This window comes from Tamandua tetradactyla, assembly GCF_023851605.1.
Source record: "Tamandua tetradactyla isolate mTamTet1 chromosome 9 unlocalized genomic scaffold, mTamTet1.pri SUPER_9_unloc_2, whole genome shotgun sequence".
In the NCBI taxonomy this organism is placed as follows: Eukaryota; Metazoa; Chordata; class Mammalia; order Pilosa; family Myrmecophagidae; genus Tamandua; species Tamandua tetradactyla.
In genome coordinates, this window is record NW_027518243.1 from 128571 (window position 1) to 200659 (window position 72089).

At 37.3% G+C, this 72089-nt stretch overlaps 1 pseudogene across 1 annotated transcript; it reads right to left on the minus strand.

Annotated features, from left to right (window-relative positions):
• Window positions 1-32026: 32026 nt before the first annotated feature.
• On the minus strand, window positions 32027-51751 carry LOC143672735 (putative methyltransferase-like protein 25; annotated as a pseudogene). Its single transcript, XR_013170012.1, has 3 exons — window positions 51747-51751; window positions 47479-47617; window positions 32027-32620 (listed from the first exon to the last, which is right to left on the minus strand). The product of XR_013170012.1 is annotated as a putative methyltransferase-like protein 25 (transcript).
• Between the last annotated feature and the right edge of the window lie 20338 nt (window positions 51752-72089).

Here is a 72089-nt window from a genome sequence, read left to right on the forward strand (position 1 = left end):
TAGAGAGATTGGGATGTTAGAGTGGATTTATCATGCAAAGCCTGCTATTACACCCCAGGAATGTCCAGAGGATGCACCGTTTACCAGAACAGTGAGAAATAAATTTGTGAGACTAGCACCATCATCCCTCAAGAGCTCTGTGGTTGCACTTCTCTGTAGGTCAGATATTACTGTAGGAACTGCTGTCACTGAGCTGGAATCCTTAAACACAATGGGGATGACAGGATCCCGAGTTGGCAGAAGCCAGGTAGCAGCACTTAATCACCAAAGACAGGGTAGACATGGGTATTATAATAGACAACAAACTCAAAGGAGGCATCAAAATTATATGACACGCAGAGATTTGTGGCACTGGCTAGTAAATCATGGGGTGCCTAGAAATACAATAGAAGGGCAGTCTACTAAATTCTTGTTGGAGCTGTATAAACAAAAGAGTTCTAGGTCAAGGGAACAGAAGTCTAACCTGAATTACAAAAACACAGAGTCACGGCCCCTTAACCAATTTCCAGACTTGAAACAGTTTACAGACCCTGAGCCCCTTGAATGAAGGGGAGGCCAGGTCCCTATGGGGGAGAAACCTGTTACACTGCCACAAATTTATACTGTTAACATTCCTCTAAGTCTTCCCCAGGGAGACCGACGGCCTTTTACCAGGGTAACTGTGCATTGGGGAAAAGGAAATGATCAGATATTTTGGGGATTATTAGACACTGGTTCAGAAGTAACATTAATTCCAGGGGACCCAAAACGTCACTCTGGACCACCAGTCAGAGTGGGGGCCTATGGAGGCCAGGTTATCAATGGAGTTTTAGCTCAGGTCCATCTCACAGTGGGTCCAGTGGGCCCCCGGACCCATCCTGTAGCTATTTCCCCAGTTCCGGAATGTATAATTGGCATAGACATACTGAGCAACTGGCAGAATCCCCACGTTCGTTCTCTAACTCGTGCAGTGAGGGCTATTATGGTGGGAAAGGCCAAGTGGAAGCCACTAGAACTGCCCCTACCAAGCAAAATAGTAAATCAAAAGCAATACCATATTCCTGGAGGGATTGCAGAGATTACTGCCACTCTTAAGGACTTGAAAGATGCAGGGGTGGTGATTCCCACCACATCCCCTTTCAACTCTCCTATTTGGCCTGTGCAGAAAACAGATGGGTCTTGGAGAATGACAGTGGATTATCATAAACTCAACCAGGTGGTAACTCCAATTGCAGCTGCTGTTCCAGATGTAGTATCATTGCTTGAGCAAATCAATACATCCCCTGGTACCTGGTATGCAGCTATTGATCTGGCAAATGCTTTTTTCTCAATAGCTATTAGTAAGGACCACCAGAAACAGTTTGCTTTCAGCTGGCAAGGTCAGCAATATACTTTCACTGTCCTACCTCAGGGGTATATCAACTCTCCAGCCCTATGTCACAATCTTGTTCGCAGAGACCTTGATCGTTTCTCCCTCCCACAAGACATCACACTGGTCCATTATATTGATGATATCATGTTTATTGGACCTAGTGAGCAAGAAGTAGCAACTACTCTAGATTTACTGGTAAGGCATTTGCGTGTCAGAGGATGGGAGATAAATCCAACAAAAATACAGGGGCCTTCCACCTCAGTAAAATTTTTAGGTGTCCAGTGGTGTGGGGCATGTCGAGATATCCTTTCTAAGGTGAAGGATAAATTGCTGCATCTGGCCCCTCCCACATCCAAAAAAGAGGCATAACGCCTAGTTGGCCTTTTTGGATTTTGGTGACAACATATTCCTCATTTGGGTGTGCTACTCAGGCCCATTTATCGAGTGACCAGAAAAGCTGCTAATTTTGAGTGGGGACCTGAACAAGAGGAGGCTCTGTGACAGGTCCAGGCTGCTGTGCAAGCTGCTCTGCCACTTGGGCCATATGATCCAGCAGATCCAATGGTGCTGGAAGTGTCAGTGGCAAATAGAGATGCTGTCTGGAGCCTTTGGCAGGCCCCTATAGGAGAATCACAACGCAGACCCTTAGGATTTTGGAGCAAAGCCTTACCATCTGCTGTAGATAACTACTCTCCTTTTGAGAAACAGCTTTTGGCCTGCTACTGGGCCTTAGTAGAGACTGAACGCTTAACCATGAGCCACCAAGTTACCATGAGACCTGAGTTGCCTATCATGAGTTGGGTGTTGTCTGACCCACCAAGCCATAAAGTTGGGCGTGCACAGCAGCACTCTATTGTAAAGTCGAAATGGTATATACGAGATAGAGCCAGAGCAGGTTCTGAAGGCACAAGTAAGTTACATGAAGAAGTGGCACAAATGCCCATGGTTTCCACTCCTGCTGCCACATTACCTTCTCTTTCCCAGACCAGAGCTATGGCCTCTTGGGGTGTTCCTTACAGTGAATTGACTGAGGAAGAGAAAACTCGGGCCTGGTTTACAGATGGTTCAGCACGATATGCAGGTACCACCCGAAAGTGGACAGCTGCAGCATTACAACCCCTTTCTGGGGTGTCCTTGAAGGACAGTGGTGAAGGGAAATCCTCCCAGTGGGCAGAACTTTGAGCAGTGCCCCTGGTTGTTCATTTTGCCTGGAAGGAAAACTGGCCAGAGGTGCATTTGTACACTGACTCCTGGGCTGTTGCTAATGGTTTGGCTGGATGGTCAGGAACTTGGAAAGACCATAATTGGAAAATTGGTGACAAAGAGATCTGGAGAAGAAGTATGTGGATAGACCTTTCTGAGTGGGCTAAAAACCTGAAGATATTTGTGTCCCATGTGAATGAACACCAGAGGGTGACTTCAGCAGAGGAAGATTTTAATAATCAAGTGGATAAGATGACCCGTTCTATGGATACCAGTCAGCCTCTTTCCCCAGCAACTCCTGTCATTGCCCAATGGGCCCAAGAACAAAGTGGTCATGGTGGTAGGGATGGAGGTTATGCATGGCTCAGCAACATGGACTTCCACTCACCAAGGCTGACCTGGCTACAGCCACTGCTGAGTGCCCAATCTGCCAGCAGCAGAGACCCACACTCAGCCCCCGATATGGCACCATTCCCCGAGGTGACCAGCCAGCTACATGGTGGCAGGTTGATTACATTCGACCACTCCCTTCATGGAAGGGGCAGCAATTTGTTCTAACTGGAATAGACACATACTCTGGATATGGGTTTGCTTTCCCTGCACGCAATTCTTCTGCCAAAACTACCATCTGTGGGCTTACAGAATGCCTTATCCATCATCATGGTATTCCGCATAGCATTGCTTCGGATCAAGGAACACACTTTACAGCAAATGAAGTGCGGGAATGGGCGCATGCTCATGGAATTCTCTGGTCATACATGTTCCCCATCATCCAGCAGCAGCTGGATTGATAGAACGGTGGAATGGCCTTTTGAAAACTCAATTATGGTGCCAACTAGGTGGCAAAAACTTGAAAGGCTGGGGTAATGTTCTCCAGGAGGCTGTGTATGCTCTGAATCAGCATCTGCTGTATGGTGCTGTTTCTCCCATAGCCAGGATCCATGGGTCCAGGAACCAAGGGGTGGAAATGGGCATAGTACCACTCACTATTACCCCTAGTGATCCACTAGGAAAACTTTTGCTTCCTGTCCCTGCTACCCTGAGTTCTGCTGGTCTACAGGTTTTAGTTCCAAAATGGGGTGTGCTTCCTCCAGGAGAAACAACAGTGATACCACTGAACTGGAAGTTAAGGTTGCCACCTGGCCACTTTGGGCTACTTATGCCTCTGGATCAACAAGCCAAGAAGGGGATTACGTTATTGTCTGGGGTAATTGACCCTGACTATCAGAAGGAAGTAGTACTGCAACTACATAATGGAGGTAAAGAAGAGTTTTCTTGGAATATAGGAGATCTCCTAGGGCGTCTATTAGTACTACCATGCCCTGTGATTAAAATCAATGGAAAACTGTAACAACACAATGCAGGCAGGCCTACTAATGGCTCTGAAACTTCAAGAATGAAGGTTTGGGTCACCCCACCAGGCAAAGAACCACGGCCAGCTGAAGTGCCTGCTGAGGGTAAAGGGAACATGGAATGGGTAGTGGAAGAAGGAAGTGATAAATATGAACTTCGACCATGTGATCAGTTACAGAAACGAGGACTGTAATGCTGTTTTGTTCATGTTATATTATTTAAGTTGTAAGATATCAAGTTTAAGAATGAATGTTGCCCAAGGATTTGCACCCTATTCTGGAGAGATGTAATGTATTTCCAGTTATATGCAGGACAGTTGAGTATTGTCAGGTAAAAGAAAAAATGTGTGCTTATTTGTTTTAATTTGGAAATTAAGTATGGTTTAAGGTGATATATATATAGGTTCCAAGTTGACAAGGGGGGGACAATCATGGTTAGGGACACGTGTCAACTTGGCCAAGTTGTGGTACCTGTTTATCTGATTGGGCAAGTGCTGGCCTGTCTGTTGCAATGAGGACATTTCATAGGATTAGGTCACGATCACGTCAGCTGCATCCATAGCTGATTTCATTTGTAATCAGCCAAAGGGGAGTGTCTTCTGCAATTAGTGATGCTAAATCTAATCATGTGAAGCCTTTTAAGGAGGACTCAGAGGAGTCCTCCTGTCAGTCCCATTCCTGCTTTGGCTGGTGAGCCTCTCCTGCGGAGTTCATCCAGGCCATCCATCGGAGTCATCAGCTTCGCAGCCTGCCCTGTGGATTCTGGACTCTGCATTCCTGTGGTCACGTGAGACACTTTTATAAATTTTATATTTGCAAGTGTTCCCTGTTGATTCTGTTTCTCTAGAGAACCATAACTAATACAGATGGCCATCTCTGTGCTAGAGGCAAACAGAAGTAAGCAGTTTTTATGATATGCTAGCAGTGTCTATGCGTAAAGATTCTAACAGAAAAACTAAGCAGGGCCTCCAGCTGTACTCGAGGAGAGGAGTTTTAGTGCTTTAGTGCAACTGTGGCAAGGTAAACAATTCCAATAATTAAAAATAATTACATGAGGGACAGACATGTGATAAGAGGAGCTTTGTTCTCCCCAAGTCATTACTACTAGACTTACTGTCTAATCTATCAGTGGTTGTTCCAGTCAGAAGTATTCAGACCTTTCTAAATGGTATTCCTATTAATTGGAATATTCATTTGGTCATTCTGCAAACATTTATTGAAATCCTGGCTTATACACAATAGTGTAGTCATTAACATAGGTTTTGAATTCAAGACTAAAATTGGTTAGAATCCTCACTTGATCACTTATTAACCACTTTGCACCTCTCTTTGTCTCTCCTTGCCCATGAGTAGAATGGTGTCAATAAATCTATCTCATAAAGCTGAGGACGAAATAAGTGATTCTATTTCAGTGCTTGATTCAGTGTCTGACGAACATTCAATAAGTAGTGGTTATTTTTCTAATATTGTGCTGGGCCTCTAGGGGTAAAGTCATTCACAGTTTGTAAAAGAAGACCTTTCATAGTGAAAAGAAGATGGATGAACAAATATATTATAATACAATGTGATAAGTACGGGATGGTACAGCTAAACACTTGATAGGATAAGAGAGTTGGGAGTGCTTAAACTACTTAGTGGAAGCCTTCTTGGAGAAGCCATTAAGTTTCAAAATATCTTACTTTCCAAGAGTATTGTAAGTAGTAACATTAAGAAAACAAACACATAAATGCTAACAGTAAAATGAGGCTAAAAAGCAAAATTTGAAAATAGGTTACAATTTGGTTCTAAACTGTGCTGTGTGGAATCTCAGGACTCCAAGGAGGTAGCTTAAGGGTTTATGATTTTCCATGGAAAATAAAGTATAACTGCATAAGAAACAAGTAACTTCCAAAAGTCCACTGAATTCATTTGGTTCATGAAGATTGTACTGAAAAGAGTACTACTGCTAAAGTAGTCTGGAAAAAAAACTGGTTTTATTCTGTCATTCATATGATAGAAGAGGGATGTATCAATGATTCAGTATAAGAAAAAGTATATTTTTCAAAACCAGAAATGTCCAATTTAAATATTATTACCAAAGTAATACATTGTTAATTACAGCCAAACAGAATTTTAGAGCACTTAGAAGTTAAAGGTTACTTTTTCAGGAGGACATGCCATCAATCTCTGGGTGCCTTAAAAAACAATCTTCTTAAAAAACAAACAAAAAACCCCAATCTTCTTAAAATTTGCATCTGCAAAGACATTATGATGAAGGAGTTACAATTTTAAGAGTAAGCACAACAATTCTATAAAGAAATGAAAGAAAAAGAATCAGAGCCAAGAATCTCAAGGCTTACTACTCTACCCAAAACAAAAAGGCAGAATAGGATTATTTACAAATGCAAATACAGTACATTTCATATGGCATATGGCCGGTTCAATTCTTCAGCAATATCAGTCTTTTGTGTGAGAAAGCTTGTTAATCACCAGAGTTTCATCAGAGTATCATTTATGGCATTATGGTCTTTGTAGGTGTCTTATGAGCTGAATAGTCTTTTAAAAATTAAATGTCAGCCCCATTTTTATTATGTAACACTGCAGCCTTAGAGTCTGACTCAGACAATTACATACAGGGACATCATAGATTCACTAGAATCCTGGTTTTTGTCTGAAGTGTGTCAACATAAACAGAAATCCTTCTGTTCTGTTCATTAGTTAATATAACTGTTTTTCTGTCAAAAAGTGCATAAGATCAGGGATTTGAATATCATCTCTTTCTACCTTCTCTTCTGTATCTTCAACTTCTCCTTATTCAATGGGCCTTTTTTCTCATCATATGAAAATACTCAAGTTTCTCCTTCTGATCTGAAAAAAGTAAAAAAACCTACCAACAAAAACAAAACAAAACAAAAACCCATGGGGTTTAGTAACATGGAGTTATTAGTGTCCTTGAAAGGGTGGTCTGATGGAATGATGGAAATAAAATGTGTTTGAAATGTGTTCAAGAGAAAATGTGGAACAAATGATAGCATTTACAAAAGAGTTTTGCTATAAAGGATAGAACAGAATTAGGGCAGTAGTTGGGGGGAAAATGGGGTTGAAGGATGATTTTTAGAATCTATACTCTTAATCACTATGATAAACCATTTTATCCAATAAAATGGCTTTTCTATGAAGGAGCTTAAAAAAAAGAGAGGGGTGTTTTAGTTTCCTAGGCTGCTCAAAGCATATACCATGAAGTGGGTAGACTTTAACAATGGGAACTTATTAGTTTATAGTTTAAGCCCATGAGAATGTTCACATCAAGTTATCATTAAAGTGATGCTTTCTTTCTGAAGCATCAAACTGTCAATGATCCTTGGCTCCTATGCCCAATGGCAAGACACATGGTGATGCCTGCTGATCTTTCTCTTCTAGATTTTGTTGCTTTCATCTTTTTGCTTCTATGACTCTTTCTTTCTGTATTTGTTCCACTTATAAAGGAATCCAGTAAGAGGGTTAAGACCCATTGTGAATGTTATGGGTCATATCCTAACTGAAGTAACCTCATAAAAAGACCCTTCTTAAAATGTGTTCACATTCATAGGAATTGATTAGATTTAAGAGCATGATTTTCTGGGGTATATACCACTTCAAATCACCAAAAGGAACAAACCCAATTAACTGCACCATAAGGTTCAATTAAGAGCACCAACTCACAGGCTAAGTACTACAGGAGAAGAGAAGATGGTGTAAAGGAGAATAGAAAGATACCAGAGATATCTTCTAAACTGGATTTTAAAACATGGCCAATATTTTCTGTGCCAGAGGTCATGAAGGAAAGAGTGACAGAAATAGGGAGAAAAATTCAAGGTAGTAAGAACCGGCCTAAGGAAGCATACACAGTATAAAAATAATTGTCTGCTATGTTAGAGAATGATGAATAATCTGATTGCTGGTATAGTGTACATAGGCTACTACTTGCTATATAGAGGAGGAAGAAAGGAGTGATGGATTAGGCTAAAAAGTATAATAATGATAAACTAGAAATGACCTTGAATGATACAAGGGCATTTGAGCTTTTAGTATAAAAAAGAGAAATTGTCAAAGTATTTGAAGTTAGAGAAATGACATGACTTTTTCTGAAGGATAAGTGTTAGGAATTGAAGGACAGATTAAAAGGAGACTCTGTCTGAAAAAAGCATGTTGAGCATGCTAAAAGGAATTAGTATTCTTTATTTTAATAAAAGTGAATGCACCCAATCTAATTAAAATTTGTACTCAAGTGAATCTCATGTCACCCACATGCTTTTCAAAAATACAAATGTAAGGATACAGTCAACTTGTAGCACTTTCTAAGGAAGCACATTAGTGTATTTTAGGAAAAGCTGAAGCAGATATATTATAAATATATACAATATAAGAAGTCCTCAAATCATCACAAAATGCTTATGAAATAATTTTTGTGTGCCTTCTATAAGCTAATACACACTGAATGACTTAAAAGAACAGCAACATAAGAATGAGGTCACTGAAAATGGTGACTGCTTACATAGCTTACTTTTTCTCATAGATTTGCACAAATTTTTTATACATGTTGGGTATTAACTTTTTTTCAGTTATAGTTATTGAAATCATTTTCTGCAAAATGATTTTCTCTTTTTATTATATTTATTATATTTTCACAAAACAGAAATTATTAATATTATTGTGGCTAGATTTTCAATCTTTTAATATTTGGAGGTTTGTACTTAGTTTAATAAGTCCTTTTATACCCCAAGGTCATAAAGATGTTTTTCAATATTATCTCCTATAAGTATTATAGTATCACCTTGCATAGATAACCTTTAATTCACCATGAATTGATTTTTGTGTTTGGTGTAAGGAAGGGACTGAATTTTTATGTTAGACAGTTAATGTTCCCGAAAGATGTCCAATGATATATTAGGTAACATGGCAAGGAAGAATTAAGGTTGTAGACAGAATTGATCATCAGGCAACTTTAAAATGGTAAGATCATCTTGGATTATGCAGATGGGCCTTGTTCTAGTTTTCTAGCTGCCGGAACACAACACACCAGAACAGACTGGCTTTTAATAAAAGGGATTTATTTTATTAGTTCTTCAGAGGAAAGGCAGCTAACTTTCAACTGAGGTTCTTTCTTACATGGGAAGGCACAAGGTGATCTCTGCTGGCCTTCTCTCCAGGCCTCTGAGTTCCAACATCTTTCCCCAGGGTGATTTCTTTCTGTATCTCCAAAGGCCTGGGCTGAGCTGCAAGCACTGAGATGAGGTATGCTGAGCTGCTTGGGCTGTGCTACATTGAGCTCTCTCATTTAAGCACTAACCAACTAAATCAAGCATCATTCATCACAGTGGGCATGCCTCTTAGCTGACAGCAGGTGCAATGAGCAATAGATGAAGTTCACATACCATTGGCTCATGTCCACAGTAGCAGAACTAGGTACCTTCACCTGGCCAAGTTGACAACCAAATCTAACTACCACAGGCCCAACATAATCACAAGGATCCTTTAAAGTGGAAGAAGGAAGCAGAAAAGGAAGTTAGAGTAAGAGAGATTTGTAGTTGCTACACAGCTGGCTTTGAAGATGGAAGAAGGGGCTATGGGTCAAAGAACACAAGCAGATCCTAGAAGGTGGAAAAGACAAAGAAATGGTTTCTACAGTAGGGCCTCCAGAAGCTGAGTCCTGATGACACCTTGATTTTAGCCCAGGAAAACCAATTTCAGACTTTGGATTTCTATAACTCTGAGATAATAAATTTCTCTTTTAAGCTGTTAAACTTTTGATAATTTGTTACAGTAGCAACAGGAAACTAATACACTGTGTAAATAGCTACTGTGTTAGCAGTATATAAAATGGTTAGTACTTCATCACCAGTGACCAAAAATGATTTATCAAGATTTGTACTGTACTCTATGTAGTTTCACTGGTGATTTGACAGCTGCATAAATCACACAAATAAGTGCTGTTATCTGATGAAATTTTCCAATCTTGTTTTTCTTCTTCAGTAGTGTATCAATTTTCTTGGCTTCTACATAAAGTTTTGAAACAACATATATTCTCAATACACACACATTAGTAATCTTTTGGGATGTTCATTAGATGTACTTAATTGAAATGATACAGCAATAATTTTGTGGAGACTGACATCTTTGCAATATTTAGTCTTCCTATCCATGAAAATGATATATCTGTTCATTTATGCAGGAGTTCTTTAATATTTTTAAAGTTTTATCATTTTTTCCATGAAAGTCTGTGTTTTAGTTCCCTTGGCTGCTCAAGAAAATGACAAATTGTGTCATCATTTAATTGTTTTTCCCCACTAGAATGTGAGTTTGGGGTAGGCAGGGACCCTGTGGCATCCCTAGGATCTTGTATGATGACTGGTTCATAGGAGGTGATCAATAAATGAATCAGTGAGAGGTTGCACAAACATATGGATAGTTGTTTTAGTTTCTTTGGTTGCTCAAGCAAATACCCATGAAATAGGTTGGCTTAAACAAGGGGAATTTTTTAGCTCATGGTTTTGAGTCTAGGAAAAATCTCTAATCAAGGCATCAACAAAGTGATGCTTTCTCCCTGAAGGTTGTGGCATTCTGGGACTAGTTGTCACTGATCCTTAGTCCTGGGCTCCTCTGTCATATGGCAGTCTTCTCCTGGCCTCACTCTTCTCTTCTGGTTCCATAGACCTTCAGTTTCTTGCTTCCTTTGGCTTTTTCCATGTCTGAATTTTATTCCACTTATAAAGGACTGCAGTAATTGGATTAAAACCCATCCTGACTGAATCAGACCAAACATTAACTAAATTAATCTTATCAAAAGGTCCTACTTACAATGGGTTCACACACATAGGAATGGATTAAATTTAAAAACATGTTTTTCTCAGGTATATCATTTCAAACAATCATTGTCTGATACTTTCTTTTTAGACTTATTCCTAAATAGCTTATATTTTTACTGAAACTATAATTAGTATTTAGTATTACATTTTCTAATCTCTGTTGAGTAAAGAAATATTTTTGAGTATTTAACCACCTTTCCAAGCTCTCCTGATTTATACATTATTTTGAATGTTTTTTGTAGTCCCTCATAACAGCAGCAAATACTGATAGCTTTGCTTTTTTCCTTCTAATCCTTATACTCTATATATTTTTCTAGTCTTACAGTGCTAATTCTGGTTTTTGGTATAAATGCTGATTTTTATATGATAGTGGTAGGCATCCTTGTTTTGTTCCTGATCATAAAAAGAATACTTTTAATATACTCCATTTAGCAAGGCATTTGATGTAGGTTTTGAGGCACATATACATTTTCAGGTTCAGAAGGTTCTCTTTTGTTTCTACTTTGTCAAGATTTATTTTATTTTTAATTAGGAAATAATATTAAATTTTGTGGTTTCCATGTATTCTGTTTTTTTTCTCATCCATTTCTTCTTTGTTTGGTCTATTTAATTTTAATTTCTTTTTTCCATCTACCTACCTGCAAGTTAGAAACCATACTTTAAAATGATAGCCCTATAATTTTAAACAATTATTTTGACAACAGTAGATTTAAATCAGTATTTTTACTATGCATTCAAACAATACAAGGGTCATAGGTACACTAATCAATTCCTCCTATATATTGATATATTTTGCAGAATTTTAGTTATATATTTTTAAAGATTTCACAAATTACCCAGTTTTTCCATAGTTTTATAATGCTAATGCTTGTCTAGATTTGCCAATATATTTACCAATTTCTGTACTCATCATTCTTTCTTGCATCAATTCTTCCATCTCATCGATGATCAATTTCTTTCTTCTTGGAGTACATTTTTTCCACCTTTGTGTGGGTCTGTGGATGTTAAACTCTTGCAATCTTTATTGACTTAAAAATGTATATCTTGCTCTTACTCTTTATTGGTATACAAATCTTAGGAGACTATTTTATTTAATCAGAATATCAGCACAGTTATTCCATTGTCTTTTGGTTTCCATTTTTGCTGTTGGAAAGTCAGCTAATTGTTAACTGGAAATAATCTGTCCCCATTGCTCTCACCTTTATGTAGCTTTTAATGTTTACTTTCTATCGCTGGTGGTCTGCATAACAAGTTCAGATGGGGATTTCTACTCATTTATTCTGCTTGAGATTGGTTGGGTTCTTGAATCTGTAGATTGGGTCTTTGATCAATTCTGAAACATTCTCAACAATCATCACTTTAAATATGGTCTTTCCCTCCATTTGATCTACTTTTTCCATTTAGATCTCCAATGAGATGCATGTTAAACATTTTTACTCTCAACTTTTTCTTATATTCCACATTTTCAGTCTGCTTTACTTTCCAGTTAATTTCTTTGGCCCCATCTTCTAGTTCATCTATTCTCCCCTTAGCATAGTCTGCTGAGTTTTGAATTTCAATCATCCGTTTCACTTTATTCAAGGTCCTTTGTTTTCTTTTCCAAATATGTTTTTCCTTCTCACCTTTAAACACATTTAAACTTAATAAATTTTAATTGTATATAATAACATTTATTTGTATTTCACATTTAGGTGATCTGAATCTGTTGTTGGTTTTACTGCTAACTTGTTTATGGAATCTTTTTCCAAGAGTGTTTTGAGGTCCTTTTCCATGAGGTCATGCTATGAATTTTACCTTTGGGAATACTTTGAGATCTATTCTGACAGTGTGTTCCTTGAGAGGTTTTCATGTTTCTTTCTGCTAGATGTTTGAGGCACTATGAATCTGGAGCTTTTTAAAAATGAATTATTATATTAAAGTTTCTCAGATTACACAGGTGGTATGACTTTTTGTAAGAACCCTCATTTGGAACACTTATGGTTATAAATTCTTATTTAAAAATTCTCCTCTACCCCCTAGTTGGTGTTTAAACAATTAAGTTTGCTTATGACTTTCTTCTGTAGAAGGGTTGTAGGAGCCAAGGGTTCAAACAAGACCTGCAGAATTTGTTGGGAGCAGCTGGTGTCAAAGTAGCAGCAAGAAATTGAGGAGATAGGAACTTGCTTAATGGAGAACAGTCTGGGGGAAAGAGAGAAAGTTTGTTTTGTCTTAGCCCCAGGTTCTTTGTGGTCATCTTAAGTAAGCACTCTGTATTTTCACCAGGTGCATGTATACTCTTTGTCACATGAATCTTGCAGTATATAAGCAGGAACCAATTAAGAATAAAGTTGTCTGATGTCTCTTGTCTGTTATTGCTGAGCTTCAGACTGCCTGAACCCATCTTTGTTTGTCTTTTGTTCTTTCTTTCATTCTTTCTTTCTCATCATCCCTTAATGTCCTTCAAGCTCCATTTCATAGGAAGCAACAAAGGGTTTTATTTCTAGTTTACCCTTAGGAAAGGTTCTAGGCTTTTGGTGTAACATCTTTATATGGTAATCACTTGTTAGACACCTCATTCTGAGAGGTGGACTTTATTTCCTCTCCCCTAAACCTACATAGCTATGAAAAGAGAAATGAACATCTATCAGGATTCAACAGATGACCATGGGAAAAAAAGCAGGCTTCAGAGTATTTCAGACATTAATTATGACAATAACCCATATTAAGACAAAATACTGAAACATTATCTAGCCTGGGAAAATACATATTCTATTAAACACTGCAATAAAACTGCTCCTGGCATTTCTTGTACTCCTAGGGACTACTGGCTCATAATGTATAAATATTTAAAAGCATTTTTTTAACTTATGGTATAAATTCAGTTTACATGATGGTTCAGAGAGCTTTGAGGTATTTTTGAAAATTTACATTCACAATAGACCACCTCTATGGCCTACTACAGCATATTGGGTAAACATATTTATGAAAAATGCATATTGTTTATATAGTAAAAAATCATCATAAAAAGGTACATGGTACACACCAGAATTGTCTACTATATGATGCTGGGCTACTAATAATGCAAATTAACATGCCAAAGGTTGATACTGCCCCAATCCAAAATTAAAAACAACTGTGCAGACAAAGTGAGGGTGAGGCATATAAGATATGAAGGGAGTGACACACAATATACTTGACCATTCAGACATAAACTCTATGGAACCTAGGGCTAGATCTGATAGGAATATGCTATTCCTTTGCACACAAACCCCTTTTTAATTAGTTATTTTAATATAATGATCAAACTACACATTGGTGATTTCTATTTTCATAAAGAATATTATAACTATATGGTATATATTTAATATACAAAATAAGGCTATTTCCAGATTCTTTCAAAATAGCTGCTGCTAAATAGCCCAGAGCAAATTCTTCATCATTGCCTGCCTTCACACACCCATACATACACATCCATACCTGCTGATCAAAAAAGGTAAGCTATCAAAATTCCAGTGGCATGTATAATAATTATCTTGGGCACTACTTGCTTGTTCCCCATTTGTTTTCCCTTGATTTCATCTAGTTTATAATCCTTAATTTAATCTCCCACTATGACTCAGTATTCTGCCCTCTTGGACGTAATATCCCCAGGTTTTTACTCTGAGCTCCATACTTCAAGGACTGTGTCTTGGACTAGTAAGACCAGCTCTGCCCATTTTTGACTTTGATATACCATTTTGGGCACAATCTTTGATTCACATCTGCAAGCTGATCATGAATAGAGCTCACCTGAGTTTCTACATAGGAGGGGTTCTAATAACAATAAATAATCTTGAACATGTTTCTGCAAATCATTCTCTAGAATTTTGTTCTTACAGAACCACAGTAATTACCTTGTTTTCAACCACAGCTGTTCTGTGGTTGATGGCTAAGAAACCTGTGGGGTTACCTAAAATACTTATTGTCATGGTTAGAGACACGTGTCAACTTGGGCAAGTTAGTGGTACCTGTTTATCTGATTGGGCAAGCACTGGCCTGTCAGTTGCAATGAGGACATTTCATAGGATTAGGTCATGATCACGTCAGCTGCATCCACAGCTGATTCCATTTGTAATCAGCCAAAGAAGAGTGTCTTCTGCCATTAGTGATGCTAAATCTAATCATGGGAAGCCTTTTAAGGAGGACTCAGAGGAGACAGGTTCCATTTCTGCTTTGGCTGGTGAGCCTCTCCTGTGGAGTTCATCCAGGCCATCCATTAGAGTCGTCAGCTTCACAGCCTGCCCTGTGGATTCTGGACTCTGTGTTCCTGCAGTCACATGAGACACTTTTATAAATTTTATATTTGCGAGTGTTCCCTGTTGATTCTGTTTATCTAGAGAACCCTAATACACTTATATTTAAGTCCCACTTGATAGAGATTATAATTCAGAAGGTCAGAAGCAAGTCCCAGATATCTGTGTACAATAAGTGTCAAATTTGGTTCATTTCATCAGTCAAAGTTGAGAAACACTGCAATAAAAATTAAAGCTGATGGTTCATATCTTTTCTTTTTATTTTTACCATGTCCAAGGTAAGGCAAGAAAGGGGTGTTGTAAGAGAGAAAGGAGTAAAGTACCTTTTCTGTCTGGTTTTTGAGATGAGAAAATGTGACAGTCCAGGCTTAAGCAAAACTGCAACAATAAGCATGTTTGTTTTTGTTATTCCTATCACTTATTTTTGTACATCTTTCTCCTATTCTTTTGGCTTTTCAAGTTTTTCTTTACCTCCAAAAGTTTGAGGGTACTCATGTTTCATACATCTCCACCTATTTCACCATATCATTCAGTTCTGCTACCACCTGCTTATTCTTTCATTTCCTGGCAGGCAAAACTTCCAATCCTATGTTCACTTTAGGTATTTGTCCCGACCCGCAGGACAGTCAACGGGGTCTGCCACCTGCTGAGGGAAGAATGGCTATGGGACAGAGAGACGCAAGAAGGACAGCAAGACAGGATTCTGATCAAGCTGCAAATTTTATTAAGCAAGCAGGTGTATATATACCGACTTGGGGAGGGAAGTAGGGTATATGGAGCATTATGATAGGAGGGAGTTCGCGCCGGCGGGAAGGGTTAGTTAGATGATTGGTGGCGCTTATTGTCAGGGGAAAAAGGGGCAGAACAGACTCTTGGCGGGAACCTATTTCCGTGAAGAACCTTGTTGTAATATGTAGGTGCTATTGCATCAGCCAGGGTGGCCATGTTGGCTTAATCGCCATCTTAGGTTAGCCTCTGGTCCCCAACATCTCCTCCCTTTGTTTGATTTGACAGGGAAGGCGTAGGACATTTATTGTCCTTTGGCTTTAACTGGCTGGGGGGAATAGAGGCCTCATTCCCCAAGTTGTTGGTGGCTCTGTTTTTCTGGGGAAAGGAATTATTGCAGAGCAAACCTTTCTGCAAATGAGGCATATTCCTCAAGGAGCTCGAAACAGCCTATTTTATCATTTGGCCCTCCTTTGCAGTGCTTTGCCTCGCACCCAGCAGTACCAATCACAGCATAAACTGGAAGCATATTTTCGAGTTATATGCTGCTCCCGTAGGAGGGGGTTTGCAGAGGGTAGATGTTTTCTTGGCCTTCCAGGGTCATGCCTTGGTCCTGGAGATGGAGCCTTTGGTAATGCACCTGAATGGGCCTCCCTAGGGCTGAGTTAACTTGATCCTTTACAAGCTGGAGTATTTTCCTTATAATGGCAGGTGCAATAGATATTATAAGGAGTAGGGTTATTAAAGGGCCTAATATAGGGAGGAGGTAAGGCAATAGTCTATTAAATGCGCTCCATAGAGGAGATTCAGCCAGTTCTTGTCTTCTTTTTTCCAATTCTTCCTGCAGCTTCTTAATTTTGTCTCTGACGACGCTGGATTTATTTGTATAGAAGCAGCAGCATTCCTGTAAAGCCAAACATATTCCCCCCTTTTCCGCGGTTAATAAATCTAGCCCTCTACGATTTTGTAGGACTACCTCAGCAAGGGAGTCTAACTGGTCTTGAACGTCCTGAATGGTGCTTGATAAAGCTTGCACTTCCCCAATTAATTGTTTGGATAATTTAGTATATTGTGTGACAGAAACCCCTAGACCAGCAGATCTAGTACCTGAAGCTCCAAGAATACCCATCGTAACTACGAGGGGGAGCATTTGCATGGCCCTTTTTTGGCGGCCAGCAATAAGGTCTAATCTGGGGATAGGTACTGGCTCCTCCCCTCTGATGATATCGATATTAGGAAGGAGTATACTTAAGACACATAACCAGTCCAATTTTGTGGGAGTGCAGTATAAGCAAGGCTACCACCACATATGAATACAGTGCCGTTAGTGGGACAGAGGGGATTAGAGCTATTGATTGTCTCCTGACAATCAATAGAGAGCACGCCGAGATCTATCTCATTACTATCATTAGTGGATGGCAAGGAGAAGCAAAGAGTGCTATTTTCAAACTCAAGCAGCACTCGGAATGGTATGGAGATACAGCAAGAGCTAGAGAAGTTGCTATAGGTATTATTGCATGGTGGCAAGGCAAGGGGCAGGGGGCCTCCCATCCATAGGCAAAGCCAGCAATCAGATGCCAATTCTGGTTTGGAGACATTGAGTAATTTCCAAGTGGCAGTTAAAATGTCATACGTTCGGGGGTCTAGATCTATATTTTGGATTTTTATTTTTGCTAGCGGGTGATAATGGAGCTGAGGATATAAATGATCAATTATTGCTTGTAATTGTTTTTTAGCTATGAGCTCTCTAGCTTGATCTTGGGGTCCTCCTCCATTTGACATGTGTATTGGGGGTGTAGGTGACCAGCACACCTCCTTCCCTATTGCGGCGTCATTTCCGCCACAGTTGCTTAGTTGGAGCTTAGAGTTTCCTATTCCTTCAGGCAGCTTAAACATTAAATCTGTGTGAGATAATTTAGTAAAATAGTAAGTTATTTTACTAAATTGCTTTTGTCTATGCACTGTGAATACGCCGTATAGCATTGGGTATGAAGAGCGGAATATATTTGGGTGCAAGTACACTTTGGTAATACCCCATTAATGGGGGATGCTAGATTAGGGAGCTTCAAACAGACCCATCTTTGATTTTTCCCTACCTCGGAGGCGTGACCATATAATAGGTAGGCTACCTTCTCCCCACAACTTTGCTGCAATGAGTATGTTCCCGTCAAGGGGATGTTCTGAACTGTTTCTCTACAATCACACACAGTATTATGGATCTTGTTCACCAGTATTTGGATGGCTTGTGGGTCATCCATGCCACCAAAAGTATATTTTAGGAGCAAGCATAAGATGACAAGTCTAGAGGGGAATATTAATACAGCCATTCTAATAAAGTCTATCTGTTCCTTTGATTAAGGGAGAAAAACTAGCAGGGTAATGCACCCTATAGCACATAGAAATGTTATGGCGAGCAAAATTCTTTCTAATAGATTCCAGTCTTTTGGGGCAACTTCTGCTAGTATTGCTGCGAACACTAGGGCTAGAAGACAAATTAGTAAGAGCCAGTAATTCATGTGGTATTAGTGATGGGGTAAACCTGTAAGTAGGACTCCTTCTGGCTTCTGGTTGTGTGTAGGCTGGCTGCAACCGGGTAGGCTATAGCAGGATTTGTTGAAGCACTGAAAGAGAGAAGAAAAACATTTTTCTCAGGGAGAGACTTCCACCCTGGAGAGATTATTATTAGAAGGACGGGGGGAAGGTGTCTTAGGGGTTAGTTCCGATAGTGGAGAATCAATATGTTTTATTAGTCTTTCTGGAAGCCAGCGAGGGCCTTCCTTTTCTTGATCATATATGCAAGCAGAGCCTCGTCCCCAAATAATTACGGGGTCAGGCCCATTCCATTTTGATGTTAAGGGGTCACGCCACATAACAGTGGCCTGATTTGTAGAGGTTTCCGAATGCCAATGTCGGTTGGCTGTGGAATGCCCATTGGTGTCAACTGATAGAAAATTAAGAACAAAAAGCGCGTGGTGGAGGAGGTCACGAGGGCACTGCTTCATCAGGGAGAGAGTGCTATTTTTCAGGCATCCTAGGGTATTTTTCAGGGTGCGATGTGCTCCCTCAGTTATTCCCTGTCCCTGAGGATTATAGGGGATTCCTGTAACATGTTTAATATTAAGTTGTAGGCAAAAGTTTTGGAAGTTTTTTCCCATATAGCCAGGCCCATTATCTGTTTTGATGGTTTTTGGCTGACCTAAAATGGAAAAACAGTATAGTAGATAGGATTGAACATCCTTTGAAGCTTCTCCAGTATGGAGGCTGGCCACAATGAACCCACTGAAGGTATCTATGCTGACATGCACATATTTTAGCTTGCCAAACTCTGGTAAGTGCATGACATCCATTTGCCAAAGTTCATTAGTGATTAGTCCTCTGTGGTTGACTCCCAAGTGTGGGACCGGCAATTCAGTGACACAGTTTTTGCAGGCTTTGACTATGGATCTTGCCTGTTCCCTAGAGAGGCGGTATTTGTGGCAGAGGGTGGTTGCATTTAAATGGTGTTGAGCATGGGCTTTTGTGGCTGCTTCAAGTGGGTTGAGGATGGCTAGATGAACTGAGCGAGTGGCTGCATCCGCTAGGGCATTGCCCTCGGTGAGTGGGCTAGGTAGGTCCGAATGTGCTCTGAGGTGTCCTATGTAGAAAGGAAGGTGGCACTGGTGGATAAGCTTTTGTAGGGTTGAGAATAACTGAGTAGTGTTGGTGGAGGGTTTGATAAAAGATGTTGTTTCCAAGAGGGGGATAGACTGTGCGATGTAGGCACTATCAGTGTATAGATTAAACGGTTGGGTCTGGAGTGTTTGAAAGACGTGTAAAACTGCATAAAGTTCAATGAGTTGAGCCGATGTGTAAGGGGATGGAAGGGGGGTGGCCTTGCCCTGAATTACATAGGCGGCGGTGCCATTGGCAGAGCCATCGGTGAAAACTGTGAGCGCTGGGGTGATAGGTGTTTGTGATGTGACCCGAGGGAAGACAAACTGATGAGTTTTAGCAAACTGGATTATAGGATCACTTGAATAATGATTTTCCAAATTGCCTGAAAAGGAAACAAAAACAATGGCCCATTCATCATTTGTTTGAGATAGCCATTGTATTTGTTCTAGTGTATATGGGAGAATGATGGTATCAGGGTCCCTTCTGAATAACTGGAGGCTCATTCGTCGGCCTTTCATTAGGAGGGAGATGGTTAAAGATGGATATGGGAAGAGAACTTTGCTCGGTGTGGAGGAAAGGTGTACCCAGTACAAAGGTGAGCCTTTATTTGTGGGAGACTTTGGATTAGGTTGCCAAAAAACCCCTGTTGGCGCACGAGGCATGGGAAGAACGATAAAGTATAATGGTTGGTCATAGTGTATTTGATAACAGGTTTGATTTTGGATAGCTGATTCTACAATGGTTAGTGCTTGAGCGGCCTCCTTCGTTAAAATCTGAGGGGAGGAAGGACTGGGGTCACCTTTTAGTAAGTCTGTAAGGGGTGTGATTTCCTCAGTTGTTAATTTTAAATAAGGACGGAGCCACTGGATGTCACCTAAAAGTTTTTGAAAGTCATTTAGGGTTGTTAAGTGATTGGTTTGTAAATGGATTTTTGGCATTAGGACTTGCTCTTGATGGAGTTCAAAACCTAGATATGAGAATGGATTTGAAACTTGTATTTTGTCTGGGGCTATTGAGAGGCCCATTGCTTTCAGGCATTTTAAGAGCATTAGAAAGCAGGTATGTAAGTCAGTAATTGTTTGGCTGGCAATTAAAATATCGTCCATGTAATGGAGGATATAGTTGCATGGCCATTGAGCTCTAACGGGACGGATGGCATCGGAAACAAATTTTTGGCACAGTGTTGGGCTGTTAGCCATGCCTTGTGGACGAACTTTCCATTGGAAGCAAGGCATGGGGGCTTGAAAATTAGTTTGAGGGACGCTAAAGGCAAAGTATTGTCTGTCCTTTGGATGGAGGGGTATAGAAAAGAAACAGTCTTTAAGGTCAATAATTATTTTGTGCCAATTTGCAGGGATAGCAACTGGCGAGGGAAGGCTAGGCTGAAGCACCCCCATGGGGACCATTACTTTATTGATGGCGCGTAAGTCCTGTATTAGTCGCCATTTGCCAGATTTTTTCTTAACAACGAAAACTGGAGTGTTCCAGGGCGAGTGGGTAGGTTCAATATGCCCGGCATGAAGTTGTTCCTGTACTAACCATATAGCTGCCAGGGTTTTATCTAAGGTTAATGGCCATTGATCAACACACACAGGATTCGTGGTTTTCCAAGAGATTTTTGTTGCATGGGGTACAGGAATGTCAATGACCATCATGGTAAATTTGGATTGTAACCTAGTCCTGTCCTGTCCCTTCGTGGGAATGTCATTATGGGTTGTTTTATGCCCTGGTTATTTTTCCCCAAACCTTGCCCAGGGAGATGCTGCATTTTCAGCATTTGTGCAGTGACAGCATCGTTTGGACTATGCATGATAATTCTCATTTGACTTAAAATATCTCGGCCCCACAAGTTTACCGGTAGATCAGGTACGATATACAGTAAGACATCTCCTGTGTTGCCCTCCTCATCTTCCCATTTTAATAATTGAGCACTTGTGAGGGGTTCATTTTGGCCACCTATGCCTTCAATTATAGTATGAGTGGAAGTGAGGGGCCAAGCTTTAGGCCAGTGTTTTGAGGAGATGACAGTAGCATCAGCTCGAGTATCAATAAGCCCTGTAAAGGGTTTTCCATTGAGTTTTAAACATAAGGTTGGTTTTTCTTTCATAATAGGTTGGACCCAATAAGCATCTGATGACCCAAAACTGTTTTTTGAGCGATAGGGCTTTTTAAAATTAGTATTGATATGTTGAAGGAGGAGCAAAATGAGTTGTGCCACCCAATCGCCAGTATGGATGGGAACGAGGTCATAGTTAGTGGAAGCAATAATTTGAATTTCCCCTGTATAATCGTTATCAATTATTCCCGGGGTGATTTGGAGGCCTTGCAAGGTGGTGCTAGCCCTTCCTAGTACTAGACCAAAAATGTTAGGAGGTAATGGCCCATAGACTCCTGTAGGGATAAGTAAAGGTGATGTTTCTGGGGTTAGTATTGAGTCAGAGGAGGCACAGAGGTCCAACCCCGCACTTCCTGCTGTGGCCCTCCAGAGTTCTGAGACATGGAGGTGTGGTGAATGGTTGGTAGTGCCGGAACTGAAGGGAGGGGTTGCTGCTGGGGGACAAAATGCACTGCCCCGGTGTTTGTCCTCTGAGGGGCCTGGGGCTGGCCCCGATGGGAGTTTCCCTGCTGCCTAGGCATTAAAGGTTGACCCGTGATGTCAGTTTTAGAGTGACAATCAGAGGACCAGTGAAACCCTTTTTTGCACATAGGACAGACAGTGCAAGGGAGAGGTCTTGGACTGGGGAAATTAGATACTGGCAGGCACGTGGGAAAATTATTTGTGTGTAGGGGGCAATTTTTTGAATAATGACCCGATTCATTACAATTAAAACAGATGGGGCCGTTGTTTTGAGGGTGATTTTGTAAGACAGCTAATATTGCCTGAGTATTAGGATTTATTCCATTACAAAGTTTAATATAATTGGAGAGGTCAGTGGTACGAAAGGGGCGGATTGCTGCCTGACAGGCGGTGTTAGCATTTTCATAAGCGAGATGCTTGATAAAATCACTTTCGCTTTCTTGATCACCAAGAATGCATTGGGCTGCGATCTGTAGCCGACTGAGGAAGTCAGTATACGGCTCATTGGGGCCCTGAACTATTTTTGATAAAGAGGATGTGAGAGCCCCTTTTTGGGGGAGTAGCCTCCATACTTTAATGGCGGCGGACTGCACCTGGAGACCAAGTCCTCGGGGGTATTGTGCTTGGGTAGAATTAAGATGATAAGGACTTGACCCTAGAAGCTTTTTTAACGACCAAGATTTTGTGCTGTCTTTTAAGATGTTGCTTTCAGCATACTTTTTACACTGCTCCTCATAGTCCGCTTTCCATAGCAGGAAATCGCCACCTGATAGGGTGGCTCTGGCGAGCTGTGACCAATCATTTGGAGTAAGCTCCTTTTCACTAATATTGTCTAGCAAAGCCAGAGTAAAAGGGGCAGTTGCTCCATAATCATGCACAGCATTTTTTTAGTTCTTTTAAATATTTTAGATTAATCCTTTTGTATTTATTGGTTTGGGGTGTTTCCTCCCGCTCGCAGCTACACTCGTGGCTACGCTCGTGGCTACATTCTGATTTTATTTCGTCCTCATCATTGGCCTTCTTGCTCCCTTCCTCCTCACTGCTTTCCTGTTCAGACTGAGGCTCAGAAGCTTCTGACCCTGCCTTTTGCTGGCTACGGAGGACCGGAAAAGTGTAGTGGGCACAGCGGGGGTTAGGGGGCTTATTTTGGTTAGTCATTAGAGAGAGAGAAGAGAGCGCCTGACTGGCGGTTTGCAGGGAGTTAAGGAGGTGATTATTTTGCAGTTTTTGTCAGCTAGCTCTGGCCTGTTCTTGGGCAAAGAGTTCATTAAAGGCATTGGCACTGTTTCTGAGCATAGTGGCCGCTTCCTCTAAGGCTGTATATTGTGGCAGTAAGGGTGGAACTCGGGGCATTATAGGATAGCAGTGGTGAGGAGGTTGTGGCGCACATGGCACATGGGGGGGGTCGGAAGGCCGGGAGGTTATTAAAAGCTGAGAGGGGTTTTTCCGCACAGGGAGTTTTATCTTCTTGGAGGTCAGTGTCATTTGGTATATCTATAGTGACAGAATTACATTCTGAGTGGGGTCTGGAGAGGGGACGTGCATTTTTTAAGGCATTTTCTCCCTCTCTATAAAGCTTTAGTATTTCAGGGTCTGAATTTTTTAAGGTGTTTTCTCCCTCTCTACAAAGCTCTAGTATTTCAGGGTCTGAAGGGGAAGTTTTTATGGCCTCATTGATTAAGTTCCAATAATTGAAGGCTGTAACTGGTACCTTTTCTGGCCCGAAAATTTTATAATAGTCCTTTAAACAATCTCCTACTCTCGACCAGCATTTTTGGTCTATGGTCCCATCAGCAGGGAACCATGGACAGGTTTGATAGACAAACTGAAAGAAATTTCTAAGGTCCTTTTTCTTAACTCTCGCTCCTCGCATCTTGAGGGTTTCTTTTAATTGTCTCACGTAAAGCTCATGTGTACTAGATTCCTGTCCCATAGTGAATTTTTTAAATGAAAATGAAAGTGACTTACTGCGTGATCCTTCGCTCTTCTCTTTGTTCGTCTGTCGGTGCGAGGCAATGTTGCCAGGGCTGCGTTCATAGGCGAGTTACTTCTGTGGCAGTCTGGGGTTATGGGAGGGCCCTCCTCATTTTTCAGCACGCGATGCTTCTATCTCTCAGCTAGCGGTCGGGCCCCAAGTTGGGCGCCAAATGTCCCGACCCGCAGGACAGTCAACGGGGTCCGCCACCTGCTGAGGGAAGAATGGCTATGGGACAGAGAGACACAAGAAGGACAGCAAGACAGGATTCTGATCAAGCTGCAAATTTTATTAAGCAAGCGGGTGTATATATACCAACTTGGGGAGGGAAGTAGGGTATATGGAGCATTATGATAGGAGGGAGTTTGCGCTGGTGGGAAGGGTTAGTTAGATGATTGGTGGCGCTTATTGTCAGGGGAAAAAGGGGCAGAACAGACTCTTGGCGGGAACCTATTTCCATGAAGAACCTTGTTGTAATATGTAGGTGCTATTGCATCAGCCAGGGTGGCCATGTTGGCTTAATCACCATCTTAGGTTAGCCTCTGGTCCCCAACAGGTATTTACCAGGAAAGCAAGAATCACTAAGCTATTTCTATTTGCTTTTCACATGTAAGCCTAGCAATGTTTACCCAATAATTGAAATTTCTCAATGATAAGATACTTTTGACAGAAAAAGCATTCCATGAGTTGACTGTACAGGGAGGGAAAATGAGTTTGTAGGTACTAGTAATTGTTCTGAAAACCCCTCCACACACTTCCACTAGTTTCTTGTCTGAATCTTGGGGCCCAGAATATCCTAACAACCCACAGTGAACAAGTCTAGAGAAAATAATGTGAAACTGACTTTACCAAGATAGGATTCAAAACCCAATGCTTGAGAACTTGTTAACTGGGAGGCTTCCATTTCCAGAGTAGAAATATTTAGATCTTCTTTGTTCAGCTACTTTTCCCAGAAGACTTAAAGATTATTTTATGAATTACTGAATGCTAAAAAAAACAAACTAAATGAACCAAGAAGAGATTGTGAGGAAACGGGTTATAGGGTAATCTAAAATTAGAAAATGGAGGTCTCAATCACTCCAAAAGTTGCCCTTTCTACCCACTGAAAAAAACATTAACATTAGCATTGTTTCTGTGAAAGATGTAAGGAGGAATAAGAGAAAAGATAGTTACAAAAAGTAACAGTGACTGAAAAGCAAAGAGAAAGAAACTTAATTTTAAATATTTTATCACCCCATGTCTTTATTCTGGCTACACTACCCTTCCTATTGCTTTGTTTAACTAACTTCTACCAATCTTTCAAAACATAGCTTGTGTCTCACCACACACCACATTGAGAACACATCCTCAACCTCCAGAGATGGAGTTACACACTATTGTGCTATAAAATAACACAGATACAACATTTGTGTGTATATATGTTCTAGGGCACTTACTATACTATTTTGAAACCAATGTTTAAGATAAGAAAACAAAGAAAAAATAAAATGTAACCTAAGAACTACCTTGGAATTATTAAAAAGAATGAGGTGGGTGGGCCACGGTGGCTCAGTAGGTAAGAATGCTTGCCTGCCAAGCCTGAGGACCCGGGTTCGATTCCTGGTGCCTGCCCATGTAAAAAAAAAGAAAAGAAAGGCTGATGTGTCAGGAACAGCTCTGTCAGCTGGGCAGTCACATGGCTGGCACCTGCTGGTCCCTTGCTCCTGGGCTCCAATGCCTTCAGCTTCTGATCCTGTGGAGGTTCCTCTCTTTGCTTCTCTTGGACTGGCTTTCACCTCTTGTCTTCCCTTGGCTCTCTCCAGGTTCTGGCTTGCTTAACATTTCATGACAGCATCTGCTGGACTCCAAGCATCTCAAACATCTGTGTCTCTTTTCAAGTGTGGGCATTTGTGTCAGTTCTGGGCTCTGTGGCTTTTGTTGTTTCTGACTCCCCCCCAAAAAAAGAATGAGGTAATTTTTGCTGTGCTGATATGGAAAATATAATAAATGTTAAAAGTTAGGTAACAGCTTGTAGATTTGGATCTCAAAAAATATAATATAGAATATAGTGTGTATATGTATTTTTTTCTTGCAAGATACACAAGAAACCAATAATATGGTGTAGGGAACTTTCTATTTTCATTTTTATCTTTCTATCTTATTTGTATTTACTGTACTCAATGATTTTTTACAAAACAAATTTTTTTTGTTACTAACAGGAATTATCTGGCTCCTGGAATTACAATTATTTTTTAAGTCCCTTGAGAATGAAGATGATATACATACATACATTTTTGTATCACCACTGTTTAGCACAGTATGGAACATATCTGGCATTCAATGAGTATTTGTTTAATTGAACTGAACCCTGCTTTTCATCTATTTGAGTTACTCACCTCTTCTCCAAAACAATGACTTTTTGAGCCTCAACCCCAACTCTCTTTATTATACCCAAAGAGTCAAGCACAGTGCCTTGTAAAAGTTTGAGTCAATGTGCTTAGTTATGAAGATATCAAAGTGAATAAAACTCGGTGTTTAGATTTGAAAGTTTTGTTAATCTATGAAATCTTCTCATGGCAGGAAAAAAAGTTGGAGTGACTGAAGATGTGGACACACAAATCTTCCTTTTCCCTTCAGCCTCTTCAAAGCCTCTCTTTTTAACAGGCCCTGTTCAAATGCATTTCTCCCTTCAGTTAGAACACATGGTCAATAAATGCTAAAAAATTTACTGCAATATTTGTTAGAAAAGGTAAGTAAAGAGTGATATAAAATGCACTGCCAAAGGAGTAACTAGTCCATCTCTTAATTTTTTCTACTCTTGCAAACAGCTTCTTGCTAAACTTTTTAAAAATAGAATTGAAGAACCAGATAGGTAAAAAATATAAAAGTAACACTTTCTGACTGCCATAAAATAATGATGGTCACAAAAGTCTGAATCTTTTGAGATATTTGACAAAAACCATAAAAAATAAAATTACTCATAATCCAGTTACAATACAAATTTATTAGAAAATAAACATCCAGAACAAGCTGGGGGAACCACACCAGAGGCAGTCTTGTGGGATTATGGAGAAAAGTGTGTGGCAGAGGATAAAATTTTTTACATTGCCAAAAAGAAAAGATGCCATATTTTGTGGGGAAATACTGAGAATAGGTCTGAGACCGGATGGTACAGAGCAATGGCTAATTAAGGGGACCAGATATGGCAGTCTTAAGAACATACCACTTATGAGGAGAGGGAGGCTCCTTGGAAAAGGAAGACAGCTTTTGAGCATGATGATGAAGTGAGAGAAGGGAACAGGCAGCCAAAATTAAAGATGTTATAAAGCAGGACAGTGTCCTTGAATCCAAAGACACACCTACCCTTCCCACCTCTCCCAAATGGAGCCAATTACTAAAGAAAGCACATTTCTACCTGCAGAACAGGATACTGTTAAACCAAATAATGCATCTCCAAATCAACCTTCTTCTCCATAGAATTTCATGCTATTGCTGATCCAGAAAAATAACATATTTAAATGTTAAAAGCTTTAAAACTGTGACTGCTTTGAAGTCCACCTCCCCACCTCAGGAAAGATGCAAAAAAATAATAAATATATGGATATATAATTTATTATAAATCATTTTTCTATTAATAGGTCCACTTCTTTCCCAATTATTATCTTGAAAATTTCTGTACTAAGAGGAAAGTTAGAAATAATAGCATGACAAATATTCATATATATTTTTCATCTTGATTCAACTATTTTTAACTTTTTTCCAATTTTCCATATTTCTTTCACACACTCTCTCTCTATTCACATTTTTACTTCCATGCAATTTTCCTTAAAGATACTTTATAAAACCCTGACATAAAATAATTCAAATTCAAAACCTTTGCCAATTCTAAGGATGGCCTCTGTTTCACCCAAGCTCACTTTAATTGAGCTATACAATTATAAAATTATAATTTTTATCTCTTGGACATGAATAAATGAAAAATAACCAAATGTCATATTCAACTGGGTTTTAAAACTGAGAACAGAGAAAGAATACCATCAACATGCACACAACTTTCTGACCTGAGAATTCTTAGCAAGGGACATTAGATATTGATAAAAACTTTACTTCATTAAATGAATATAAAAGAGAACTGCCAATATTAATAGAATAGACATCAATCTAGTCTGAACCAGCATTTTAAAATCATATTTTAAAAGGAATTAGAGATATAAAATGAATCAAGCTGATGTATGTCAAATGGCTATGGGAAGCTCTGACCCTTGCAACACAACTCTGCACTTTGCTCCTAAAGTACCTTCTGTGTTCAGAGAACACAGTTTGAAAACCACTCTTTTAATGGAATCACAGTTTCACTACTTTTAAAAATTCTACCATTTTGATTCTTCAAAATCTATTAAGCACCTTGTTTTTTGAGAAATATCAATATTCCTTCAGAAATGGAGTAGAAGGCTCTGAAATGAAGGCAAATCTTGCAACTCTATACTCATGACAAAATTATTTAGCTTTACTTTCTTAGTAAATGTGTATCTCACAAGTATTTTGAAACAGAAGTTCTCTGAAAGATATATTATGCAAAATTTTCAAATATCTGCAGTTTTTAGCTTTAGTTAAGGCCATTTCATGACCAAAGGAACTATAATAAAATACTTCAGTTGCTAGTGCATTAAATTTCAATACTATAATATTAAAATTGCAAGAAAATCATATGTTGCCTTAAAGGTTAATTTAAAATAAATATAGTGGCAAAAAAAGAAAGAAAGAAAGAGAGGGAGAGACAAAGTGCAGTCATTATGTTCAAATAAAATAAAAGTTACGAGACATAGAGAGCATCGTACCTTTATGTTGATTTTCAAACTCTACAGATAAGAGATGGTAGCAACAACATACACTGCAAACTCCCTTGATTTCAGACTTGGAAGTAAATATTCGCAGAGTATTTGAAGGAAGATCACAAAAAGTATGCAGACCTACCATCAAACAATCCTTTAAAGATGAGAGGAAAAAACAAATTTTGGCAATTAAAATGAGGGTTAAAAAAATAATTCTGTTGAAGCTTATAAACATTCATTAGAATATCTGGATACAAATTCTCCCTAGAAAGTACTGTATATTTTAAATTTTCATAATTAATAATTACTTCCTTTTTGGGTAAAATGATTTCTATCACTACCAACATACTTTTGAGTTGTTTTTTTCTAATAGGCTTGGTCACTTAGCTATCTGTTATCTCTGACCCTTTTACAATTAATAGTTGCTTAACAACTATTCAAAGTAAAAGTTGGATCGCAAATGTAGCACACTTTATTAGGACAAACATGTGATCTGAGACACATTTCTACCATACTTTGACCATGTTATTCAAATTTTTTATTGATTTCACTTTTTGCACATTATGTTCTATATAATTCAGAAACTTGATAAAACAATATTATAAAAAACAATTAAAAGGGTGGGCCATGGTGCAGCAGGAAGAGTTCTCACCTGCCAGGCTGGAGAACCGGGTTTGATTCCAGTGCCTGCCTATGCAAAAAACAAACAAACAAAAACAATTATACATGGAAGTGCTAAGTTTGCATTTCTACTCCAACATCAGAAAAAGTACTTAGTTCATTTGTTGCATATGATATACAATATTAAATAAAATATAAAAATTTTTGCTCCAAATCATATAATGGGAATTTTTTACAAAGATTTTCCCATGAAACGTTTCTTATTAGCCAAACCCTAAAAATGTATGCATGTATAAATGTGTGCACACACATGCATACATACACACATGAAGTAGTTATATTCATACACCACTGAATCTTGATCAACATATCAATCATTTCAAAGTTGAATTTAATATAATACCTTTCTGTCTCTGACATCACTCATAGAAATTTAAAGAAGCAGCAAAAAGGAAGTTTTACACAGGAAATTCGATTCATATGAGAATCATAAACTTTTACAATCTGGAAATAAAAGAGCTGTAGAAAACTTCCATTATAACCCTCTCATTTTACAAATGACAACATTAAGCCCAGATAGTGCAAAGGTCCCATTATTAGTGTACAATCTATATGAATACAGGTATGCTTATTTTTAATTCAGTTTTTTAAACTAGACCACTATGCTTCTCAAAGTGTTTAATTCACCTAGCAAATGAATTTCTTCACCATACCAACTAAAATTAATTTTAGCAGTATAAATAAAATATTGAAGATATATTTATTTTTAAAATAACAAATTAATTATTGTTGAAATAATTGAATATATAATAGTATAGTTGTTGAGGGCACAAGTTTGGGAAGTTCATAACCTTGGTTTAAATTCCAGTTTAGCTCCTTGGGTGATTTAGGCAAGTTTCTTTTTAGTTTTCACTTTGTTACTTTGTTAATCTGTAAAATAGTGATAAAAATAGTATCACACTTCAATAGGTTGTTACAAGGCTTAAATAAATTAGTATGACATAACCTCCTATTAAACTGACATGCCATAAGACATGAATCAGTAGATACTTTCTAGTCTTTTTCTTATTAAAATTATGAATTCCAAATAATAACTATATTAACTTGTGATTGAAGTTTATTTTTATAACTATTTTCAGAACAAAAAAATTGTTTCACTTAGATATCATTTAAATCATTTTATAAAAAAAAATTATTTGCTCATATAATCTAGACATAAAGTCAAACCTCTCTGAAGAAAAAAACTGGTGGATGTAAATGGCTTTTACCTGATAGGATACTCAGGGGACAATAACCACCATTATCTTCAAAGCACATTTTTTGGAGAGTTGTACAACTATTTTCCTTTTAGGCATTATGCTATAAATAAAAAAAGAACTCAGAAAATTGCTAATTAAGAGTAGAACAATAGAGCTCTAAATCTCTCTTTAAGCTTAGTTTAGCTTTCTCTAAAGATAACAGAAGAACATTTAATTTCATTCTTTACTATACTCATCATATAGGATTACTTAATAATATTGGTGGCAGCAGACTAGAAAATATAAATATCTAATCATTTTATTCTAATACTAAAAGATTAAAGTACTGTGTGTTGGGGGTGTGGGAGGTGTTGGTTAATTTTGGATACTGAATTGATGATTCACTATGGGACTAAAGAAACATTCTTATACCTTATATATTAGACAGAGTCTCATAAGAGTGTGCAAATAGTTTTGATCATATACCTTTAGCAAGAATTTCAATTACCTGAAAATATCACAAAAGCACTAAAAATTAATATTTTTTGAATTAGGTTAAAGTATTGGAGTTGTTTAACTCTGAGAAAAAGTTAAGATAGAACCTAACTACTGTTTTCATATATAAGAATAAAAACAATCAATGAGGATTAACCAGTTTCCCTTAACTAGTATAAACCAAAAATATCTTGGAAAAATAAAAGTTCTCTACTTTAAAAATGAAAAAAAAATTGATTAACTAGTAATAAGAATTTGGATTTATAAAGAACTCCAGTGTGTTTGTTTATTCATTTCCTTGGGGAAGAATTTATGAAAATTTAATAAGGGTAGAATATTGCAACTCCAAAATTTTCTTTGTATGGAAAATCAGTTAGACTAAGTAAGCTCTAAAAGCTCCTTCTACAATACTGTTTTATATACAATGTGGCCTTTATTTTAAAAATACAGTCTTTCAATTATAAAATGACATTTATAATTTAGAAAACGTTGAAGCCTTAGAAAATAACCAGAAGCTGTTATTCTTGTTCAAGGAAACTGCATATTTGGTTTTACCAAAGTGTACAGTAAACAAACATAATTTACCCTAGACTCTTTACTTCAAATTTAAATTAAAAAAATAAAATTTTAGAGTTTTTTTAGATTGAAATTTTAATAATCTCTTTGCTGCATAGTGAGGACTCCTCTTACTTACTAGCTTTTTTTGCTAGTATTTCTGTCTGGTTTTGGAGGCCTCAAATGAGTGAAAGTTACTCTATTTTAGAATGTCTTTTGAGCAGATTTTGATAGCCATGAGAATCATGAAAACCCAGTTATGATTTCATTTTCATAGTCTTAGATTCATGTGATCAGAGGAGAGAAGTAGGTTATGTAAACTACTATTACAAATTAATGTCTTACAGAACTTTTAAAAATTATACTTAGAAATTAATTCCAAAGTAAAATCACCTCTATATCTTGAATAATATCTCATAGTTCTGAATCAGCAGTGATAAAAGAGGTTAATGGTGAATATACACTTGATTCACTTGACTGTGATGTTGTTTTCCTCTATTTACTTCAGAAATTTCTCTGATTGGTATTTTGGATGAACAAGTAGGCTCTATAGCATTAACAGGCAAAAGAGAAATGCCATTTCCAAGACCCAATTTGTCTTCATGCTGTGGCTGAGTATGTAGGTTTTTTCATCTGCTTTCTGATGTTAAAAATTACAGGGTCCAAAAACTGAGAGGTAGAAATGTTCTCTTGATTTATGAGACTATTTTTACATTCTTTCTCAACATCTACTTTGCATTTAATTTCATCCTATACTTTCCTTTCTTTTGCCATTTTTAATGCCAGTCCACTGACATTTAATCTTGAGTGAGTATTATAGGCTCTCCAGTGTTTCTTAAGTTTCCTGTTTCTCTCCTCAGCTCCATGTGTATTGATATTTGAGGAATCAATTCCATAAACGTTTAAGCCATACTTCAAGGACAAAAAGGAGCTTAGGTAGCCTTTCCCAGATTCCAAGTCAATAACCTAAAGTAAGAAAAATAGAAGGAATTAGAACAATTTTAGTCAGATGGCAAAGACTACATTACTTATACATTTTTAAAAAGCAAGTAAACAAATGGGCTGAAAAATACAAACTGTTACGCTTGTTTTCACTTTAATTTTTTGATTCCTATTAAAAGCCACTCACTTTCACCATTTTTATCCAAATATTTACTGGAGATTGTAGTCAGTACTACAAGTTAAGAAAAAGAAGTAAAAGGTATAGATTTTAGAAGGGAAGAAATAAAACTGTCTTTAGTCACAGATGACTTGATTGTATCTGGAGAAAATCCAGGGGAATATACAAAAAGGTTAATAGAATTAGAAGGTGACTTTAGCAGTTTCTCAGGATACAAGGTCAAAAAACCAGGAATGAACAATTAGAGCACAGATAATATAGTAGCAAAGAATAATTAGAAAATAAAAAATTTAAACAGTCCAATTACAAAACACACAAATTGAACACTCAGGAAAAAAATTAAAAAATAATAATATGTAAAAGACCTACACTCTGAAAATTCTAAAACATTGTATAGAAAAAAATTTTTAAATATCAATGAAGATATATTTCACACTCATGTAATAGCACATTTAATTTTGTTAAGATCACAATTCTGTCTAAATTAACTACAGATTCAATATAATACCAATCAAAATCACGACAGGGCTTTTTGAAGAAATTGACAAGCAGATACTACAATTTAAGTGAAAAGGCAAAGTACTTAGAACAACCAAAATAATTTTGAAAAAGAAGGCTGGAGGATTTATACTGATTACAGAATTAATATAAAGTCACAGTAATCAAAACAGTGTAGTGTTGGTATGAAGGCAGAATATATATCAATGGAAAAGAACAGAGTCCAGACTTAGAGTCACTGATTTTTGACAAAAGTGCCAAATTAAATGAAGAAAATAGTATTTTCAACAAGTGGTGCTGGTAGAACTGGATATGCATATGGAAAAAAATGAACTTTAACTCTCACATGCTAAACACAGAAATTAATTCAAAGTGGATCACAGGTCTAAATGTATGAGTAAAACTATTCATCTTCTAGAAGAAAATAAATGAGCAAAACTTTGTGAAACTGAGGTAACCAAAGATTGCTTATGTAGGCAATAAAAAGCATGAACTATAAAAAAATTTATAAAATGGACTTCACTAAAATTAAAACTTTTGCCAATCAAAACACATAGTTCAAAAATAAAAAGAAATTTTGCAAAATATATGTCTGAGAAAAGGCTCATATCCAGAAAATATGAAAGTGCTTACAACTCAATAATAAAAAGACAAGCAACCCAATTAAAAATTAGGCAAAAGATGTCAATACACACTTTACAAAATGAATAATTCAAATTGCCAATATGAATAGCCTCTACTCAAAAACACTACAAATGCCAAGTATTGGTGAGGACATGAAGAAACTGGAACATTCACTCATACATTACTGATGAAAATGTAAAATGATATAGCCACTTTGGAAAACAGTGCAGCAGTTTGCAATAAAGTTAAACTACACTTATAATGTGATCCAGCAATCCCACTCATAGCTCTTTACTCAAAAGAAATGAAAACAAGCGTATACAAAGTCTCACATATGAATATTCATAACCACCTTATTCACAATAGCCAAAAAAGGAACAACTCAAATGTTCATCAATTAGTAAATACAAATAGTAATAAATTCATACTATGGGATACTATTCAGCAGTAAAAAGTAACAAAGTATACATACACACAATATTGATTACTCTTAAAGATTGTGTGCTAAGTAAAAGAAATTAAGCAGAAGTCTATATTCTATATCATTCTATTTATATGATGTTCTAGAAAAGTCAAAACTATAAGCAAATTAGTAGATCCCTGGAACTAAGGGAGCAAAACAATCTGTAAAAGGGCATGAGGAAACTTTTTAGGATGGTGACAATAACCTATATCTTGATTTTGACATACAACTGCATATATACCAAAATTCATCATACTGTACACCTAGAATTGGTGAATTTTATCATGTAATTTGAACTCAATGAAGCTAAAGGAGATAAGGAAAATTTTAAAACTACAAAGATTATTACTGTCATGTCATTCTATAGGAAATCTATAGATAATTACAGAATTAGAATCATAACAAAATCATTATCTACTTTTATAACTATATTTTATCATTAAAATCAATTAAACCATGATGCAAGTATTTGCCCCTCAAGGAAACATTCCTATATTTGAAGTAATGCATATCATTAATAACATCTTCAGAATTTCAGGGCCTTGCCAGTTCATAGGTAAAATCATTTCATAGGTATGACTGCAGTAAATATTGCCCACTTAACTAAAGTGATTAGCTCATAAGTAGTTTCCACACTCCTATTTTATGTTAATCTTTGGCTAGATATTGTGGGAATTACAGAAGTATACATGTATATATATTCTTGACTTTATAGGGTTTACAATCTAACTGAAGAAGTCATACTCATACTCATGAATACAAAAGCTATATAGTAGAAGCTCTATTAGTCACTTTCCCTCTATTTGAATCTCCAGAGAAAGCAAAGCCCTCCATTCCTCTATAAAACATACTCACTGTTGCTGATAGCAAGCTTAATACTAGTACCCAGTGGGATGCATGCTTACCAAAAAGTAATTGAATTTGCTCCAGAATCTATTTATGACAAGTCTACCTGTGAATCAGGAAAATTCTGGCTCTAAGTAAGAGAACTAAATTTTGAACAATGAAGAAAATTTATTATCTCATGTAATAAGAAATCTGGCAGTAGGGTAGTTGAGCAATTTGGAGATTCAACCATGCATGGCCGTCGGGTTTAGAGTTAATTGGTATATGGTGCACCATTGAAGCACAGGCCTAGGTACAATAGGGACTTTCAGCAAATGACCACTTTTTTATATACACAGCAAAGGGTCCAAAAGAGCAAGGGAAGAAATTCTATTATGGCTAGAAGCCTAGAAAGGCCAACTGTTCTGGTATGGGTTGGTAGCATGGTATGCCCTGCTTTGCATCAGTGATGAGGGACAGTTGTGTTCCCTGAGTGTTGGGTTTTATATACTGGCTGGGAGTGGCAGGTGGGGGTTGGCTGTCAATGCACCAAAAGCATGCATTAAGTGATCTTTGTGTGCAGACAAGTATCTGCAGCCGGCTGAGATTTAACATCTCCCCAGGGTACTTGTAGTCTCTTGAGAAATGAAAACATACTGAACACTGCAGGCAAACAAGCAAAAATAAAAACATACCATAAACCTTAACACAAACAAGCAAAAATGGAAACTTACCAAATAGCTGCATGTAGACAAGCAAGAGACTGTAAGGCTGTGAAATGGCCACTGAGTGTGTCTGTGATTCCCCAGCTTTGGGCCAGCTTATTTGGAGTTCTGGTTGCAACATGGTGTAGAAATGCCAACAAATTTTGTCTTCACAAGATAACATCTAAAGCCCTTTCCAATAATGGGACAAACTTTTCTAGAAAAGTCTGCCAGCAGACTTCCTATTATATCTTGCTGATCCAAGTTGGCTTTTTAATAATATATGTAGTACTAGCAATAGAAATTAAAAATGTGCAATTATAGGTAGCACTTGCAGGAATCCACAAGATGTATGACTTCTTGTTTCAAATAATCTGGTCCAAAGAACAAAAACCCCACCAGATTGATGTCCTACCTCTTACCCTATTACAGCCTATTCCTTGTTGAATTATCTGCTCTAGGCTATAGGTATGAAGACAGAGGAGCCTCCAGTCCAATATCTGGGGGGAGTATCTCCCTCATTTCCATATTCAGTTTAGATGACCTTCTCACAGCTCACAGACGACCTTCCCATAGTAGTTACCTCTGTTTTTTTTTTTTTTTTTTTTTTTTGCATGAGCAGGCACTGGAAATTGAACCCAGATCTCTGGCATGACAGGTGACTATTCTGCCACTGAGCCACTGCCACACTGCCAGTAGTTACATTTTAAAATAATATTAGTGAGGTATTCTACTTCATATAGAACCATTGTATATTGTTGACTTGATGTAGAGGTCTAACTATCTTAGCCTAATGACTCTCAAATTTATAACTCCAGTTTGGAATTCTTCCATAAACTTCAAGCTCATATATCCAATGATATAATGAACATTTTCATTTGGATATCTAATAAACACCTCAAATTAAGATTCACAAAGAGATGAGCTCTTGATATTCTCTGTAAAACCTGCCCCTCCTATATTTTCTTCATCATAGTTAATGGTATCTCCCTATTTCCTTTCTTTCTCTCATACCCTATATCTGAGTTGTGAGCAAATTCTATTGGCTTTTTATTCAACACACATCCATAAAATAATCACTTACTGATGCTACTTCACACTTACTCCACTCTAAAACTGGCTAACTGTGATAGCCTCTTCAACGGTCTCCTGGCTTCCATCTCTATCTGCTTCAGTCCATTCATAAAAGAGTAAAACAAAGTCTGATCATGCCACTATTCTGAGGAAAACTCATTGTCTCTCTGATCTTATTTCCTGCTAATAAGCCCCTCTTTTACATTAAAAATCTACCATTATTTTACTTAAGAGCTTCTAAAAATGCTACCATAAAATATGTACTCTTTGGTAATGTGCTCCATTTTCCCACTCAATTTTATGTTTCTAAAATTTATCCACACTATAGGTACAGTGGAAGTTGTTAACTTTTACTGATGATTTATGTTCCAATAAGTAAACATACCACAGTTCAATTATCCGGTCTCCTATGGGTGGAAATTAAGTTTGTTTTTAGGTTTCTGATAATTGAGACATCCTTGTACAAACTTCCTGACATTGGTATGAATAGATTTCACTAGGAGAGGGCATAGAACCTAGAAGTTGAATTGATAAGTTGAAGTTTATGTTATTATTCACATTTACAAAATAGTGCTGAATTCTGTTTCAAGGTCATTATACCTATGTACACTCAAACCAAAATGGTATAAGAATGTCCCTGCATCACAACCTTGAGTGACAGTTTTGTCACACTAAATTTATGCCAAACACATAGTATAAAATAGTATCCTACTGTGGTTTTTATCTGCATTTATTTGGAAAATCTCAGCCATTGTTTCCTTAAATAGTTTTCCATTCCTTCCCTTTCCTCCTTCCAGTAAATTAAAGAGAAGTGTGATAGATCCTCTCACTCTACTCTCACATGTTTTAACCACTCTCAAATTTTACATTTTTCTGTCCTGTATCACAAATAATTTTCATAGTTATCTCCTCTAGCTCAGAAATTCCTTCTTCTATTGGGTCTAATCTACATTCAACTAATACATTGAATTTTTCTTTTAATTAGTTATATTATTTTTATAATTAGTTATATTGTTAGGCTCTAAAAGTTCTGTTTCAGACTTCTGCTTTCAGCCATTTTGGAATAGCTGGAATAAGAGAATGCTGAACTTATTCTCCTTCCACCATAATCAACTAGAAAAACAGACAAAATATATTAGGCAATGGTTTTGTACTTTGGACAGCAAGCTATTCAGGAATGTGGTCCCTAATTAAAGGGAAACAAATGAGGTGAACTCTATGATGTACTCATTGTTCAGCCTGGATGCACTTTCCAGATCACAGATAAGAATTTGCAAAGAATATGATGGCTGGAATTTAAATAGAAGAAGGATGGGCCCTGTGTAGATAAAGAATTCCAGAACTATACAGAGAAGAGCCCTTTGGGTCTGCTGCTGAATGTTACTACATGCATGAATACAGTAAACCTCCATGAGACCAGGAAAATAGCCACCAGAGAGCAGTGAGCTGAACGGCTCCCAGAGCTAACACAAGATTATGAAAAGTTTAATTTCTGATGAGCCAAATTGGAGGGTCCTCATTAAACAGCCAGGTCTTAAAGCAGAGACCTTAACTATAGGACTACATTAGTCCTACAATAAAGACTACACTACATCCAATCAATAATAAATCTAAAAAACACCCTTGAAAGTGTTAAGCTCATCCATAAGTAACTTCACTGGACAACAATACAAACTATGACATTCTTTAAGATAATACAATAAAATCCAACAATCATCAGTAAAAATAATGCCTTTCAATCAATAAAAAATGATTACACATGTGAAGAAGGAGGAAAATATGACTAACCAGTATGAAAAAATATGTCAATAGAAACAGATCCAGAATGACAAAGTTGATGTAGTTAGCAAAGGTATTAAACTTAGATTTTAATTTTATATAAATTCTCAAGGATTTAAAGGAAAATATAAATATAATGAGACAACCAATGGAAGCTATAAAAAGTAGGAATTCTTGAGAAAATAGACATAGTACTAGGAATAGACAATTTTACTGGAAATGATAAATAGCAAAATAGATAATGTGGAAATAAAAAAAGCAATGAACTTAAATTCCTTGTAATAGAAAATGAATAGAAATGAAAAGCATGAATTGAAAATGAAGCAGAAAGAGAACAAATGGCTGAATAAATAATAATGGCCAAACACTCAGTGACCTGTAGAACAATATTAAGCAGTCTCATATACATGTAATTGGAGTCTCACATGGAGTTGAAGTGAAGTAGATATTGCAGAAAATATATCTGAAGAAATAAGGGCTCAAGTTTTTCTTAAAATTTGATGAAAATTATAAATTTGTTGATCCAAGATGGTAAATAACCCCAAGGCAAGATAGACAATACAGAATACATAACAAGGAACATTATTATCAAATTGCCAAAAACCTAAGAACAATCTCCATTTCTGTGAAAAAAGTACCCCTAAAACAGATCCAACAGGACACGTTAAACTTTTTCAAAAGTATTTTCTCTGCACCTTGGAAATAAATCTGCTTTATTACTTTAAAGTCATTTTTATTATGCAATATTTCATACAAATAAAATAATAATTGTAATATATATACAAAATTATGATGCCAATGACAAAGCAAACACCCCTTGTCTTAATTTCCAGAGGCAGATGCTGTGACAACAATTTAAGAATAAATGATTTGGTAGGTGAAAAAAATTCTACTTAAACAGTAATAACACAAACACCATTGTTTTATTTCTAATGAAAATTTTAAAAGCTTTAAAATAAAGCCCACAGGAATCCTTATTGAAAATGTTTCATAAAGTATACATAATGTTTTTATATTATACCCTCCTATATTTCTTCTGCACTCCTCAATTCTTCAACATGCATCACTGATATCTCCCTCCTTGTAAGCTCCATCCTACCCAGGTCCTTTATCGCAACTAAAGTTGGGAGTATATCAGTGATATCAGTTCAAGCATATAATTGAACTTAAGATTTAGGCACCCTCATGGATGTGGGATTTATTGGCTTCTGCTCTGCTTTTGCAATCACCATAGTGTAGATTATTCCCAGGAATTGGAACATCAACTATAACCCTAAACTAAGTCACATAACTCTTGTTCCCTTCCTGTGTATTCCCAAACTAAATGATTGGGTTTATGACTTAATTTTTATTTATTTATTTATTTTTGCATGGGTAGGCACTGGGAAGCAAACCCAGGTCTCTGGCATGGCAGGGGAGAATTCTGCCTGCTGAGCCACTGTGGCCTGTCCATGACTTGGTTTTCATACAAAATCTGAGTCCAGTTCTTGTGGTCTCTGTTGCTCTGATTCATTTAGACCTATCTTCCACTCTGGACAGGACATTTATCCCATTTTCCCACCATACATGAACAGATCCTCTATCTAGCATACCTTACAGCCAATTATCTGGTTGTTAGGACTCTGTCCTCTCAAGCAGGCCTTCTATTATGAAATGATACCTTAATTGCCTGTTCTTGCTATGTCTCTCTTAACACTCACTAACCTGCCCATTTGTTCCTCTAGAATCCATTATCACTGTCATTACTCTTTAGGAGCACTAATAGGTATCATTTCAGAATCAACTGAAGAATTTTCATAAACTTAGCATTTATCCCCAATATCCTCATCAAGCAGGGCAGTGGGGGTAGTGTTTATTCTTTCTACTCCAGCTGATTATCACAGTCAAGGAGAGCCTGATAGATATTGCTCAGTCATGGCACTGGAGAAAAGGTTGAGAACTTTGCTTCTACCCCCTAACCTAGAAATCTATGTTGCCATAAAAGTGGCTCTTCATGCATAGTCTCAAGCTCCCACAGTCTAGAAGAATTTATGGAAAAGATTCTAATACCTATTAAAAACTACAGGAAGGAAAAGACTCCATTACCCCTACCATTCCCTTTGTAAGAATAATAAAAACAACTTAACATATTTTAGGTCAATGTGCCCACTGATTTTTCTTTAACATCTATTTTCCAAAAAGCTACTTTTCAAAACACAAGTGCATGGTGATTATGACACAATGAAAGAATCTGTGTCCTAAAAACAAAGTTTCTCTGTGTTATTTATTGAGGCAAGTGTCCCAGACCACAATTTTAGAACCCAGATTCTGAGAATTCTTAGTGACAAACAAGTTTGAGTAATGTCATCTTCATAATGTAGTTCCAAGTTGCAGTTATAACATATCAAATAGAATAACCCTTAACTTCCATCCACTCTAAAAAGAGTGAAAATTGTAGTGAAATATTGATAGTCATTTTTTTTACTATAAATCTGTTAGAATTACAGTGTACTAAGAAATGAGATAATATGTTTAAAGGATCTGACATTTCAGCTATTATTTATAACATTTTAAAGGCTATATAGTAATAGTAGAAAATAAAATTTGAATGCAATAAACAAATGGAAATATTTTGGACTTCCGGAGAAGATGGCAGCGTAGTAAGACGCGCGGATCTTAGTTCCTCCTCCAGAACAGCTACTAGGGGAGTAGAAACGATACAGAACAGCTACGAGAGCCACAACAGAGATCAAAAAGACAGCGTACCCCATCCTGGAATGGCTGACTGGCTGAGAGAAACCGCTCCGGTGAGATCGCTGAGGGGCACGGGGTTCCCCGGGTGGGGCGGTAAAAGCGGCCGGAGTCCATCCCTTCTTCCTTCCCGGGCCAGCTGGCAGAATTGGGCAGGTGGTCCCCTCAAGCCACGGCGGCTGGCACCCCAACCACGCGCGGCCCCTGGACCAACTGAGAGAACTGGATCGGAAATCCCCAGGCTGCAGAGAACGGTGATGGGGGGGGGTCCCTTCCAAACACATGACTCCCCGGTCCGGCTGGGAACAGTGCACTTTCCCGGGCCACAGTGGCTGGTGCCCTCCCGCCATGCTTGGCATCCCGGGCCGACTGGGAAATTCGGAAGGGCGCTCTCACAGGCTGCGGAGGCTGGCGACCCTGCCTGCGTTCAGACCCCCGGGCCGGCTGGCACACTTCCAAGCCGCTTCAGCTGGCAAACCCACCCCACAGTGAGAGTTTTCCAAAGTTAAAGGACCCACAGCACCTTTTACTGGTGGGACCCTCAGACAAACGTGTGGCACGAGCGCCACCTACTGGGCAGGATAAGAAAAACAGAACCTAGAGATTTCACAGAAATATCTTTCAACCTGTTTGGTCCAACACCCAGGTAAATCTGACTAAATGCCCAGATGCCAGCAGAAGATAATGGATCACGCTCAAAAAATTGAAAATATGGCCCAGTCAAAGGAACAAACCAATAGTTCAAATGAGATACAGGAGCTGAGACAACTAATGCTGAATATACGAACAGAAATGGAAAACCTCTTCAAAAACAAAATCGATAAATTGAAGGAGGACATGAAGAAGAAATGGGCTGAACATAAAGAAGAAATAGAAAAACTGAAAAAACAAATCACAGAACTTATGGAAGTGAAGGATAAAGTAGAAAAGATGGAAAAAACAATGGATACCTACAATGATAGATTTAAAGAGACAGAAGATAGAATTAGTGATCTGGAAGATGGAACATCTGAATTCCAAAAGGAAACAGAAACTATTGGGAAAAGAATGGAAAATTTTGAACAGGGTAGCAGGAAACTCAAGGACAATATGAACCGCACAAATATATGTGTTGTGGGTGTCCCAGAAGGAGAAGAGAAGGGAAAAGGTGGAGAAAAACTAATGGAAGAAATATTATCACTGAAAATTTCCCAACTCTTATGAAAGACCTAAAATTACAGATCCAAGAAGTGCAGCGCACCCCAAAGAGATTAGACCCAAATAGGCATTCTCCAAGACACTTACTAGTTAGAATGTCAGAGGTCAAAGAGAAAGAGAGGATCTTGAAAGCAGCAAGAAAAAAACAATCCATCACATACAAGGGAAACCCAATAAGACTATGTGTAGATTTCTCAGCAGAAACCATGGAAGCTAGAAGACAGTGGGATGATATATTTAAATTACTAAGAGAGAAAAACTGCCAACCAAGACTCCTATATTCAGCAAAATTGTCCTTCAAAAATGAGAGAGAAATTAAAACATTCTCAGACAAAAAGTCACTGAGAGAATTTGTGACCAAGAAACCAGCTCTGCAAGAAATACTAAAGGGAGCACTAGAGTCAGATACGAAAAGACAGAAGAGAGAGGTATGGAGAAGAGTGTAGAAAGAAGGAAAGTCAGATATGATATATATAATACAAAAGGCAAAACGGTAGAGGAAAATATTATCCAAACAGTAATAACACTAAATGTTAATGGACTGAATTCCCCAATCAAAAGACATAGACTGGCAGAATGGATTAAAAAACAGGATCCTTCCATATGCTGTCTACAGGAAACACATCTTAGACCCAAAGATAAACATAGGTTGAAAGTGAAAGGTTGGGAAAAGATATCTCATGCAAATAACCAGAAAAGAGCAGGAGTGGCTATATTAATGTCCAACAAATAAGACTTCAAATGTAAAACAGTTAAAAGAGACAAAGAAGGACACTATCTACTAATAAAAGGAACAATTAAACAAGAAGACATAACAATCATAAATATTTACGCACCAAACCAGAATGCCCCAAAATACGTGAGGAATACACTGCAAACACTGAAAAGGGAAATAGACACATATACCATAATAGTTGGAGATTTCAATTCACCACTCTCATCAATGGACAGAACATCTAGACAGAGGATCAATAAAGAAATAGACAATCTGAATATTACTATAAACGAGCTAGACTTAACAGACATTTATAGGACATTACATCCCACAACAGCAGGATACACCTTTTTCTCAAGTGCTCATGGATCATTCTCAAAGATAGACCATATGCTTGGTCACAAAGCAAGTCTTAACAAATTTAAAAAGATTGAAATCATGCACAACACTTTCTCGGATCATAAAGGAATGAAGTTGGAAATCAATAATAGGTGGAGTCCCAGAAAATTCACAGATAAATGGAGGCTCAACAACACACTCTTAAACAGTGAGTGGGTCAAAGAAGAAATTGCAAGAGAAATTAGTAAATACCTTGAGGCGAATGAAAATGAAAACACAACATATCAAAACTTATGGGATGCAGCAAAGGCAGTGCTAAGAGGGAAATTTATTGTCCTAAATGCCTATATCAGAAAAGAAGAAAAGGCAAAAACGCAGGAATTAACTGTCCACTTGGAAGAAGAACTGGAGAAAGAACAGCAAACTAATCCCAAAGCAAGCAAAAAGAAAGAAATAACAAAGATTAGAGCAGAAATAAATGAAATTGAAACCATGAAAACAATAGAGAAAATCAGTAAGACCAGAAGTTGGTTCTATGAGAAAATCAATAAGATTGATGGGCCCTTAGCAAGATTGACAAAAAGAAGAAGAGAGAGGATGCAAAGAAATAAGATCAGAAATGGAAGAGGAGACATAACTACTGACCTCACAGAAATAAAGGAGGTAATAACAGGATACTATGAACAACTTTATGCTAATAAATACAACAATTTAGATGAAATGGACAGGTTCCTGGAAAGACATGAGCAACCAACTTTGTCTCAAGAAGAAATAGATGACCTCAGCAAACCAATCACAAGTAAAAAAATTGAATTAGTCATTCAAAAGCTTCCTAAAAAGAAAAATCCAGGACCAGACGGCTTCACATGTGAATTCTATCAAACATTCCAGAAAGAATTAGTACCAACTCTCCTCAAACTCTTCAAAAAAAATTGAAGTGGAGGGAAAACTACCTAATTCATTCTATGAAGCCAACATCACCCTCATACCAAAACCAGGCAAAGATATTACAAAAAAAGAAAACTACCACCAACCTCTCTAATGAACATAGATGCAAAAATCCTCAATAAAATTCTAGCAAATTGTATCCAACAACACATTAAAAGAATTATACATCATGACCAAGTAGGATTCATCCCAGGTATGCAAGGATGGTTCAACATAAGAAAATCAATTAATGTAATACAACATATCAACAAATCAAAGCAGAAAAATCACATGATCATCTCAATTGATGCAGAGAAGGCATTTGACAAGATTCAACATCCTTTCCTGTTGAAAACACTTCAAAAGATAGGCATACAAGGGATCTTCCTTAAAATGATAGAGGGAATATATGAAAAACCCACAGCTAATATCATCCTCAATGGGGAAAAATTGAAAACTTTCCCCCTAAGATCAGGAACAAGAAAAGGATGTCCACTATCACCACTATTATTCAACATTGTGTTGGAGGCTCTAGCCAGAGCAACTAGACAAGAAAAAGAAACACAAGGCATCAAAATTGGAAAGGAAGAAGTAAAACTATCACTGTTTGCAGACGATATGATAGTATACATCGAAAACCCGGAAAAATCCACAACAAAACTACTACAGCTAATAAATGAGTACAACAAAGTAGCAGGTTACAAGATCAACATTCAAAAATCTGTAGCATTTCTATACACTAGCAATGAACAAGCTGAGGGAGAAATCAAGAAACGAATCCCATTTACAATTGCAACTAAAAGAATAAAATACCTAGGAATAAATTTAACTAAAGAGACAAAAAACCTATATAAAGAAAACTACAAAAAATTGTTAAAAGAAGTCACAGAAGACCTAAATAGATGGAAGGGCATACCGTGTTCATGGATTGGTAGACTAAATATAGTTAAGATGTCAATCCTACCTAAATTGATTTACAGATTCAATGCAATACCAATCAAAATCCCAATAACTTATTTTTCAAGAAATAGAAAAACCAATAAGCAAATTTATCTGGAAGGGCAGGGTGCCCCGAATTGCTAAAAACATCTTGAGGAAAAAAACAAAGCTGGAGGTCTCGCGCTGCCTGACTTTAAGGCATATTATGAAGCCACAGTGGTCAAAACAGCATGGTATTGGCATAAAGATAGATATATCGACCAATGGAATCGAATAGAGTGCTCAGATATAGACCCTCTCATCTATGGACATTTGATCTTTGATAAGGCAGTCAAGCCAACTCACCTGGAACAGAACAGTCTCTTCAATAAATGGTGCCTAGAGAACTGGATATCCATATGCAAAAGAATGAAAGAAGACCCATATCTCACACCCTATACAAAAGTTAACTCAAAATGGATCAAAGATCTAAACATTAGGTCTAAGACCATAAATCAGTTAGAGGAAAATGTAGGGAGATATCTTATGAAACTTACAATTGGAGGTGGTTTTATGGACCTTAAACCTAAAGCAAGAGCACTGAAGAAGGAAATAAATAAATGGGAGCTTCTCAAAATTAAACACTTTTGTGCATCAAAGAACTTTATCAAGAAAGTAGAAAGACAGCCTACACAATGGGAGACAATATTTTGAACTGACATATAAGATAAATATCTAGTATCCAGAATTTATAAAGAGATTGTTCAACTCAACAACAAAAAGACAGCCAACCCAATTACAAAATGGGAAAAAGACTTGAACAGACACCTATCAGAAGAGGAAATACAAATGGGCAAAAGGCACATGAAGAGATGCTCAATGTCCCTGGCCATTAGAGAAATGCAAATCAAAACCACAATGAGATATCATCTCACACCCACCAGAATGGCCATTATCAACAAAACAGAAAATGACAAGTCCTGGAGAGAATGCGGAAAAAGAGGCACACTTATCCACTGTTGGTGGGAATGTCAAATGGTGCAACCACTGCGAAGGCAGTTGGGCAGTTCCTCAAAAAGCTGAATATAGAATTGCCATATGACGCAGCAATACCATTGCTGGGTATCTACTCAAAGGTCTTAAGGGCAAAGACACAAACGGACATTTGCACACCAATGTTTATAGCAACGTTATTTACAATTACAAAGAGATGGAAACAGCCAAAATGTCCATCAATAGACGAGTGGCTAAACAAACTGTGGTATATACATACGATGGAATATTATGCAGCTTTAAGACAGGAGAAACTTATGAAGCATATAATAACATGGATGGACCTAGAGAACATTATGCTGAGTGAGTCTAGCCCAAAACTAAAGGACAAATACTATATGGTCCCACTGATGTGAACTGACATTCGAGAATAAACTTGGAATATGTCATTGGTAACAGAGTCCAGCAGGAGTTAGAAACAGGGTAAGATAATGGGTAATTGGAGCTGAAGGGATACAGACTGTGCAGCAGGACTAGATACAAAAACTCAAAAATGGACAGCACAATAATACCTAATTGTAAAGTAATCATGTTAAAACACTGAATGAAGCTACATGTGAGCTATAGGTTTTTTTTTCTTTTTTTTTACTGTTATTATTACTTTTATTTTTTTCTCTATATTAACATTCTATATCTTTTTCTGTTGTGTTGCTAGTTCTTCTAAACCGATGCAAATGTACTAAGAAACGATGATCATGCATCTATGTGATGATGTTGAGAATCACTGATTGCACATGTAGAATGGTATGATTTCTAAATGTTGGGTTAATTTCTTTTTTCCGTTAATTAATAAAAAAAAACAAACCAAAAAAAAAAGGAAATATTTTAATGCCTGAAAATATAGGGAAACATTCTTACCTGTTTTATTCCACAGAAATCAACAATATTGCTGATCAGCTCTGACATTGACTGAACTTCATGAGATTTTTTGATATTCATAAATTCATCTGGATTCACATTTTCTCCTGACCAAAATTTAAACAAAGTTACAATACTGCTATTAAAGATCAAAATCTAATTTGAAGACTCAGTTGATGAATGTAATTGCACTTTGTGTAATTAAATATGAAAATAGCAGAGATTCTGTGGTGACACCTGGATGATAGATCTATTAGTTTAGCTGCTTTGAATCAAATCTGAATTCATAAAATAACAAATACTACCCACAGTACAATGGCATTATCAAAATGTTCCTTGATGCAAAAAGAAAAACAATTAAGCACAAAGGAAAAGATTGATAAACTGAATTATTAAATAAATTATCTTTTTTAGAAGACACTGTTAAGAAAGTGAAAAGGCAAGTCACAAAATGAAAGAAAATATTTACAATGAACACATACACACACATATAGGACTTGTATACAGGAATAAAAGAAAACAAAACAAAAATAAACTCCTATAAATCAATAAGAAAAAGACCACCTAATAGGAAAATGGACAAGAGGCTGAATAGGCTTCAGTAACTGTGCCCTTCAGCCCTTACCCATGTATGAATAATTTAGATTTAAATTAAGTTAAATCAACTAAAATAAAACATTAAGTTCCTACACTGCCCAGACAAATCTGTAGTACTTAGCAGCCACGCAACAAGTTTTCACTGTACTGGACAGCATAGCTATAGAACATTTTAGCATTGCAGAACACTCCCTAGGACAGAACAGTATATGCTATATACTACAGAGAATATTGGAATGGCCGAAAAGCACATAAGGTACTCAATATTTTTAGCCATTAGCAGTTCACAAATTAAAAATCAGATGAGATATTAAATATGCACCAGAATGGCTAAAATGAAAGACTGACTATACAAAGTGTTGATGAAGATGTGGAACAAGGGGAAGTTTTAAACACTGCCAAGTGGGAGGATAAACCAATACATCCTCATTAACATTTTTTCCAGTATCTCCTAAGCCCATACATATGCAGACTCTATGACTCCCAGCAATTCCACTACTAGGAACATAACAACAAAATATATGCATAGGTAAACTGAGACATTTACAAGAATGTTCATAGTGGCACTATTCCTAATAGCCCAAACCTAAAAGCTCAAATATTTATCAATGGAAGAAGGGAAAATTTGTGATATGTTCTTAGAATGGAATACCATAGCAATTAGAAAAAACAAACTTTTGCTAACTGTGGTATCAGGGATGAATCTGTAAAGCAAACAAGGCAAAAAAGAATATGTACTATAAAAATTTGAAAACAGGAAAAACTTCTCAGTGTCAACAATAATGCCAATAATGATTATTCTATTTAGTATGGGAGTAGTGATGGGGAGGAGGTAAGAGGGGAGGTTTCTGGTATGCTAGTAATGCTCTATTTCTTGATCTGAGGGGGGTGGTTTCATGGGTGTTTTGATTTTGAGATAACATGTTATGAAGATTCATGTAAAATATTTCAAAAGAAAATATTTTCCACATTAATTTAAATACTAATGTCCCAAATATATTTCTTGAACACGGGCAATGAATTAAATTTCAAATGAGGAAACAGAATTATATAACCAGCCTGCTGTGAGCTGTGCTATGCATTATAGGACTTGCAACATCAATGGCCTATACCCACTAGATACCTTCCAAGTTGTGACAAAAATATCTCCTGAAATTGGCAAATGTCCTCTGAGGGGAAAATAACCTCCAGCTGAAAACAAACATATAGCATCTGGCATGATAAAAACATTATTTATACATTTATACTCAAGAACTTTGATTAGACTCCTTTTCAACCATCATTACCTGTTACATAAAGAGGTAAGATAAATTTCATTTCATTCCTGAGTAGGCATCATTATGGCAATTACTTGTTAAAACTGTTTTTACATTTGTATTACAGAATGTGTCACATATAGGGTAATTCTTCTCTATGGTACATTAATACTAAATTCAAAAATCCATGCCTTTACACATCTCTTGCCCTTTTTAGATATCAACTGGGGGCTTCTTTACTGAAAATAAAACTTAAAACTAAAAGTAGTGAGATAATAAGCATTAGAGACAAAAGACAAACAGTCATGTCACAGTCAACTATTTTATACTAATATATAATACTTTCATATGTATATATTCATTCCTAAGTCACCCATTAGAATGCTTTATTTGTCCTAATAAAATAAATATTTAAAGGTAAAAATATGCATTTTCAAAGGAAATACATGAATCTGTATGCCTAAGAAAATTTTGACTAAAACTACTAAATTTTTTGAGTAAGAAAATATGCTTTCCCTTATACTAAAACCCATATAATTTATGTAATGGTTAAAAGAAAACAGAGCATATAAATTTGTCTGTTTAGATACTTACTTCTAAAGTTAAGTATTTAAGTGATATTTCTACCTTTGTCTGAAAATATCTTCAGTTCACCTTCACACATGAATGATGATATAGCTGGGTATGGTGTTCTACACTGATTATTATTCTCAGCACTAAAAGATCTTTATCATTGCCTTACAGTATTTACTGTAGCTGATGAAAGGTCTACTGTCCATTTGTATTCCTTTCAGGTAAGCTATCTTTTATTACTCTGGTTGTTTTTAAAATTATCTCTTTTGAATTCTCCATTTCAGTACAATTTTGGATTTATTCAATTTGTTTTATATAGGACTTTCTTTAACCCATGGATTTTTTAAAAAAATTCTTAGCCTTTACATTTTCAAAATATTTAGTCTCCTCCATGTGCCTTTTCAGATATTTGCTAGACCTTCTCAATATTTTCTGTGTGTGCTGGTTTCCTATTGCTGATGTAACAACTTCTCACATGTTTAGTGGATTAAACAACACAAATGTATTATGTTATAATTCTGGAATTCAGCAATCCAAAATGGGTTCATGGGGCTAAGATCAAGGTTTCAAAAGGGTTACATTCCTCTCTGGAGGTTTTAGGGGAGAATCTATCTTTTTGCCTTTTCCAGCTTCTAAAGACTGTTGTATTTCTTGATTATGGATCTCTTCCATATTTAGAGGCAGCAATGGTCAGTCAAATCTTCTTATATCACATCATAGTGATTGATTCTTCTGCCCACCTCTTTCATCTTTTCAGGATCCTTGTTATTCTGCTGGGCCCACCCACTGGAAAAATCCAAGGATAATCTTCCTATTTTAAGGTCAGTTGATAAGCAACCATAATTCCACATGAAACCTCAATTCTCCCTTGGTATGTAACATAATATATTCACAGGTTCCAGGGATTAGGATGTAGACATCTTTGGGGAACTATTATTTAGCCTATGCAGAGCATGTTTCTTCCCCTCTACCACCTCCTAATAGCTGTTTATTACAAAGTACTAGGATAAATCAAAGAGGTAATATGCAAAGATGATATTATAAACTATGCTTAGATGAGAAGCAGAAGTAATGGACAAGACAGACTGGAGCTCTGAATGGATGACTTTTTTCTATGAGTGAGTTGAAGGAGGGAAGGGAATTTGGGAAGATACATAGAAAATACAAGACTGGATGGGAATGAAGACTGACTTGCTGTCTAAGGCCTTAGCTTCACCACCAAAGAGAATATTTTCCTTATCAGATAAAATTCTTATACAGAACTTGCCTGACTCATGTCACCTGGGCAACTCCTGGTACATTCCTCCTGTTCCAAACTTTGAAAGAAGACCTCAGGACAAGCATAGGCCATGGAAGAGGACTGGGACTGATGGCTTCTGGTGAGAAATGGAAGCCAGGGTTGAGGTATTTTTAGCATAAGGCTGGGATGGTGATGGGAAAACAGGGATGGGGGATTTGCAGCACAGGGCTGGGATGGTTGTTATGGCATAACAGTCTTCTCTGCATTTAAGAACTTCAGGGGCCAGGCTTAACACAAGGTGACAATAGTAGAATACCAGGTTTCAAGAAGATCTTTCCAAATAGAAACTGTAGTCATTCAGGATCCTGTATATGGCATCCAGAAGTTTCCTGATGACATACTGATGGCACTTTATGACATGGTCTCCATCACAGAGGTTTGGCTTCCAAAATGGCACAGTGAAATTCTGTTGGCAGATACTAGCATAGCAAGTCAGTATGCTGACATACAAGAGGATGGGGAATGTACCCTCTCAAAACTCACCTATCACTAGCATGCACCCCTACTTAACTAATCAATACTCTCTCTTGTACTGTGAATACCTCATAGTTCATCCCAACCCACCACCCAAGAATAGTGGTCTTGCTGTTTATTCCTGCAGGAATACAATACCCTTGACCACTCTGATGCCCATAATGCCATCTCTAGACTTTACATATTGGGAGAAGGGGCATCTTTATTTGCCTCATGGTAAAATATCTTATGGATACTTTGAAAAGAAGTTCAGTCAATTATTGCCAGTCAACAGCAGCTGGGGAAAGTGTTGGTTTCTTCAGTGTTTTGGGTGCCAATGGACTACAGCCCCCTTTGCAATACTGCCAATGAAATAATTTGCAGCCACAAGGCCCTTGAAAAGAGCTATGATTAATCAAATAGCCCCTTCTCTTTTAATCCATGTCCTTATGAAATAATATTACTTAAACTTATTAGAGAAATAGAAGAGATAAAAGAAGAAATGCAAATGATAAGGAACAGTCCTCAAAGAGGAAAAGGTACCTTTAAAATGGAAAATGTTAGTGGACACACCTTTACCATACGAACAAACTTAGCATCACCAAAACAACTTCTGAAATAATGAACCGAAAAGGAAACAATATCACTTAAGCAGAATTTCTATAAAAGTGTACACCTAGTGGTGCAAGTGTAGTTCAGTGGTAGAATTCTTGTTGGCCATGTGGGAGACCCAGGTTCAATTTGCAGCCCACTCACTTCCCAAATCAAACAAACAAGCAAGGAAACAAACAAAAACCCACAAACAACCAAAAATTTTAAAAATGGTGTTGCAATAAGGGGAAAAAGAATGAAATGTGACCTTCTCCATACAGCAAAAAAAAAAAAGTACACCTGTATCTAAACATGGGAATATAATAGGACAAATCTGGCCTATATACATCAAAAGTATCTGTGTTAGGAAAAACAAAGAAAGGCTGAGGAACTGTTCCAAATTAACAGAATTAATGTCATTTGTGAGCTTAGTTTGAACATATACAATACAGTCATATACTAGCACATATACTAGCATGGTCATGATATCTGTAAATTCTTTTCAAAGGATTCAGAAAAGAAAAGTGTATGCATGTGTGTAAGGAACAAAAACAACAAATGTGACAAAATGTCAACAATTGGTGAAATGTACACAGGGTTCATCATAATATTCTTGCAACTTTTTTATAGATTTGGAACTTTCCAAAATAAAAAGATAGGAAAACAATGATAATCAATTGAAATACTGGATATAAAAGAGCTCTATGAATGATAGAACATAATACCAAAGAGGAGCTGAGATTAGTTACTATTAATATTAAAGGTGATTCTTCATCACAGCCCTGACTAGTAACCTCTTTCACATAAGCCTTCTAATCTCTGACTTTTAAATGGAATGTTTAGTCTATTTATATTTAATTTAATACTGATATGGGAGCAAAAATGAATGTAAGGATTTTGAAATTTACAGTAGCCCACTGCAATCTTTATTCAGGGGCAGGAATTTTCTGAGAAAGAGTTGCCACAAGCTAATGTAAGAACAAATGTGGAGATCCATAACTAAATTGTTCTGCTTAATACAGTGCATAAGACTACCTATTTATTTAGGCACAAGTTGATCTATCAGGGTTCATGATATAAGATCTAACAATTAATTAAAAATATGTTGGGGAGATATACATAGATGGATAATATATTGCTTCTAAGTCCCCCCCCAAAAAACCTCACCATATACACATACACATAAAAGCACATACCAGTTCTCTTTTTTTTATTTCCTTGAAGGGCTATAAGTAATTGTTCAGAAGGAGTGCATATTCCCAAGCTTTGTACAGAATAATATTTTGCAGCCAGAGCAAAGTCTTTCACACTCACCAGCTTCTTAGAAGTCTCACAAAATATTTTGGGAAAATTAGTAATATCTGAAAAAATCAGGATAGAAAGAAAAATGTTAGCAATAATTAAACAATAGCTATTTTGTAAGAGTTTGAAAAACAAATAAAAAACATTAGACTTCAAAACAAAATATATTATTTTCATTTTGGTTTGCCCTTTAGCAATATCTATCCAGTGATTCCATTTTTATTTGTCATTTAGATGATCAGCAATTTACAGAACCCTGTTTTCTTTAAATATTGTATTCAATTAAATTTTCAACTCTAAATATAAAATTTAGCCTTTCTTTTTGTTGTTCCAAGAGTCAAAAAACAACAATAATAACTTACTAAATAGTAATGTGGCCATTAAATTTATGAATCATCCTGGCTTACCTACAACTGTAAATTTATTGTAAAACAGATCCTGCCTCATTTGGACCAGGTAAATTATTGTGTGTTGAGGTGCATTCAATGCACTGTCAAAATGAGTTCTAAAACTAACAAGTTTATAAAAAGATGAAAAAGCTCATTTTCTTCCAATGGTCAATTTTAAACTAGGTATTTGTGGTAGTTAGATTCTAGGGTCAACTTGGCTAGGTAAAAGTGCCTAGTTCTATTGCTGTGGACATGAGCCAATGGCATGTGAACCTCATCTGTTGTTGATTACATCTGCAGTTGGCTAGGAGGCATGCCTGCTGCAATGAATGTTATCTGATTTAATTCGCTGGTGCTTAAATGAGAGACTCAACATAGCACAGCCCAAGCAGCTCAGCATACCTCATCTCAGCATACCTCATCTCAGCACTCACAGCTCAGCCCAGGCCTTTGGAGATGGATAAAGGAAAGATGCACCCCGGGGAAAGATGTTGGAACCCAGAGGTCTGGAGAGAAGGCCAGCAGAGATCGTCCTGTGCCTTTCCAAGTAAGAAAGAACCTCAGTTAAAAGTTAAGCTGCCTTGACTTCCGGAGAAGATGGCGTCTTAGTAAGATGCGCGGGTCTTAGTTCCTCCTCCAGAAAAGCAACTAAAGAAACAGAAACAATATGAAACAGCTCCCGGAGCCATGACAGAGACAAAAAAGACAGCGTACCCCATTCTGGAACGGCTGAATGGGCAGGGAGAATCCGCTGCGGTGAGATACCCGAGGGGCACACGTTTTCCCGGCCGGGGTGGCTGGCGACTGGGGTCCCCTCCACGCACGTGGCTCCCCGGTCTGACTGGGAACGTTGGATAGCGGGGCCCTCCCACCACGCTTGGTGTCTCGGGTCAGCTGGGCAATTTGGACCGGCACTCCCCCAAGCCACGGCGGCCGGCGACCCCCCTCCACGCGCGGTTTCCCAGGCCGACTGCGAGATTCAGATTGGCAAGTTAAAGGAGCCACAGCATCTTTTACTAGTGGGTCCCGCAGACAGATGAGCGCCACGAGCGCCACCTACTGGGCAGGAAAAGAAAAACAGAGCCCAGAGATTTCACAGAAAAACCTTTCAACCAGCCAGGTCCCACACCCAGGGAAATCTGATCAAATGCCTAGACACCAGCAGAAAATAATGGATGACGCTCGGAAAATTGAAGATATGGCCCAGTCAAAGGAACAAACCAATAGTTCAAATGAGATACAGGAGCTGAGACAACTAATGCTGAATATACGAACAGAAATGGAAAAACTCTTCAAAAACCAAATCAATAAATTGAGGGAGGACATGAAGAAGACATGGGCTGAACAAAAAGAAGAAACAGAAAATCTGAAAAAACAAATCACAGAACTTATGGGAGTGAAGGACAAAGAAGAAAAAATGGAAAAAACAATGGATACCTACAATGGTAGATCTAAAGAGACAGAAGCTACAATTAGTGAACTGGAGGATGGAACATCTGAATTCCAAAAAGAAACAGAAACTATAGGGAAAAGAATGGAAAAACTTGAGCAGGGGATCAGGGAACTGAAAGACAATATGGAGTGCACAAATATACGTTTTGTGGATGTCCCAGAAGGAGAAGAGAAGGGAAAAGGAGGAGAAAAACTAATGGAAGAAATTATCACTGAAAATTTCCCAACTCTTATGAAAGACCTAAATTTACAGATCCAAGAAGTGCAGCGCAGGGAGTCCAAGTACAGCAGCCCCAATGCTTGGAGAGAGGGGAACCAAGAAAAAATTAGTCTCCACATTGTCCCCTAAGTGGCATTCAGAGGAGTCAATCCACTGCACAGGCCTTTGGAAAGGGTGAGACTGACACTTTCTAAAACCCCGAATACAAATGACTCTCAGATTTTAAAATCTGGTGGATTTTGCCCTTCAGGTTTTTTGATACACTTGGCACTGGTAACCCATGGGTTCCTTCCAATTTCTCCCTATGGAAATGTGTATATGCATCCTATGACTCTTCCTTCTTTGTATGTTGGCAGCAAAGAACTTGCCCTGAATTTTACAAGCTCATAGCCAGAGGAGAGTTTTGTCTTAGGACAGACCATGCCTGCAGCTGACTTTGATGAGATTATGTACTGTTTCTTACTTTGTATTGTATTTGTACTGTTACTGAAATGCTTTAAGCCTTTCTGATATTATGATAGAATGATTATTTTTATTCCTTTTTTTCTTTTTTTGCCTGGGTAGGCACTGGGAATCACTGTGGCCCATCCAGAATGATTGTTTCTTGCATATGGAAAAACTATGTCTTTTTAGGGTCCAGAGGATGGAATATGCCAATTTGAAAGAATTATATACCCTAAAAAAGTCATGTTTTAATCCTGATCCATTTTATGAAAGCCGCAGCTTCCTTTAATCCCTATTGAGTACTGTAGGTTGGTAACTTGATTAGATTTTGTGCACAGAGATGTGATGCACTCAATTGTTGATATTAACTTTTGATTAAAGGGAAATGTGACTCAACCCATTCCAGGTGTATCTTGATTATTTTCCTGGACTCCTTTAAAAGACGAAACATTTTGGAGAGAATTATGAGAGAAGGACAAGAACTACAGAGCCCATGAAGCCACAGAACTTTGGAGATGAAGAAGAAAAATGCCCCTGGGAAGCATCATGAACAAGAAACTAGGAAGAGATAGCTGGAAGACCTTGCTATGTGCCTTTCCAGCTGAGAGGGAAACACTGAACTTCATCAGCCTTTCTTGAGTGAAAGTAAACTTTTATTGATACCTTAAGATTTGCTTTAATTGGGACATTTTCATGTCCTCAGAACTGTAAAATTGCAACTTAAGGACTTCCTCATTTTGAAAGCCATTCTATTTCTGGTATATTGCATTCTGGAAGCTAGCATATTAGAGCAGACACCTTCTTCCTTTATATATATTAGTAAAGTATTATGATTGAATAATCTGTTTCAGTCAAAATGTGCATCTTGTGAGCCCCTCTTCTCATTCAGAAGAGTCTCTTTCTCTGATCTAATAAGCAAAATGTGTTGATTTCATAGTTTATCTCTTAGAGGACAACTTAATTTCTCTCCTATTCAAGTCCTTGGATGATCCTCCTTGGAGGTGCCATGAACTAACAGTGTCTTTCCTTCCTAGAAAAAGTCCAAACAGTAAAGAACATTCCTTGGTTGAGCAGTCTCATAAATCCGCTCTGATCTAGGGAGAGAGCATCAGGAATCAAGAGAATTGGGCACTAATTAATTTTGATCCCTCTTCACTTGGTGAGTTTCTAAAAAATTATTGTATACTCCAGAAAAGCCATGTTCTCTAATCCTAATTCAATGTTGCTGGATGGAAACTTTCTATCACGTAATTGTTTGTTCATCACCATGATCATTTTTAGAACATTTGTATCACTCCAGAAAAAGAAAGAGAAAACAAATAATGTCACACATCCCATACCCCTTACCCATCCCTTTCACTGGCTACTATTATTTTCAATTACTCAATTTAATCCATCCCTTATCTCACCTGTTATTTATAGATTTCATTAATTATTTTTCTATGTATTTTTTACTCATTTGTCCATACCCAGGAATAAAGAAGCATCAAACACAAGATTTTCACAATAATACAGTTGCATTGTAAAAGTTTTATTGTTATACAATTGTCTTCAAGAATCAAGGCTACTGGAACTCAGCTAAACTGTTGCAGGTACTTACCACAGTGAGTCCAATATACCATAAACTAGAAAGGGATATCCCCATAATGCAAAAGAATAGCCTCCAGGATAAACTTGCAGCTCTGAAATCTTTCAGCCACTGAAATTTAATTTGTCCCTTTTTGGTCTAGAAGGCTTTCTCAATCCCATTATGCCATGTCTTGGATTATCAAGGATTTATGTCCCACACTGCCAGGGAGATTTACACCCTTGGGAGTCTCCCACCTAGGGGAGAGGGCAGTGATTTCACCTGCCAAGTTAGGTTAGAGAGCAAGGCCAGATCTGAGCAATAGAAAAGGTTCTCTGGGAGTGACTCTTAGGCATAATTTTAAGTATGCTAACCTATCTTTCATAGAAATATGCTTCATATGGTCGAACCATAAGCTCTAGGGATTGGTCAATTGATTTTGCTGCCACCACTGCTTGTGAGAATATCAGAAATTCTCCAAATGGCAAAGCTGAATATTTCCTTCTTTTTCCCCAGCCCCCCAAGGGGACTTTGCAAATAATTCTTTGTTCACTGCACAAATTAATCTGGGATATATCCTGACATCACACTAGCATGGACAGAGCAAAAATATCCTATGCCCTTTTCAAGATTCCATGTACTTATGCTGTTCAACTACACTGACAATGCACATTAAGTTAGGTAATGTTCTATTGATGGGATGTTTTTGTTTCCATGCAGATGTGAAAATCCAGTTATGGGTGGTATCTTTTGATTAGGTGGTTTCAATGGAATTCTGTTTCCAAGATGAGGTCACTAAATTGAGCCCTTTAAGAGGCAACAATTTGGTAAAAGCTTCAGTGCCAACAGAGCCCACACACCCAGTGACCATTGGAAATACAGCAGGAAAACATCCCAGGGGAATCTTTATGGAATTAGAAGCCAGAAAAGAAGTACAGCAGATGTAAAAATGTGCCTTCCCAGCTGAGAGAGGGGTCCAGAAGCTTAAGACTCCAACAGAGGCCAAACAGATTCCCAGCTAACAGATTGTTTCAGATATCAGTCTTTCTTGAGTGTAGATAACCTCTTGTTGGGGTTTTAATTTGGACATTTTCATGGCTTTAGGACAGTAAACTTACAACTTAATAAGTCTGCTTTTTTCAACTGTCTTATTGTAGTATAACATATACACAAAGAAAATAAATAAAAAAAGTAGTTTTCAAAGTACTCTTCAACAAGTAGTTACAAGACAGATCCCAAAGTTTGCTATCGGCTACCATATGATCCTCTCAGATTGTTTTCCCTTCTAGCTGTTCCAGAATATAGGAGGCTCGAAGGCTTAAATTTTTTTTTATCATCATGATCGATTTTTCCCCTTCTTTTTTTGTGAGAAATAACATATATACAAAAAATCAATAAATTTCAAAGAACTGCACCACAATTAATTGTAGAATATATTTCAGAGTTTGACATGGGTTGCAATTTGACACTTTTAGGTTTTTACTGCTAGCTGCCCTAAGATACTGGGGACTAAAAGAGATATCAATTTAATGATTCAGTATTCATATTAATTTGTTAAATCTTTTCTTCACTGTATAACTCCATAATTACCTTTGATCTTTCCATTCCTCTCTCTAGGAGTATTTGGGCTATGGCCATTCTAAACTTTTCATATTGGAAGGGTCTCTCACTAATATGGGGTAGAAAGATGGAACTATCTGATGTTATGGAGAGGCTGGGATCTCCAGGTTTCAGGACTTACCTGGGCCAGGGATCCATCTGGAGGTTGTAGGTTTCTGGAAAGTTACTCTAGTGCATGGAACCCTTGTGGAATCTTACATATTGCCCTAGATATTGTTTAGGATTGGCTGGAATGGTCCTACTTGGGGTTTGGCAGGGTTATAATAGGTGGCAAGATCAAACTGAAGCTTGCATAAGAGCAATGTCTAGAGTAGCCTTTAACTCTATTTGAACTCTCTCTGCCACTGATACTTTGTTAGTTACAATCTTTTACCCATTTTGGTCAAGATGGAATTGTTGATCCCCTGGTGCCACGGCCAGATTTATCCTGGGATTCATTTCCCACGTTTCAAGGGAGAATTACACCCCTGGATGACATGTCCCTTATGGGGGGAGGGCAATGATTTCACTTGCAGAGTTGGGCTTAGAGAGAGGGAGGCCACATCTGAGCAACAATAGAGGTCCTCCAGAAGTAACACTTATGCAAGCCTATAGGGAGTCTAAGCTTCTCTGCTACCTTTATAAGTTCACAAAGTAAGCCTCAGGATACAGGCTATGACCTATTAATTTTGATGTGCCTAAAGTTTGACACAGTATTAGGGAATTCCCTCATGGTATATTTTAGTAGTTCCATTTTTCAATTCCATCCTTCAAGGGATTTTGTCAATACTTTTTTGATTATCTGCTTAATATAGTCTAGGATGTATCCAGGCATTACAATAATCTATATAGAATTGAAATACCCCTTTCTTATTTTGTTCTTCCTGTGTTTCAGTTGTTCAAATGAGCTATACAGATAGGTTGGGTTAGATTATGTGGTACCAAAAATTTCAGTTCCAGACCAAATAACTCTTTCTTCCTTTGTTCTCAAAGAGTATGTGTGGTTATAAAATATAGACACTGTCTTCCAAATATTAAGTTATACATACATAACAGCCACTCGAAATCCAGAAATAATAACCACCAGTCCAGATTGAATGTGTCTGCCCTAAAAACTCAAAATCTAGGTTTTTTCTTATAAGCATTTTCTAAAGGTGACCAGACCATTTTTGTTATTTTGCTCTTGGTTTATTTTGCCTCACCAAATGTCCCACATGTTCATTCACATTGTTGCATAGCTCACTATTTTGTTCTTTTTTGTAGCAGTACAACCTTCATTCATAAGTATACACCATAGTTTGCAATTTACTTCTCAGTCAGTACATCTTTCAGCCACGTGCTTTCATCAAGCATCATGTATAGTGTCCAAACATGTATACAGTCCATAAATATTCTCAACTTTAGATAATTTCACTGCTCCCAAGAGAAAGAAAACCAAAAGCACACTTTTGCCAAATAGGAAATTTAAGCCTCCTCTTAACACTTGTCCCTCCTCCATTATTTACCTCTGCTGTTGCTGTGGGAGTGCTGATATTTTCCTTTGGAACATAGCCCATAGCATACAATAGCAGTTTTCCCCCTGTGCCCTGGACTTAAACACTCTTTGAACATATATTTGAAGTGTTTCTTGCAAGAACTAATTCATATTTCTAGGGTTAACCAGTGGGACACATAGTTCTATACAACCGTTTTCAATTTTGTTCATCTTTTATATGGTAATGTTACTTATAAACCCACTAGAGAACCACCTTCACTTCTTTCTATTCCCTTACATTGGACTTCAACCTCATTAGCTAACCATTCACTCATCTTTAACTTCTATGTATCTTTACATCCCCTATGTTTTGTATTATAATCCTCTAATTACACCTATATGCTGGTCATAAAAGTGGAATCATAGAGTACCTATCCTTTATGTCTGGTTTTTTACACTCAGCATTATGTCCTCAAGGCTCATCCATCTTGTCATGTGCTTCTGGAACTTATTCATCTTACTGCTGCATAATGTTCCATCATATGTATATACCGGACTTTGTTGATCCATGTGTCTTTTTTTAATTTTTAAATTTTATTTTTTTTAAATACCAAAAAACACCAAACAAATGCAAGCATTCTTATTTTGATCATTCCTTTCTACCTATATAATCAGTAATTCACAAAATCATCACATAGTTGCCTATTCGTCATCATGATCATTTCTTGGAACATTTGCATCTATTCAGAAAAAGAAATAAAACAAAAATAGAAAAAATATATAGATACCATATCGCTTTCCCCTCACTTTAATTGATCACTAGCATTTCAAACTAAATTTATTTTAACATTTGTTCCCCCTATTATTTATTTTTATTCAATATGCTCTACTCATCTGTTGACAAGGTAGATAAAAGGAGCATTAGACACAAGGTTTTCAGAATCACACAGTCATGATCCATGTGTCTTTTGAAGGGCATTTCCATCTTTTGGTGATAATGAATAATCCTGCTATGGATATCAGTGTGCAAATGTCTGTTTGTGTCATTGCTTTCAGCTCTCCTGGGTATATACCAAATAGTGCTATTGCTGGGTAATAGGGCAACTCGATATTTAGTTTCCTAAGGAACCACCAAACAGCCTTCCATAGTGTCTGCACCATTATACATTCCCAACAGCAGCGCATAAGTGCCCCAGTTTCTCCACATCCCCTACAACATTTATAGTTTCCTGTTTGTTTAATAGCAACCATCCTTATAGGCATGAGGTGGTATTTCATTGTAGTCTTGATCTGCATTTCCTTTATAGCCAATGAAAATGAACATCTCTGCATGTGCTTTTTGAGACATCAATATTTGCTCTTCAGAATAATGCTGATTCATTTCTTTAGTCCATTTTATAATTGGGTTGTTTATTCTTTTAATGTTGATTTGTATAATTTCTTTGTATATATAGGAAGTCAAACCTTTGTTCCAATATGTGATTTCCAAATATTTTCTTATATTGAGTTGGCTTCATCATCACCTTTTTGACAAAGTCCTTGGAGGTGCAGAAGCATTTGATTTTGAGGAGTTCTCAAAAAAGCATTTATCTGCTTTTTCTTTTGTTGTTTGTGCTTTGGATGTAAAGTGTAGGAAGCTACCTCCTATCACTAGGTCTTTAAGATATTTTGCTATATTTTCCTCTGGAAGCTTTATGGTGGTAGTTCTTATATTTAGATGTTTGATCTACTTTAAGTTAATTTTTATTTAAGTTGTAAGATAAGGGTTTTCTTTCATTGTTTTGGCTATTGATATCCAGTTATTTGATGCCCAATTATTTAAAAGACTTTTGTCCCAGTTCAGTGGATTTGGGGGCCTTGTCATAAGTCAGTTGATCATAAGTTTGGTAGTCTGCTTCTGCACTTTCAATTTGATTTCATTGGTCAATACTTCTATCTTTGTGCCAGTAGTATGCTGTTTTGAAACTGTGGCTTTATAATAGGTTTTAAACTCAGGGAGTATTAATTCTTCCACTTTTTTCCTGCTTTTTAAAGATACTTTTTAGCTATTTTGAGTCTCTTTTCCTTCCAGGTGAATTTCATACTTAGCTTTTCCAAGATTTCAAAGTAGGTTGTTGGAATTTTGGTTTGTACTGGGTTGAAGATATAGATTAATTTGGATAGACTTGAAATCTTAACTATATTTAAGCCTTCCTATCCATGAGCAGGGAATGTCTTTCTACCTATTTAGATCTCCTTTGATTTCTTTTGGCAGTGTTATGTAGTTTTCTATGTAAATTCCTTTATGTTCCGAGTTAAGCTCATTCCTAAGTACTTGATTCTTTTAGTTGCTATTTTGAGTAGATTTTTTCCTTGTCTGACTCTTCAGCTAGGTCATTGCTTGTGTATAGAAACGTTACTGATTTTTGCACATTAATTTTAAATCCTGCCATCTTGTAAAATTTGATTATTAGCTCAAGTAACTTTGCTGTAGATTTCTCAGGCTCTTCCAAGTACAGTGTCATATCATCTGCAAATAATGACAGTTTTACTTCTTTCTTTCCAATTTGTATGCCTTTTATTTCTTTGTCCTGCATGATTGCTCTAACCAGAACGTCTAACACAATGTTGAATAATAGTGGTGATGGTTGGCATCCTTGTCTCATTTCTGATTTTAGGGGAAAATCTTTTGGCCTCTCTCCATTGACAATGATGCTGGCTATTGGTTTTTCAAATATTCACTCTATCACATTGAGGTAGTTAGTTTTGATTCCTATATTTTGGAGTGTTTTTATCAGAAAAGGATGTTGAATTTTGTCAAGTGCTTTTTCAGCATCAATCAAGATGATCAAGTGATTTTCCCTTTCAATTTGTTAATGTACTATATTACATTAATTGATTTTCTTGGGTTCAACCATCTATGCATTCCTGGAATAAACCCCACTTGGTTGTGGTGTATAATTCCTTTAATGTGTTGTTGGACTTAATTTGCTACTACTTTGTTGACAATTTTTGCATCTGTGTACTCTAGGGATATTGGTCTGTAGTTGTCCTTTTTTATAGCATCTTTACCCAGTTTTGGTAGTAAAATTATATTTGCTTCATAAAATGAGTTAGGTAGAGCTCCTTCTTTCTCAATTTTTTAGAAAAGGTTGAGCAGGATTGGTGTGAATTCTTTTAGGAATGTTTGATAAAATTTCCATGAAGCCATCTGGCCCTGAGCTTTTCTTTATAGGAAGATTTTTGATGACTGACTGAATCTCTGTACTTCAGGTTTGTTGAAATCTTCTATTTCTTCCTGAGTCAGTGTAGCATGGTTATGTGTTCCCAGGAATTTGTTCATTTCATCTAAATTATCTAGTTTGCTGGCATAGTGTCCTCTTATGATTTCTTTTATTTCTTCAGGGCCTGTAGTTATGCCAACCTTCTCATTCTGATTTTCTTAATTTGTATCTCTCTCTTTTTTTCTTAGTCGGTCTTACTAGTGATCTATCAACTTTATTCATTTTCTCAAAGAACCAACTTTTGGTTTTATTGATTCTTTCTACTTTTATTTTGTTCTCTTATTCATTTATCTCTGCTTTAATCTTTATTTTTCTCCTCTATTTTCTTTGGGGTTAGTTTGCTGTTCTTTCTCAAATTCCTCCAGGTATGCTTTTAGGTCCCCAATTTTTGCTCTTTCTCTTTTTTAATATAGGCATAGGGCAATAAATTTCTCACCTAGCACAGCTTTTGCTGCATCCCATAAGTTCTGCTAAATTGTATTCTCATTTTCATTCATCTCCAAATAGCTACTGATTTCTCTAGCAATTTCTCCTTTGATCCCCTGGTTGTTTAAGAACCTGTTATTTAATCTCCATATATTTGTGAATGTTTTCATTCTTTGGTGATTATTGGGCTCCACCTTTATCACATTGTGATCCAAGAAAGTGTCTTGAATAATTCCATTGTTTTTAAATTTATAAAGACCTGTTTTGTGTCCCAGCATATGGTCTATCCTGGAGGATGTATCATGAGCACTAAAGAAGAATGTATATACTTGTGTTTTGCGGTCCAATGACCTACATATGCCTGTTAGGTCTAATTCATTTGTCAAGTTATTCAACTTCTCTATTTCCCCTTTGTTGATCTTCTATTTGGTTGTTCTGTCTATAGAGGAGAGTGGTGTATTGAAGTCTCTGACTATTATTGTTGAAACATCTATTGCTCCCCTCACTTTTGCCAATGTCTATCTCATGTTCTTTGGAGTTCCTTGATTGGAAGCATAAACACTTATGATTGCTATACATTCTTGGTAAATTGATCCTTTAATTAGTATATAGTGTCCTTTGTCTATTATGATGTCTTTACATTTTAAAGTCTATTTTGTCTGATATTAGTATAGCTACTCCTGCTTTCTTTTGGTTATAACTTGCATAAAAAATCTTTTCCATCCTTTCATTTTCAAGCTATTTGTATCCTTGTGTCTAAGATGAGTATCTTGTAGACAGTATGTAGCTGGATTATATTTCTTAATCCATTCTGCCAATCTATATCTTTTAATTGATAAGTTTAGTCTGTTCACATTCAAATTTATTACTGAAAAGGCATTTCTTGAATCCACCATCTTATTTTTTCATTTTATTTGTCAGATCTATATATTCTTTTCTCTCTTTCTCTTTGTATCCTTTAAATTACCCTTACTCATATTCTTCAATTCTGTGCCCTCCTCCAGACCTCCATCTCCTGTTTTTTTTCAGCTAGCAGAACTCCTTTCTCTATTTCTTGTAGAGTCAGTCTCTTGTTGATAAATTCTTTCAGAATTTGTTTTCTTGTGAAAATTGTCATCTTTTCCTCAGTTTTGAAGGACAATTTGGCTCAGTAAATAATTATTGGCTAGAAGTCTTTCTCTTTCAGGATGTTAACTATATCATACCACTGTCTTCTTGCCTCCATGTTGCTAGTTGAGCAGTCTGAACTCAGTCTTGTGTGGTTTCCTTTGTATTTAGTAGATTGTTTTTCTTTTGTCACTTTCAGAATTTTCTGCTTCTCTTCAACATTTGACAGACTGCTTAGTATGTGTCTTGGGGAATGTCCATTTGGTTTTATTCTGTTTGGAATTCATTGGGCTTCTTTGATTTGTATATTTATGTTCTTTATAAGGGTTGGGAAGTTTTCCCCCATTATATCCTCAACTACTCTTCTTAGTCCTTTAGTCCCCTCTTCTCCTTCTGAGACACCAATGATTTTTATGTTTGTGCACTTTGTTTTGTCTACCATTTACCTGAACTACAACTCAAATTTTCCAACTTTTTTTTTTTTACCATTTGCTGTTTTGAGTCTTCAAAGTCAGTTATTGTGTCCTCTATATAGCTTATTCTTTCCTGTGTCTCTTCAAATCTGGTGTATTGTGCTGGTCCAAAGGAAGTATGTACCCTAGAAAAAGCCACGTTTTAATCTTAATCCTAGTTTTGTAAAGGCAGCCATTTCTTCTAATCCCTATTCAGTACTGTATGTTTGAAACTGTAATTAGATCATTTCCCTGGAAATGTGACCCAATCAAGAATGGTTGTTAAGGTGGATTAGGTGGAGACATGTCTCCACCATTCAGGTGGGTCTTGATTAGTTTACTGGAATCCTATAAAAGAGAACAAGAGAGAAAGCCAGGAGATTCTGAGAGAGTAGAGAATGACATAGCCACGAGAATCAGGGAGTCCACCAGCCAGCGACCTTTGAAGATGAAGAAGGAAAATGCTTCCCGGGGAGCTTCATGAAACAGGAAGTCAGAAGAGAAAGCTAGCAGATGATGCTGTGTTTACCACATGCCTTTCCACTTGAGAGAGAAGCTCTGAACTTCATCAGCCTATTTGAACCAAGATGTCTTTCCCTGGATGCCTTGGACATTTGTATAGACTTGCCTTAATTGGGACATTTCCACAGACTATAAACTGAATTTACAATTTAATAAATTCCCCCTTTAAAAAGCCATTCCATTTCTGCTATATTGCATTCAGGCAGCTAGCAAACTAGAGCAAGTATATTTTCTATTTGTTCAACAGAGTCTTTAATCTCTGTGATATCTGCTATTTTTAAATTTATTCTTTCAAATTTCTCTTTATGCTCTTCTACTGTCTTCTTGATCTCCTTTACGTCATTTGCCATCCCACTTATTTTATTAAAGTAGAGTTATATGAACATCTCTGATTAGTTGTTCCAACATCTGTGTCTCCTCTGGTGTTTTAACTTGGTCACTAGCCATAGCTATATCTGTCTGCATTGTGAAATGCTTAGTTATCTTTTGTTGTTTTCATCACATGAAAATTTCTTGATTGATTTACCTTGGGAGTTTATTTCTTTCAGTAGTCCAAGACTTTGTGTTCATGGGATGGATATGCAGCAGGGATCAGGGTATGGGGTCGGTCAGAACTGTGAAGTGATTCATTTCATGGTAGGTGTAGGCATAGGTTGTGGAGGTTACTTTGATGCTGGTGAACGTGGGTGCCCAGCAGCCAGGGATGATGTACATGTGTGGGTGCACTGATCTGGGGCATAACCATGGTGTACACTGTTTTAAGGCAAGGGGCCCTTTGTGCTCATGCATAGAGCTGTTGCAGCAGGTCTGTGTTATGCCTTCATTTGTTGGGGCAGATGTGACTCAACTGCACAGGTCACCACTTGCTCAGAACTGGTAATTGTACTGAAGGCTGAGTTCATACACAGTTCTAGGACTACTATATACTGACATTCTCTGAGCTGAATGATGTGATTGGGGGCCCATGCACGTGTGGTCTTGGAGTGCCATAATCTGATGTACATAACAGAGGGGGGCTTGGTGATTCTGTGTAACAGTATGGGTGGGAGGCAGAGATAGCCTGGGTATGGTTGGTGTCCATAGCCTTTATGTGCTGGAAACAGCCTGCAAGGAACTGGGAGGGAGAGGTAGTGCTCAGAAGGGGTGCAGGTGATGTGAATTGGGCTTAACTTGGCATGGGAGTGTGGTGTGTGTATGTGCATCGGGTGCTGGTGGGGCAGGGGTGCTTGGAATGTGGTAAATGGGAGCAGGTAATGGGGTTCATGTGCATGGATTGTTGTGTGAGTCACGGGTTATGGAGCTCATGCTGTGAGGGTAGCACATTCGAGGAATATGGCCTGGTTTACTTCCTAGTCACTAGCTCCCATTCATGCACTCCCACAGGTTCTGTGCCAGTCTTTAGCCATCTGCTTCTCAGTTCCTTGGCCTCTGCAACTAGGACTGTCCTATGTGGTGCAGAAGGCTCTCCTAGGTCAGCTGTACTCTTGAATCACTGTCTCAGTCATCTTCCTGTCCCTTGTCTAATTTTTCTGTGGAACTGAGATGAACTCAACCTACTCTATTTGGCCATCTTTCCAGAAGTCTCTTAAATTTGCCTTTTAAAAGCTATTCTGTTTCTGGTACACTGCATTCTTGCAGCTTCAACAAACTAAAACAGATTTTGGCACCAGAGATGAGGAGTGCTACTGCAGGTTGCAAATACCAAACATGTTAGAATCACTTTTTAAATATTCTGGAAGGGAAGATAGAAGCTTGATAGAGAAGGTCTAGAGTGTTTTGAAGAGACTGTTCATAGAAATGTGCACTCTAAAGATACCTCTGATAAGGCTTTGGACAGAAATGATGCTTGTATTATTACAAACTGGAAGGAAGGTGATCCTTGTATTAAAGTGGCACAAAATTTAGCAAATTTGATTCTTAGGTATGAGGAAAACAGAATTTGATGTTCTGGAAAATTCTGGGTTTCTAGAAAAGAAGTGCCCCACAGTGGTCCACATGAGAATTTAACCAAACATGGAAGCAGGCAACCATTACATGACAAGAGAGGATTTTTGATAGGATTTTCCAAAAAGGATTTGTGGAAAGTCCTCATTTAAGATGGGCATGATCCCAGCGTACTGCATAGAAAACCACAAAGAGTGTTGTGGGGCCTGTATAAATGGAATCACTGCCAGTCTGGACTAAAAGGAACAGAAAAGCAACTAACTGAATGGAAAATAACTCGAAAGACAGACCATGGAAGCTAAGGTCTGAAGTTAAAAACCTCAGTCCAGAAGTAGAGTCCCACCCATGCACGTGGAGAGGGCAAGCATGTACCAAAGGCAGAGGGCATGTCTTCTATCTAGGTGCTCAGGAAGAGTTTACTCTAGTCTCTGAGAAGGTGGAGCACCTTCCTTGGGGATTTGGGAAGCATTGTTGCACCCAATTGTTCTGGAGGTGTTGAGCATTTACCCCAGAGATTTTAAAGATCCCAGATACTTTGCTGATGTTTGCAGAGGGTAGAGCTTAGGAAGAGGTGAGCACCCTAATGTCTTCCAAGGCTGCCTTTGGAGAGAGCTGGATGGCTTCTGTGTAGGCCCTTGGAAAGGGTTGCACTACCTCTTTCTAAAGCCCTGGGGATAAATGACTCTCAGATTTAGAAATATGATGGAATTTTCCCTGCTGGTTTAGGAATTGTTTGGGACATTTGACCCATGTTCTCCTTCCAATACCACACTATGGAAATGAGAATATGTATGCTATGACTATTCCTGCTTTGTATATTTGCAGCAGATAATGTTCTGAGTTTTACAGTTCCACAGCCAGAGTAGAATTTTGCCTTAGAACAGACCATGTCTGTAGGTGATTTTGATGAAATTTTTAGTTTCTGACTTTGTATTGTATTATACTGAAATGTGGGAAAGCTCACTGAACAGAACATACATTGGAGCGTGGAGTCCATTTCCATTTGTATGATGTGAATCAATATGATACTCCCATCAAGAAAACTGAAATAAGGATAGTGTTATCAAGAAAGTGATATCAGGTATCAGAGGGAAATGTTCTGCAACAAGTGAAAATTAAGTGGAATGTTCTAGTTTGCTAGCTGCTGGAATGCAATATGCCAGAAATGGAATGGCTTTTAAAAGGGAAATTTAATAAGTTGCTAGTTTACAGTTCTAAGGCTGAGAAAATGTCTCAGTTAAAACAAGTGTATAGAAATGTCTGATCAAAGGCATCCAGGGAAATATACCTTGCTTCAAGAAGGCTGATGAAATTCAGGGTTTATCTTTCAAGTGGAAGAGCACATGATGAACATGATCAGCGTTCCTTTCTCATCTTCAAGGCACATGGTCAACACAGCATCATCTGCTAGCTTCTCCTGGCTTCCTGTTTCATGAAACTCCCCAGGAGACATTTTCCTTCTTCATCTCCAAAGACCACTGGCTGATGGACTCTGCTTCTTGTGGCTACGTTGTCCTGCTCTGCTCTCTCTGAATTGCTCTCTTTCTCCAAAATGTTTCCTCTTTTATAGGATTCCAGAAACTAATCATGACCCACCCAGATGGGTGGAGATATGCCTCCAGCTAATCCAGTTTAACAACCACTCTTGATTAAATCACACCTCCAAGGAGATGATCTGATTGCAGCTTCAAACATACAGTATTGAATAGGGATTATTCTACCTTTATGAAATGGGATTTAGATTAAAACATGGCTTTTCTAGGGGACATACATCCTTTCAAACCAGCACATGGGGATTTAAAAAAATATATTGAAATTTAATGCTGGAAAAAAGATGAGAGAATATTGTAGCCAGTTTCATATTTTGACAGCCCTCAATCCAATATTATAAATAGTCCAAATTGATGAAGAGAATAAATTATTACTACTAATATAAATGTAGTAATAATGTAGAGAATTATTGTAGACTAAATGTAGAGAAAAAGTGTCGTTACTAATAAACAAGTCCTCTACTGGTGAAGATTTAGGTCTGCTTTACTATTTGTATTCCTCATTGAAGTTAGTATAAAACAAAAAGAACAACCAAAAATCAAGGATAATTGAGGGAAAATTCCTTGTACAAATCTGGTTACCTGATAATCCCATGGATGGCCTCTGCTCAGACCTCACAGCACTACCTAAATGCATAGCTTAATAAGTTACCATTTTCATTTGCTGAAAATGTGTATGGACATGTGTGGACCAAGTACATTACTCAGTTTCTGAAACAAATTATGTTAAGGTGAGGCACAATGTGAGAGTGAGAGTTAGGTTTAGGGTTAGTTTTAGGGCTGCAGTTGAGTGTAGGGTTGGTATAAACCCCAACCCTAACCCTAACCCTAACCCTAACCCCAACCCCAACACCAACACCAATCCTAAACACAACCCTAAAGTTTATACCAACAGTGGATAAATATACTTCTTTCTCCACATCCTCTCCAGTACTTGTCATTTTCTTTTTTATTGATAATGGTCATTCTGGTGTGAGACAATATCCCATTGGGTTTTGATTTACATTTTCTTAATAACCAGTGAAGTTGAGCATTTTTCATCTGCTTTTTGGCCATTTGTATTTCCTCTTCTGAAAAATGTCTGTTCATGTCTTTTACCCATTTTGTAATTGTTTTTCTTTTTATTGTTGAGTTGAACATCTCTTTATATATTCTGGATACTAGACCCTTATTTGATATATCATTTCCAAATATTATTTACCATTGTGTAGACCACCTTTTTACTTTCTTGACAAAGCCCTTGGATGCACAAAAGTGCTTAATTTTGAGGAATTCTGATTTATCTATTTCTTCAATCCTCATGCTTTGGGTGTAAGATCTGAGAAACTTCCTCCTATTATAAGATTTATATTTCCCTACATTTTCTTCTAAAACTTTTATGGTCTTAGATCTAATGTTTAGGCTTTGATCCATTTTTGAGTTAATTTTTGTATAGGATGAGAACTATGAATCTTCTTTCATTCTTTTGCATGTGGATTTCCAGTTTTCTAGGCAGCATTTATTGAAGAGACTCTTCTGTCCCAGGTGAGTTGGCTTGACTGCCTTATCAAAAATCAATTGTCCATAGATAAGATGGTCAATATCTGAACACTCTATTCAATGCCATTGGTCAGTATATCTATCTTTTTGTCAGTGCCATGCTATTTTTACCACTGTAGCTTCATAATATACCTTAAAATCAGGTAGTGTGAGACTTTCAACTTCATTTTTCTTTCTCAGGATATTCTTAGCTCTTCTGGGCACCCTGCCCTTTCAGATAAATTTGGTAATTCATTTTTCTGTTTCTGAAAAGAAAGTTTTGGGGATGTTAATTGGTATTGTACTGAATCTATGAATCAATTTAGGTAGAACATTTTTTATTAATTAAAAAAATTAACTAACAAAACATTTAGAAATCATTCCATTCTACATATACAATCAGTAATTCTTAATATCATCACATAGTTGCATATTCATCATTTCTTAGTACATTTGCATCGATTTAGAAAAAGAAATAAAAAGACAACAGAATAAGAAATAAAACAATAATAGAAAAAAAAACCTATAACTCACATGCAGCTTCATTCAATGTTTTAACATAATTACATTACAATTAGGTAGTATTGTGCTGTCCATTTCTGAGTTTTTGTA